A 72,089-nucleotide genomic window follows, 5' to 3' on the forward strand; every position below is an offset into this window, starting at 1 on the left:
TGTCTGATGTGAGTTGTCTTTACTTCTTTAAAATAGAAATCAAATATACAAAACAAAGACTTTCTTTCATTATAATACTTTTGAAAGAACATGTGTACTTATTTAAAGTCCTTTATTTAACAGATCTGTTTGGCTCATAAGAGCTGCATGGGATTTGATCTAGACGTTAACTGGTTGAAGAGATGTGGCCATTGTAATGACAACACAACTTACAGCTTTGAGGAATTCTGTTGTATCCTCGCCGAGTACCACTCACAGAAAAAGTCCGTCTGGAAGCGAGTCATTGACATAGCAAGAAATATGTTACCATCAAGTAAGTAGCAAAACACGCAGTCTCTTTTTTTCCCGTCTTTTTTTTTAACTGAAAACTTTATTTATGATCCAGTTTTGTAACAATCTTATTCTCTACTTTCTATTTTATTGTCGTAGGTGTGTCCCAGCATGCCCTGGGTATGGATTGTAACAAAGAGTATGACTCGACCTTTGACATCTACCTAGGGGGAAGCTGTGGGGACTCAGAATGGAGGGACAATATTGCCATTCCCACCATCAGGTGAGCACAAGCACCTGTCCAGAAAAAAAAATATAGAATTAAAAAGAACAAAGTATGTCAAACCTCAGTAAATAGTTTGTTTTTCTTATCAAGACTTTGTTACATTTTAGGAAGTATGGTTTGTCCTATGCCAATCCTCATGTCAGAGCTGAGTGGAAGCATAAGTTCATCCCAATGCAGGTGGCCAACCGTGAAAAATGTCGAGTTCTGTTGTACGTGATCACCGGAAAAACCAGGTCTCTCTCCTCCATGATAGAGGTCAGTCTGCCTTTGTATAATAATATAAAAACACCAATATTTTAATGATTCATTTACAAAATGTGTTATGTAGTACTTAATTATTGATTTTTTTCTTCTTTGTTTTACATTAGGCTGGTTATTACATTGGAAAAGGTTGCAAAGTAGTTCTTTGTGTTCAGAAAATGGTACCAGACACCTATATTGGAGGCGAGAAGGTAACAGTTATTTTTTAAATGTCAATTCACTGTTACAAGCTTTCAGTATGATAAACTATAAATCCATGTAAATATGATAATCATTCATTGTCAGATAGTCTTTGTTATCATCCTTTGGTCAAGGTTGTTGACACACACTGATATCATGTTTGTATCTGTGTACAGATAACAAAAGCTGCTGCTGACGACTACAATAGAGGGCGCTCCTACTTGATTGACCTTGCCAGTCGTGAAGGAGTTCAATTGTTTGAGGACATAAGTGAAGCTGTGGACTGTGCTATAGACAGCCTTCCAGAGCGCTGCTCGATGACGTCAGTGTCCAGGGCTGGCACACCACAAAAGATTTCTCGACCGAACACTCCTGTGAAGATACGTAGTCCTGTGTTATAGAGATTGTATATGATGAATTTTCCCCATCCCAGGGAATTGTCTCATCATTAGACTGGGTAACACACTGTGCTTGTTGCTGTTGTTGCTACCCCGTAGTTAGCCATGGCTTGAGGCGTAGTAGCAACTTTTAAGGAAGGAACCACTAATTTGCTGACTAATTGCCTGCCATGTGATGTATCCCTCATCAATTCAACTTTGACCAAAGGCATATGATATTGATGAATCTGCCTTGACTAAGACGTAATCCTCATCTATTGAGGTCAAAAACACAATCTTCTTTCTACCTCTCTGTCTCTTTCAACGTCTTAGTTGGAAAATGAAAGTAGAAAAGATTTGCGAAAGGGAAGCAATTCTTGTTGCAGAATAGCAAGATCACCTCATTAATTGCTACAATAATGTAGACTGTCCATTATGTAAATCCAATTTATGAAACGGGTTTTTGTTTTGTTTTTTTTAATTTTAGTTTTATATGTCAGATATTGTTTTATCTGTTTTCAGAAAAAAAAAACAAATTTGAAGAATAGATCCATTTTGAATTTTCTTCTTTCTCTCTCAGGAAGTCTCATATTTTTTTGTAAGTTTGTCATGTTGTGTTTATGTATTGTAAAATAATAAATAAAACAAATAAAAGCTACTTTGATTGTTGCTTAATCATGACATGTCAAGAAATCGGAAGCAGGGAGGCCGATTTTGGTGGAAGTAATCTAGTCAACATTGATCGTAGACCCCATCCCCAAAACATAATTCTGACAAGTTTTGTGTAAATTCCACAAGACTAGTGTTAATAGAAAGATTACACAGAAAGACCTGTGTCTATATAACAATTAATCAGATAATGTATTCAGTATCTCAATTTTTCTTTAGTGTTTAACCGAATTATATGAATTATCAGTCTTTCTGACGTATATATGTAGTTTTTCTTTATTGTGAACAATTTCCTAAACATCTGATATATTGCCTGTGCATGTCATTAATTTTTAATGACGAAATTGTTAATCAACCCATGTAATTGATTTATTAATTTAATTAGGACATAGAATCAATTGATTACTATCTTTTCGTAAGATGAAGGCTCTGTATGTGAATTGTGGTGAAGAATTATATCGGTGATAATGTCATTTTCCGGTCGCACCACTGACATTTATTTCAGACGTGTTTATAAAAAATTAAACATCTCTAATATAATATAAATGATCAAAGCTTTGTGTAAACAATATGGCAAGCGTCAAATCTCCACACACAATGCTGTGGTAAGTTTTTTTATCAAGTAAAATTCAAATTATTATGCATATTAAAGTGAATGTTTTCTTCTCTTCCCAAGTTGTACTCAATGTCTTATAGGCGAAGCTTACTGCTCCTGAAAAGTTTTTTTCATGTAAATGATAAGAATTTTGACGACCGATGTATTTTATATGTATCCCGGACCGGTATGCAATTTATATCATCGAAAGGAGCATCTTTCACATCTTTCCACTCTCAGTGGCGTTGTTGGAGCGTTGTCAGCCAGCTCACAAAACAAGAGCGATCATATTTCTAACTTATTTGTTGCACACCTGACAAAAAGATGGGAGTCTTTAAAGTATAATTGTAGAATAAGACTTACACCAGGGACTTGTTCTTTTGTTTCAGTGGCGTTGATGAGGTGGAATTACTTATATTCTATAAGAACTTTTCAGCACGTGTTAATTTTTTACATTCATGATATAAAATCAAGGAAAAGATGACACAGAACATTTGAATTGACAAAATTGAAAAAAAGAAGGGTTTAGGTGCTATAACAAATAAGAATTAATTAATTATTCAAATAGATCACAGATTGCTAAAGGGCCGTGAGTGCAAGGCACAGGTCTTAATTCATAGCCCTCCACCGGCAAGTGGTATTGTCTTTTTTCACGAGTTGGACTGGATTTTTTGAAATTGTCACAAGTGCGAAGCGCAAAAGGAGTGAAACAGTTTTTTTGTAAATTCAAGTTATATGATGAGAAGATTTATGTTAAGAAAAAAATCTTTCTCAAAAATGATTTATTTTTATAATTTAGAAAAGTTGACGATGGAAATTTAAAGCTATTTTTTAGTCATCTTGTTTGTCATACATTTTATTGTTTATTTGTCCTTATCGTCTCATCGTCGCAAACCACGGCAAAAATGTACGATCCTCTCCCAGCTATATGCGGTCTCCGGACTGTGGCTTGAGATGATGTTATTGTCTATAGTCAGCAAAACAACAAATTATAAAGCAGATAGAACAGACTCTTTGGTGTCTTTTATTTCAAGAACACTGAAAGTCGCTATAAAAATGAAAAAAAAAAACTATACTTCCAATTTATGAAACATCGTCCATAGATGTATGTTTTTTAAAATAAATTTCACTTCACAGGAATATGAAACATGTGGAGATAACGAACAGTATATATTCTAGATCAAAAGTCCATTAAACAGTACGAAATAGGAGCAGAGCAAACGTGGACCTCTAAAGCATCAGAAGTGGGATCAGGTGCCATGGAGGAGTGAGCATCCACTTTCGAACGGTCACACCCGCTCCTTGTCATGTTCAGGAAAAATCTGTAGAAAATTCAGTGTGCAAATAATGGCCTAACAATCAGAACGAAAAAAGTCAGTCTGCATTTGACTTAATGATAGATTGTATTTTCTGATAAGGTCATTGTATCGACCATAAAACTTACGAAATGATGACTTTAAACAAGACTGTTGATTTTTCTTGTTTCATCAACATATTTGCCTAAAAACCTATCTCGTTTTAGAAATTGTTTGTACGAACATGCTACATTGTGTATCGGATCAACTGAGAGATATAAACTCCGTGCGCATGTGGCAAGGGTAATGCTGCACAAGTAAGGGACGTTGACGGTTGAAAAGTTAATCATTACATTTATCATAACAATTTGTTGTTAGATACCACTGATGCATTTTTCTAGTAAAATATCCAAATATGAAGCATGTGTCAGACTCTGTGGTTTCTTTTATTTGAAGCTCACCGGGATATATTGTGTCGACATAATAACGGATTTACCCATTATTAATTTACAATACGTCGTCGATATATCTATATGTCGACTGGATGGCTACAGCAAGTGTTTGTCTTCTTTTCATGTCAAAGATTTTGAACAAATTTTTATGAATAAAATTTTGTGATTTCAATTTAATTTTTTACATGTATACATACTGCCAATCAGAAACTCGAGCATTTTTAGATATCAGCTTCAGAGTAATTGTCTGTGTACAATCAGGTTGTTTTTTAACAAAGCAAATTTTGCAAATGAACAATGACAAGGTAAGTAAATTGACAAGTTCCATTTTTATTGAAAAAAAACAGCTGTCAATGATTTCAGAAAGGCTGGATTTAACTTCATCGTAGGGAATAGCTATGTATAAAAATGAAAAGTCGTAAGTTTTAATGCTGTAGATTTTTTGTAAAATTTTGTGATTTCAAATTTTTTAAATATCCGCATTTGATTTATACCACTTCTAGAACATATTGTTGTACAGTACTCCTGAATTTTCTCATTCACTACTGTTAATATTCTACTGAGTAGTAAACAAAGAGCTTGGTGGAACATTTACTGGAATCCGCTATGTATCTTTGTAAGGATTTTTATGAAGTTGTGGAAACCAATGTAGATATGGTAATTTAAATTCTTTTTGGCTGTTGGGAGTATTAAAAATATTCAAAGGTGACATATGATTTCAAAGAATATCCTCCGTAGAAAGGAAGCTATGAGTATAAGCTTGATTAGCACTAGTAGAATTAAAATTCAAGTTCCTATAAAATACATTTTATTCAATAAGCCTTACAAACGAAGACAATTTTGTTACCTGCTTTTTCAGAAGGGACCAGTATATACTGATCACGTAATCTACTTAATCTTTTCTCACTTCTGAATTATTGAATATTACAGAAGGATAGAGGGCTCTATTGCTCCTCACTTGGTTAATGTATAAACAAGTCAGCAAAAACAGAAGCACAATTACGAGGGCTGTTCAATAAATAATGTCCTGGTCTCTATGACATACAACATAGAATTCATATGAAATTAAGCTTGACTTTCATCATGATTAAATTTTTAATGAATTAATTACAGTTTATGTGACTACTTTTCATCACATAGTTTCATTGTGAGAAGCTGGAAAACAAGGGCTATTCTGGACACTGCATTAAAAATGAATGGTAGGGAATCAGTAAATTAGAGTGAAATTAAACGGCTCATGAAAGCTACTGTAAAACTCGTTAGGAATCCCAAAGAATTGTTGAATTTACAGCAACCAATTCTCTTTAATAGACACATGAGAAGGTGGGTTTTAATGAATAAAATCATATAATGGGCATCAAAAAAGGGCACCCTCCTTAGCGACAAGGACTTACATGTACAACAGCCATTGTACTGTTTGCAAAAATTCAACAAATTATCACTGATGATGTTTGATTGACTTTCCGCCACAAAGCAAGATTGATAGGCATAATTTTACATGTTTTAAAGAAACATTTGGCAGTTAAAAATCTTAGTACTCAATGGTAACCCTATGTTATGAAAAATGAGTGAAAATGACAGCATGTAAGAATACCTAATTAATTATTTTAAAAAATCAAAAAAATGTAGTCTTCAACGTTTGTCTGAAATTCAGATAAATAATAATGAAACTTGAATCCATTGCCTTAAACCCTCAAAAAAAAATTTACAATAAGATGCACTTGACAAAAACAGCCAAAGTCTAAGAAGAGCCAAGAATTGCAAAAGCACAAAAATAGTTCTATTTGCCATTTTCTAAATATGAGTGGTTTTGTTGTTCAAATTCTTATTCTGGGAGGCGGTTCAATTTCTGGAGAAATCTAGAAAGCAATTTTTTGCAAAATAAATCGAAAGGTTTATGAGAGGATGGAACCAGAATCAGGAATCCACTACTTTATATTTCTTCATGACAGCGTCCAAACCTACATGCCATGAAGAGTAAAGGCGTTTTGGGGATAATGTTTTGTCAAACCAACAATATTCGCCTGATCTTTCACCCTTTGACTTGTTTCATTTTCCAAAGTTGAAAAAACACCTTTCAGAAAGAAGAAACAAGTCCAGGAAATCATAGGATCTGCCATATTCCAGTATACGTATGGCCGTACTCAAAAATGTGTTCTAAAAACAGTCAGAAATTGGATAAAAATGTTATGGACATGTGTTTTGATTAAAAGCATTGAAAAGTGTTTTTTTGTTTCTTTCCGAGCACCGAAGGCATTATTTATTAAACAGCCCTCGTATGGCCCGTCGGAATTTTTTTTTGGAAAACTTGGCCTCCGTCCGAAAACTACATAAAGGTTTTCAATGAAGAACTTAAGCATTCTATTAAAATCACATTCAGTACTTGTGTGTACAATCAGAGTGGTTATTAACGAAGTCATTTTTGATATGTGATGAAAAAAGTTCCACTTACATTTTAGAATTTTTTTCTGAAAAATTGATTTGAATAAATCTAAAAAAATTGTGGTTTTCTAAAAGTTCTTTTGAGTTTTTTGAGAATCCACATCTAATTAACTCCGCAGGGTATCGAATAAGGTGAAAAGTTGATTCAGATTATTGCTGTGTTCATATGTAAAAATGGAAAGTTGACAATGAAAAGAAGTCGTTTTGTTTTAGCAGACCTCTTTTGTCCTTCATATGAAGTAAACAATTTTTGATTAAAAATCAGTTAACGTGAAAATTTACCAAAAAAAAAAAACACTTGCTGTGAATTATTTATTAAGTGGTTTTGTCTCTCTCTTCCGACAACTACAGCCCCGCCGATGTTGTTAATATACTAGTAGTTGAAAATGAAGTCCCCAGTAAGTAATCATCATAAAATATCCTTAAAATAGAGAGCCCGGTTATTTAAATAAGCGGTAAAAATCTTTCAATATTTATTAATATTCGCCTTTTCAATAAAAATGGAACTCATCAATTTACTTACATTGTCATTTGCAAATTTATTTTGTTAAAATAATTCCGTTTGTACACACAAGTACCATGAAGCTGATATTAGAAAGATGCTTTAGTTTCTGATTGACAATATCTTTGTGGTTTTTGGAGGCCATGTTTTCCAACAGTCTCTTGGAATTTCCACGGATACCAATTCCACCTCGTTATTAGCAGACTTATTTTTGTATTCATATGAAGGAGAATTTTTGTTCAAAATCTTGAAAAATAAAAAAAACCCCACTTGCTGTGGCCTTCAACTCGAAATTTAGATATATCGACGACGTATTATCAACTAACATTATTTATTTCTATTCTTATGCAGCGATATATACCTTGAAATTCATCACACATGCATATTTAGGGTTTTACTTGAAATAGACGTTAATGATAATGCAAAAGCATGCTCAACTCTCAGAAGCAATTTTTAAAATTGAGGAAAATTCTTGACAAACAAATTGATGAAACAAGAATATATTAATATATTTTCGTTTCAAAGTTATCAAGAATTTTTCGTTTTAAAAGTTCTATGCATGCTTTTGCTTATCAATGAAAACCGTATGCAGCAAATACAATTTATCAGAGTCAAATGACAATTGAAAAATACTGACTGAAGTTTTTCATACTAATTTTTAGTCCATTATTTACACACTAAATGGACGACGGTATAAATCCTCCGTTATTTCCCAATTATGACAAGGAGCACACAGCGGTTGTGACGGGTGGCAGGGAATGGGGATGCTCACTCCTCCATGGCACCTGATAGCACCTCTGATGTTTTGGAGGTCTCTGTTTGGTGTTCTCCTATTTTGTATTGTTTAATGGACTATTGAGCTTGAATACTGTTCATTATCTCCATATATTTCATAATTAATATGATAGGTAGTTAAAGGCCTAAGTTACACTTAACACACTTTATCAGAATGACTTAAGTGTTTTAGAAACGTATTAAAAAAGTCTTTTAGAAAGTTAAAGGCAATAAGCGAACAGGCTATGGCACCGTTTTCTTTAACAGAAGATGATAACAGAATTTGAAAGACTTCTTTTGTACATAATACTAGTATGTTCGTGTTTCAGCTGACAAGGTTTGTAACAATTTTTTTTTTCTAATGCTTATTATTATAATTAATAAATTATAATTTGAAGAACTTTATATTGGGTCTGGATATACTTATAGAACTTATAGTCGCATTACACTGTCAAAGAATGAAGTTCTCAAAATCATCTTTCAGTATCTAATACTTTTAACATCCCAGTCAACCAAGGTGAATTCTAACTAACCTATCGGTACTGGATTCACAAACGTCCTAAAATCTTTACACACAAAGAGACTGTGTACGCACCTAGAAGAACGGGCTTCATTTTTAGCGGTTCTTGTGGGGACAATTATGAATTTATCATGAATACTCCATACCCAGTAATTTTGTTAAACTTCAAGTACGTTAGTTGTTACATACACTAACGGTTCAGCAAATGCTCTACCAAGCCCCTTTACTCCTTACAAATCTATCAAATACTGTAAAGGAGAAACACCAGACTTACTGTGCCCCAGGATATTCTAGAATCCGTTAGTGACTATTTAGTCAGCTGCAGATTCTTAAAATCTCCGGAAAAAAATAAAGTAAATTAAAAAAAAAATTTGGAAGCCAAAAACATTAAAATGTACAGCTTTTCTACACGTCTTACTATCTCTCCTAATAAAATTGCTTATCAGTAAAAATGGAACTCTGAAATTTTAGTCTCTTGACATCAAATACTTCGAAAGGAAATTTAATCTACATAACAATACACATGTACTCTGAAGCTGATATCAAAAGGATGTCGAAGACCCTTATTGACAATATTTATGTTGTATTTTCGGAGACCAAGTCTTCTAACAAACTGCTGGAATTACTGTTGACAAGTACTTTTACCGATTTTTTTTTATATTCCTATATATGAAGCAGAATTAAAAAAAAAAACTTACATGAGAAGAATTCAACATTTGCAGTGGACTTGTTTATCAATTAAAAATCGTTTTTTCCATTCATTTAACAACAAATGTGAGTAGGTGTAAGAAGAGAGATAACTTGGAAAGCTATTTATTTTTCCATATTAATAGTCTTACCAATTGTAGAAACATAGGTATATGTAATTTTTTTTTACAGATTAATACTCTTAAATCACATATTTGTGGGTTAGAAAAAAAAATTCCTGGATATTAAATGCCCTACTTAGTATTCACATGGAGGGTTTAATTTGAATTAAATGTAAGCTACTGTGAATGAAATTTGAACAGCATTCACACGGAGAATTTAATTCGAATTAGTTTAATGTGAACTAATTTACTGCGCATTAAATTACTTCGCATTAGCACCGTGTGAATTCGCATTATTTTAATTAGCATTATGCCCTTTCATACGGAGAATTAAACTCGAATTAAACGTAAGTTACTACGAATTAGTATACAGTTAAAGTATATCATTGAGGGAGTTAGCAAGATTTCAGTTCCCCAAGACCAGGACTATTTTCCAAAGCGCAGCGCGCCGAGATAAATAGCCGTGATCGAGAGGAACTGGAATCTTGCTAACTCCCTCAATGAAATACTTTTTAAAGGTTTTATTATAATGTAGTAGTGTGTATAATATGCATATATAATAAATAAGTGTTTTAAATTTAATGTAAATAAATTAAACTACCATAATAGATAAAAGTATAAAAAGCTTGATCCGCTCCTTTATATCCTTAGCCCTTTACCTGTACACCTGTATATAGATAATTAGTTACCTTAGGGCAGTTCAAAGGTTTTGGAGTGTTATTTTCGAATGGTAGTTTGGTTGTCAAGTTGATTTTCATTGGTTTTATTCTTATGGTCATGTTTTACCGCCAAAATATTCATTCTTTGTCTTGTTGATTAATGACCAAGACTGTATTTTATGGACTCCATGACTTTGACTTTTGGAGACTGACAAATTCCATTTTCTGGTAAGGGAACTTTCCTTATTACTAATTGTAGTAATATGTCACTGATTTGATTTTTAAAGATCTCAATTTCACTTCATATTTTATGTATGACCATGAGAGAAAGATGTTATTTTTATGATTGGAATTAAAAAATCAGTAATGTATTATATTATAAGTGTAAATTGTTATATTCAAGTTACACCTTATATTTTTAATGATCGAGATATTACTTTGTTCAAAGTAAATTTAAAGGAATATATATTTTAATGTATACTGTATTAAATTAAATATACATGTTGTGTAAAAAGCTGTAAACATCACACATTCATGTGGTAGCCTTTTCCCACAGAATGGTGAGGAATTATTTGTTTTAATTAGTACTATTTTTTATGCCTTTATATGGGAGAAAATATGTAATGATCCAGATATTGACTTTAAGAGTTATCTCCCTTAATTGAGAGTAAATGTACATATATGTATATCATCTATAATATATATCATTATGGATATGTTAACTATGAGAACTACGTGTATAGATGATTGATGATTGATTTGATGTGCTATATATTGTTGTTTTATTATATTTCAGGGCTATAAATTTGTATTGTAAAGTGCTCACTGTGTCAAATAAATAAGACCTGAACCCTGACAGAGGCGTGTTTGTTTTCTTCATCACCACCCCTGTTACGAATGGCGGGGGGTTAACTTCAAGATACAAATAGAGGATTACGAATGGCGGGGAATTAGTTTCAAGACTAATGCACGGGGAATTAGTCCATTAGCATATTATAATTAGACTGATTCAAAAGTAAAATCTAGAAGATTACGGATAACCTGGTAATTAGCTTCCAAAGAAGGATTAGCTCATTTAACTAACGCACGGGAAATTAGTCCATTCACTGAGATTTGTAGGGAATTATTCACATTTTACTGCCTTACTTTTATATAGGAAAAAATCAGTAGAGGAAAAAAAAGTTTCATACATGTACTTGATGCATCGGAGAATTTAATGCGAATTAGTTAAATTTGAATTAAATTACTTCACATTAAATTACTTTTCATTAACTCCGTGTGAACACTAAGCGAAGCTAAATCGAATTAAATTATTTTGACGCATGTGTAAGGCCAGAATTAAGTCACAGGACACATACTAGTGGTTAGATATAGGTATCTGTGCTATATTTGGTTCAAAAATCAAGGAAAAGTATGTTAATCACTAAATAAAACTATCAGAATGATCCAGTGTGTATATAATGGCCTAATAATTAGTATGAAAAAACGTCAATCATGATGTGACTTTATACGAAACTGCTGATATTCTTGTTTCATCAACTTCCTCGTCAATAACTAAAATACCCTATTTTTTAAAAGAAAATTTCAAACATAGAGCATGCTCTTGCGCATCGAATCAACTGAGAGATATTAATCCTGTATGCAGGTGATGAATGTTCATTGATGCATTAGTAAGGAAAAATGATGATTGAAAAATTCATGTCATCAAGTTTAATTATCAATATGTACAATAATTAATCTTTTTTTAGATGAAAAATTATTTATTTAAACAGATATATAAACATAAAATCTTTCATGTTATTACTGGAATGAACGGTCGCAGCTATTGCAGAAAAAATTTAAATAACCCGCTTACGCGGGTTATGTATTTTTTCTGCAACAGCTGCTTCCGTTCATTCCAGTAACAACAAACAAAGAAAGCATTTTATTGTTTAAGTTAGGCTTTTAGATTACCATTAACGTCTTTTTCTTGTTAAATATCAAATTAGTCCTTTTCGAGTAAAATATCAGAAAAAGAAACAGATGTGCCAGACACTGGTATCTTTTATTTCAAACTCACAGAGATACTTTACTATTGATTTGATTATCATATACGCACTGAATTGTCGAAGGGTTTCACAGATCATGACAAGGATCGAGCACACAGTGGGATGACCGATCGGCATGGGATGCTCTCTTCCATGGTACACGGTTTCACCTCTACTGTTTCAGAGGTCTTGTTTGCTCTGCTCCTGATTTGTATTTCTTGAATGGGATACCGTTTGCTATCTCCAGCTCCGCCGTGTTTTATAACGCCTTCACAGACTTGCATCATTTATAGATTTTTAGATATCGATCACTGTTCGTTATCTTAACATTTTCATCCTAGAATTATTTATAAATCTTAAATGTGTAGTAGTTAAATTACAAAGTTAATATTATTTGTTCAATTTTCTATCTCTTCCACAGCTTGAAATTCCAAAATCAAGGAGAACATGTTGAAGTTCTTGTGCTTAATATTGACACTGGTAGTACAGGCGATTGTTTATCAGGTATCATAGGATAACATTTGAACTGAATTACCTATTCTTGTTTCAAAATCGTAATAGTGGCATACGTTGCACATGATACTACAGAGATATTTCACTCATGCCATTTGCACTGCAGGCATAATACAATGAGTCAATCAACCTATCGAAACTTGGGAGATGTACGTGCGCTCTTGTGTTAAAATTCGGCACACTCAGCATATGACCCATTAAGAGATTGATAAGAAATGGGACATTTCTTGGTCGCTAAGTCTTCTACCCACACTGTTGACAGAATTCTTGGTTTCAAATTTATTTCCAAATAAAAATAAAACATTTCACTCGTTCAAATAAAAAGAAAACAATTAGAATAAAGAAAAGAAAGTTAAATCCTTATCGAAATTCAAATTGTTGTCTGTCAGTGCATATGTAGCATAAAAAACAAGATTATCAGTCATATGATGATTACACTACGGTATTTCTCAATAACCATTGTATATATAAGAGTTACAGAATAAGACACCCCACATAATAAGAATGGCCGAGAAAGCTTCCCTCCTTGTTGCATGCCTGTTAGCATTGAACACAATCTACTGTCTTCCGGCACACTCACCGGGGACAAAATTTTCTCCTACACCGACTGAAAAATTTTCAAAACATGCAGTGCTAGACCCAGATGGAAATTTTCATTTATTTTGGAATTTCAATTCCACTCATATAACGTTTGAAGCTCATGTAAAAACACACGGATATGTTGGCTTTGGACTCTCTCCAAATGGAAAGATGTACCCAGCAGACATCGTCGTTGGATGGGTAAAGCATGGACATGCATTCTTGAAGGTAAGACAAAAAATATTATGTTGCAATAGATATACTAGTATACGATTTAGAATTGTTCGTGTTTTCTTCCCAAACTGTTCATTACATGACAAAAACCATTAAAAAAACTGCAAATTCTGCTTATATAGTACAAAATTATGACAAAATAAAAAAAATTTAAAAAGAGACATATATTCAGAAGGAATGTAAAACATAAACAACACATAAGGAAATATTCTTTTTAATTAAAAATGTTCTATTTAAATTGTGATTAAATGCAATTTTATCGGTTCAGATGTGTTTTTAGATTTTCTTTGATTTTATTATGAATGTAAAAAAAAACACACTGAAAAATTTTCTACAAAATTTAAGTGAAACAATAGAACAAGTTCTGGTGTTACTTTGCTTCCATTTTTTTTTTTAAAATGCAACAAATTTATTTAAAATCTGTTGTGATCAATGGATGAAGAAACGCCATGGGAGCGCAATGATCGCAGTGACAACTCCGTGCTGTCCCGTGTAATCTCATCGAAAAAATAGCAGTAAAAACGCGATAGAAAATTACTATTTGTTATATATTCGTCTTCACGTTCGCACGGAGCTCCCAATATGTTGTTGGAGATCTCACTGCGCTGCTACGGTGATCATTAGCACGTTCTTATAATTAAAATTTGTTATGTATTCCGTTGTGCGCTGTAGGATAGATCACCTCGGCGTTTTGCATTTTTTAGCAGTAATTACTATTTGTTACATATTTGTCATTAGCAGTAATTACTATTTGTTATATATTCGTCTAGAATAGAGCGTCATTAGCAGTAATTACAATTTGTTATATAATTTATATGTTATGTATTTTGTCTAGGATTTAGAGTGTCATTAGGAATAATTTCTATTTGTTATGTATTTGTCTAGGATAGGCACTCCAGTGGCCATTTTGAACCAGTCATTGATGCTTCACAGGACTGGGTTCTTCTTCATGGAGCAGAAAACCACCATGGAACCGTGATCAAAACTGTCCGAAAACTGGACACGTGTGACGATGATGACGTCAAGATAACGGTAACCAGTATGTTTGGTCCATTAGCTTAAGATTTAAAGGTCTAAAAATTCTGTATACAATGATTAAAATGATCATAAACCAGTTTTACACATATACTTTTAACTTTGTGAAATTTCGTATAGATGTTTAATTTTAAATGTAATGAATAATTTTTTTTTATGCCCAATTTGATAATAGTTTTCTTTTATGTTTGGTGATTAATAAAGCATATACTACTCGCTTCTGTACACTTGTATGTCAATGAACTTAATCTCTAATGTTTTCGTTTTTGATATACCTTTTGAATATTAAGTTTGTAAAAGATCTTTATGGTTCGGGTGTGCAATGATACTAGTAGTTTACAGTACATCGTTAACATTTACTAAAATTATATCATCTGTTAGACATCAATTTCGTATAGATGTTTAATTTTAAATGTAATGAATAATTTTTTTTTAGCCCAATTTTTTTTTCTTTTATGTTTGGTGATTAATGCATATATACTCGCTTCTGTACCTTTTGAATATTAAGTTTGTAAAAGATCTTTATGGTTCGGGTGTGCAATGATACTAGTAGTTTACAGTACATCGTTAACATTTACTTAAATTATATCATCTGTTAGACAATTGTGTTATAGTTTATATATCTTCTGTTCAACAGGCCAACGGCTGTGCCAGTGTTTTTGTTTTGCATTGTTTTACTCATGTGTTACAGAACGACACCATTCGAGTAATCTACGCCTACAGTGAGCATGAACCACAGCACGAGGATGGAGGTCTTGTTTATCATGGAACCCACAGAGGAGCCAAAAGTCTCATGCTATTAACTGAGACCAAAAAAGCTACCATCCCAAGTGACGTCATAACGAGAGATCTGCTGAATAACAGGGTATCACTAACACTTAAAACAGACATTATCCCAATTTAAATTAAAGATATATTTTATCTTTTCCCAATGCAACATCAAGAAATATCATTTATCTTACGTCTTGCCTTTTTTTTTTAAAAAAGTCTCATCTTCATTTTTAAAACGTTTCAGTTTCTTATACCAGATGTTGACACCTTTTATATGTGTAGAGTATTTGACCTCTCTGACTTTGGAAAGAAACATCACCTGATCAAGGTAAACTAGTTTTATTTTTCTCTATTAGTCTGGATCTTCCAGAGACTTTTCATATGATATTAAATATCCAATCATCGATTTACAAAAAAATGGTGTTAATCAGATTTGGATGCTTAAAAATTCCTAGGAATTTTTCGTAAATTTAAAATAGCTTGATTTTTCCAAAATCAAAAATCCACAAAGTACGACTTTTTAACATTTTATATAATCATTTTCCATGATAGATAAATACTCCAAAGTTAATCAAATTCAAAAAAGTTCAACTATACACAAGCTACTATATGTCCAAGTTAACGTAAAGTTAAGTATTGTAAAATATGACATTTCTCACACCAGCTTGAGTCAATCAGGCTTATTGATTTATGCTATCTTAAATGCGAAAGTTTGTTGGTTTTTGATTGTCATGGATATAGCAATTCATATACCTTTTTTATCATTTGTGTGCAAAAAATATCAACTCTAACACTTTGCTATCCCTTACTCTAAGACTAACCCTAACCTTACCCTAACCCTAAGCTAATCCTAACCCGTACCTCTGAATCCAAATTTCGTTGCATTTCAGTACGAACCAATAGTACAAAAAGGCAATGAGGAAGTCGTTCACCATATTCTTCTACACAAATGTTCTGGGATAGACAGAAAATACATTGGCGTTAGGTTTGATTGTAACCACAGCCACAACCCACAGCTTAGGACCTGCAGCAACATCATTCTGGCTTGGGCAGTTGGAGGCGAGGTCTGTTTGTACGCGTCTTACAAAGAAAACACATTCCTATAAAACTGCATGAAAAACGTTTATGTTGATTAAGAGTCAGTAGTTCCAAGAGGGAAAATACAATGATATTGTGTACAAGTCTAATGTTTATTTAAGTGTATTGACCTGTGAATTACAGGCGTTTTATTACCCTGAGGAAGCTGGTCTACCACTCGGAGAACCAGGGGACAATGACCTTTTCATTATGGAGACTCATTATAACAACCCTAACAGGAGAAATGGTACGTCCATGTCTACACTTTTTATTTACCATTCTTTACCATTTTGTCAAGGTGTTTATAGTTGTGTGGTAATATTTAATGTAAAACAGCCTCTATGAAGGCAATTAGTGATCTTTCCTTGCTACTTTCTTTGGTCAAAACTTTATATCGTTATGTCAAACAAATAAAGAGTTTATTAACTTTAAAATCAACGGTGAAGAATTCCAAAGTCCTTTTGAATGTAAAATTTGATCACTTCTTTTTCACAGATTTTGTGGATAACTCTGGATTTCGTTTGACCTTGACCCCGACACTTAGAAGACATGATGCCGGTATTCTGATGGCAGGGATTGCAGTCAATGATTTGCAAATTGTTCCTCCATTTGAAAAAGAGTTCCTGTCGAGTGGATTTTGTACAAAAGAATGTTTGAAAAAGGTTATAAAGCTTCCAACAATCTATTGGAATTCACATGGGTACAAAGTGTGTCCCTCTATAAACATACCTATTTTTGTATTCATATGAAGCAGAACAAGTGCCAAATTTTATGCCTGAAAAGAATAAAACAATTGCTTTGGCCTTCACCTCGACATTTAAATATATCGACGACGTATTGTCAATCAACAGTGGCACCTTCCATTCTTATGGTGAGCTTGAGATAAAAGATACCGCAGTCTGACACATCTATTTCATATTTGGATATTTTACTTGAAAAAGACGTCAATGGTTATCTAAAAATCAAGCCCTTTGAGAAACGTGATGACTTTAACTTTACAATCGTCAACTTCCGGTATTTATGCAGCAATATACCTTCATCACCTGCATGGAGTTTATATATCTCAATTGATACGATACGCAAGAGCATTCTCTACGTATGAACAAATTCTAAAACGAGGTAAATTATTGACAAACAAGTTGATGAGACAAGAATATCAACAGTCTCGTTTAAAGTCATCATTTCGTTAGTTCTATGGTCGATACAATGACCTTGTCAGCAAGTACAATTTATGATTGAGTCAAATGCTGACCGACGTTATTAAAACTACTTGTTAGTCCATTATTTATACACTGAATTGACGACGACTTTTTTCGCTATTCCCCGATCATGACAAAGAACACACGACGGGTGTGACCGGTCAGCAGGGGATCCTCACTCCATAGTACCTGAACCCACCTCTGATGTCTGTGTTTGCTCTGCTTCTATTTTGAATTGTTTTATGGACTTTTGATTTTGAATACTGTTTGTTATTTCCATATTTTTCATTAATTCGATTACTTAAATCAATTGTAATTGAAAATTCACAAAAACATATTGCTTATTTTTTTCATATTTTATATGAAAATTTGTGTCAGGAAAAGGAATAAAAACACCTACTATAAAAATTCACACTTGATCAACAAGCAAGAGAGCAAAAACATCCCATATTTTTTAGATATATCTTGGTTGCTTCAATCATTTTACAATGTATAGCGTTTAAAGGCGTCAGTAAAAGTAAACTGTTAATAAAAGAGAGATTAAAAAAAATACTCAATTTTTTCAATATATAATTTTAAAACACTTTTATTGCATAACACTACAAATGTGGCACAATAAAGTGATATATAGTGTTTTCAATTTTTTTATATATAATGCAAATTAAGGAGTTGATCCTTGAAGCACATTGAGAGGGAAAATTGTTCGAATTTTACTACGGAATTTAACTAAATTTGGCATCAGTCCTTCGAATGAGACCTATAAGAAGGATATGGAGAAAACGAACAGTATTCAATCTCAAATTCCATAAAACAAAACAAAATAGGAGCAGAGCAAACACGGACCTTCCAAACATCCGAAGTGGGATCAGGTGCCATGTCACAGTAGATGCTAACAGTAAAAAGATCCATCACTACTCAAAAGCAGTGAGTGCCAAATAGGATGGATGTCCAAAACTTGCAGCCCTCCATGGGCAGATAGTGGCGTATCAATAAGAGTAAATATTATTAGAAGATTGTAAGGCAAATAAACAATTAAACAGTTAATAGAACATGCCAGTTGGTCAGGCAGAATGTATAATGTTATCTGTATTCGATTACTCTCCCTTGAATGTTTTAGGCATGTACTACATTCCAGTTAAAATATATAATTGTTTATATATTTTATGCTTTATCATATCAAAAGCACGTAGTGATTAGTATATCTTGTTATTTTACAGGGTCTTGATGCTTTCTCTGACGGAGTAAATGTATTTGCAATTTTGGAGCACGGTCATTTGCTGGCAAGAAAAATGAAGACCAGAATTTTCCGGAATGGGACAGAACTAGAACCGTTAGCCGTGGATAATAATTATGATTTCAATTACCAAGATTATCGATACTATCCCAAGCCAAGGAAACTAATATCGGTAAGTTCGTCACCGGAACTACACAATTTCAATTTCTTTTGCTATCACTGTCATCTGCTAAGAATATTTCAACACTCATAGCCCGTCCATCAAAACAATGAAAAAAATAACAAGGGACCGTCTGTGGACAAAGGACTAGAAAATATGTAAATTAATTATACAGCCTATGCGAATTAAAAATTAGTTACTTTGAAAACTGTTCTTCTTTTCTCTTTAGCATGTAGAAAATAAGTTATATTGAGTCTAACTGTCTCAACAAATTTCTTGAAGTTCTTAATCTCACCATAAAGGAGATATGCGAATTATAGAAGATTGGTATATTTGTATATTTACTTTGATGATTTCTGCCATAGTACTCAGGGTACTGCCTTAAAAATTAGCTGAATATTTGTTACATAACGATTGTCTCTAACATGAGGAACATACTAGTACTTATATCGTTTAATTGTTAGAATTAAGAAACTTCATCTTAAATCTTATATGTTTCATTTAAAATGTTAAACATTTTCAAAATTCCTTTTAGGGCGATGCATTGGTTGTGGAATGTACTTATGATTCTTCTCACAAGTCTGCTGTTACTTATGTAAGTTAAAAAATTCAATTTTTAAATCTCTCAGAGGCTTTTTAAATTTAGATATTGGGCATTTACAGGAAAACTCAATGTGACCTAATGTTAAAGGATAGCTTTTTTGACTGGAAATTTTTCTTGTGTATATTAAACTATTATAATACATTAATAATGCAAATATATATTAATAAACTTACGCAAATGCTTCAAGGTATTTGAGGGATATCCACCACTGATGAGATGTGTCTAATATTCCTGTATTTTGTAGGGAGATGTGTGGATTACCGACCACTCATGAGATGTGTCTATCTTTCCTATATTTTGTGTGAAGGATTAGCCACCACTGATGAGATGTGTCTATCTTTCCTATATTTTGTGTGAAGGATTAGCCACCACTGATGAGATGTGTCTATCTTTCCTATATTTTGTATGAAGGATTAGCCACCACTGATGAGATGTGTCTATCTTTCCTATATTTTGTGTGAAGGATTAGCCACCACTGATGAGATGTGTCTATCTTTCCTGTATTTTGTAGGGAGGATTAGCCACCACTGATGAGATGTGTCTATCTTTCCTGTATTTTGTAGGGAGGATTAGCCACCTCTGATGAGATATGTCTATCTTTCCTGTATTTTGTAGGGAGGATTAGCCACCACTGATGAGATATGTCTCTCTTTCCTGTATTTTGTAGGGAGGATTAGCCACCACTGATGAGATGTGTCTATCTTTCCTGTATTTTGTAGGGAGGATTAGCTACAACTGATGAGATGTGTCTATCTTTCCTGTATTTTGTAGGGAGGGTTAGCTACCACTGATGAGATGTGTCTATCTTTTCTGGTTTATTACCCACGGATGGCTGTAGAAAGCTGTCAAAGTACCCCGATGTATAACAATGTCCCAAGGAAAGACTACTCTAGTGGACGTGCAGTGACATCTTTGTATGACTTAACTTCGGCAACCTCCAGAACGTATTTCAAAATTGCACTCCACACAACAAATCACTGGGCAGCCTGTCTCGGCGCCTCACTGACTCCTCAGGTGATACTCTGTTGCTTTATGCAGACATAACATAAAGACTATCCTCAAAATCGTAATTAATTAAGTAAATTTTCCTTCGATCTGCGTAAATGCTACTTTAGTTTTTCTTTACAGCCATTATGTGAAAAAAATCCTGATTTTCTGCCCGTCTCTCCTATTGTTCTCTCAATAAATATGACATTTTTGATTGAATACAAATACGTTCAACTATCCTTAGATCGGATGATCAATTCCAAGCAAGAAGCCTTTAGAAGTGTCAAAAGTCTTGTAAACATATCAGTTTACAGCAGATTGGTTTTTGACAGATTACCATGAGTTGATCCGAACTAAATGTAACTAAATACAATTGTATTTATGCATGAAATCTTATTAAATTGTAAGACAAACACGCTGAATTGAATTTTAGTACAGTCATCAAGAACTTCAGATGCTCACCCCAGATTCTCCGTACTATGAACCCCCATCTACATGTCCTTCGTCGATGAACCAAAAGATGACGACACTGCCCACAACACACAATCCATGTGGATCTCCTACACCAACGGAACAATATGACTTTCAGGAAAACCTCGATCCTGACGGAAAGTACGTGCTGTTCTGGAATGTAAACAAAACTCGCATAGTATTTGAGGCACACGTAGAAACAAAAGGGTACATCGGATTTGGTTTATCACCAAACGGGAACATGTATCCTGCTGACATCATTGTTGGATGGGTGAAAGATGGCGTTCCTCATTTCAAGGTACATCTCTTATTCTCTATTTTTAGCAGAAAAGAGGTAACGGATGAATCATTATTTACAAATATTTGAACGAAGATGTCTCTTTCTGTAGGACATGCACAGTGTTGGTCACTCTAGACCTATCGTGGATTCGTCTCAAGATTGGCATCTACTTTATGCAAATGAGGATAGTTGTCGGACTTCTTTGAAAATGGTCAGGAAACTAGACACCTGTGATGATAAAGACTTCAAAATCACGGTATGTTCATCTTCATACATAATTAACACTAATTCAGTAAATAATGGACATTTATTTTCTTTATTTCTTGTATAAGAATTTGTTTTGATTTAAAGAAACTTTCAATGTTCTGTATTGTCATATTGTCTGAATTCAGTAAAGACTCGTATAGGTTTTTTTTTTACGTTTTGCTGTCATTAGGAAAAATCTTAAATGTAGCATGAACTCAGATATAAAGTCAATATTTTTGTCTAAAAATATCTTGTATAATATCATGAATAATACGGATTTCTTACTGGTTGTTGGGTTGTTATTTAGACGCCAAAATTTCTAGAGTTTTAGAACAATAATTATAAAAACTCGTCAAAGGAAATTCTTTTGTGTCATGTTATCAAAAATTATGATATATTTTGGGTTTTTTGGTCGTTTTTTGAACCCTCAATATTTTCGAACAAAAAAGACCATACTTAGAACTTATGAAAAGTGGAAAATATGAAGTTAATTCATGTAAGAAAGCAAAGCACACCAGTGTTTTTTAGTTCGTGCTCTATCTGACCAGTGCAGAGTTAGCAAATTGAACACATCCCATAAAACGAAATCATTAACTTACAATTACATAGCTATTGCCTCGTTAACAAACATAGGTTGTTTATTAAAATTAATGGTAATACTTTTATCATTTGATTGAAAGAATCTTGATGTATATTCAGTTCAATAAATTGCACATAAAACGTCAATGCAGATGCGCCCATGCAATTTAATGTAAGCCAAAGACTTTTAAAAAGAAAGAACATCTTTTAAAATTACTCCCAATGTTTTGTCCACTTACCACAGGATAACACAGTGAAGGTTATTTATTCGTACCACCATAGTGATCCAACCAGCCATAGCACCATTATGTATCATGGTATGAACCGCGGGGTCAAAAGTCTCTTGCTTCTGTCCAAAATATCGCCTCCAGTGCTAGAGAGCGACTCTAAAGTCATTGATATTTTCAACAATAACGTAAGTGTTTATTATTTTTGAACTAAATTCAAAATATTGTAAGAGTGGTAAAAATCAATTCATTACTTTAAAGCGGTTTCTAAATTTTGAAAAAAAAATTGTCGAAATTTAAATGGAACATGACGATGATATAAAAAGTACGATAAAATACGGGAAAAGCTAACATGTTTACAAGAAAGACTTTCTTTCAATATCATCTGTCCTTCCAGTACCATGTACCTGCTGTCGATACAACGTACAGCTGCCGAATCTTTGACTTGTCTACACTACACAAAAAGCACCATCTAACCAAGGTATTGATAAATTTATTACTATACCGATATTTCGTATTTATTTAAAAATATTCTACGGTTCGATCTGAATCAAAGTTATAACTAAAGAGGCTTGGGAGTCAACAAGTTAACTGTCAGATATATGTTATCTATTTTTTAGATATATCTTAAGCTGTCAACTGTCATTTGGCAAAGAAAAATTTCATACATTTTTGTTTTAAAATTTGATCAGTGTGTATATCTTATATTGAATTCTTCTAAAGGAGATCAATATAATCTAAAAATGGCCACAACCACTAGTACTCAGCCCTCTTAAAAAGCATTGCAGCTCAAGTCAGATTTGATATATATAAACACAACATAACAACAAAATGTTCTTTTTTTTAAATTATGTTTGATATCGGTTTCAATTTTTTCCAATTTCTAACTCAGTTCGAGGTTATTGTGCAAAAAGGCCATGAAGTGTTGGTCCATCATATGGTTCTTTACAAGTGTCCAGGAATCAACAGAAATCTAATAAACTCCCCTAATTACGTGTGTCACGATGACCCCGACAAATCCAAACAACCGTGTGGTAAAATCATTGCCATCTGGGCCGTGGGTGGAGAGGTAATTATTAAAAAAGATCACGGTGTAAAACTAGCATAAAATTATGTCAGAAAGATTATTTAACTATAATAAATGTTTACAAGCTTATCCAAAATAGTATTTAAAAGTTTTTTATTGCTTTATTTATATATTTTTTATCTATATTTACATCCTGGAAAAAAATTCAATTTAAATCACATTGATTTACATAATTATACTTTGCATAATTGTAAATATTAATTATTTTAAAGGCGTTCTACTTCCCTGACGAGGCTGGACTTCCGGTGGCTGAACCTGGAGACACAGATCTGTACATCATGGAAACCCATTACAACAACCCAGGATTGAGAAACGGTCAATATTGCAAATCAAGCATTAAGAGGGCTTGGTGCTTGTGACCATTTTTAGACTATATTGATCTCCTTTAGAGGGAGAGCTCCAAATAAAGATATACAAAATGATCAATTTTAAAACAAAATTTTCCTTTGAAAAATGATAGTTGACAATTGAAAATATCATATCTAAAAATTTAAGTTATATCGGTAATATTAAAAATTTAAGTTATATCGTCACGTTTTATTTACACCCGGCGGTTAATTTGGTTATCCAAAGGAAATAAATTTGTTTATCCTTTGCCTCCTTAAAGACTTTCATAACATAAACTCTACGGATTGTCCTAAAAAGAAAAATCTAAATTCAAATTATTCTATTCATATTTTAGGTTAGGAACGAATCTGAATTTTTCTCTGCATAAAGTGATTATGAAAGGAATAAGTTAATGTTTTTGTTGCATTAAGTTAGGGGAAAAAAACAAACACAATGTTTTAAAGAAGAAACAAGGGTAAATTTTAACGGGAAATAATCGATAAGAAAACAATTTCAGCAAAAGTGTTAGGTATTTGTAATGTTAACTCGGAATTGTAAAAACTCTTAAAGTGATGTTTATCTATTTGCAGACTTTGTTGATAGTTCTGGTTACCGTTTGACCGTGACCCCCACCCTGAGGCTTCAAGATGCCGGTATTCTTGAGGTGTCAGCAATGGTTGACCAGAGTATGGTTATTCCTCCGCATCAGCCCAACTTTATCTCAACCGTCTTCTGCAACGAATCTATTTTACATCAGGTATTCAGTTATTTAAATGCAGATAAATTTTGACGTAGACATGTAATATGACGATGACCAACGCTTATTTTATTATTATTATCCTATTGTAATTATCCTATATATTAGCAATTATCCTACCTGTATTAAAAATCTTTTTGGAACAAACCCTATTGTGATCAGAGCAAGTTTGCTCTGCTCTTATTTTGTATTGTTTTATGGACTTTGAGATTGTATACTGTTCGTTATCTCCATATGATATCCTTCCCACATATTAACAATTATCCTACAGGTTTTAAAAATCTTAAAAATGTATTAAAATTTGGAACAAACCCTATTGTGATCAGAGCAAATAAAACAAACGGAGATAATGACCAGTATTCGAACTCAAAAGTCCTTTAAACATTACAAAATACAGCAAAGCAAACACGGCCTCCGAAACATCAGAAGTGGGATTAGGTGCCATAGAGGAGTGAGCATCCCCTGCCGACCGGTCACACCCGCAAACAAAGACTTCTGAAACATCAGAGGTGATATCAGTTCTCTTTCCCTATCGTCTGGTCACAATCCACGCTTATGCTCTCCGTCATGATCAGGTTATAGAATTCCTTATCCCCGTTTTCTTTTTTTGTATTAACCAAAGTGTTTGCGAAATATTGACTTCAAATTTGTTGATATATTTGTAAACCCATTTATCATTAACTTGTTTAGAAGTAACCCATTTTATGCATTCTTCAAACAAAAACATGCTCATGCATTTGAATACATGGGAAATATAAACTATTGCAGATGATAAAGGTAAATTGCTATATAGATAAGACATAAAGAACAAGGTATGGTTTCAATACAAATTTTGCCCTGTGATTTTCTTAAAAATGAAACTGAGTAAAAAATGAAAATTCATGCTTTCTGAATCATTGAAATTTCATGCAGAAAAATCATACAAATGATTTTTCTACATGCATTCTTAAAAGCTAATTGTGACCTCATAAACGTATGCATTTTCCCGTATTTTCTTAAAAAGTTGCAGAAGACACCAATTTTTATTTTGAGGCTTTTTCTGTTAAAAATTGAGAAATACATTAAGTTAATGACGTAATAATTCCAGAATTGTACTCCTCCATGCCATATTCTTTTCTGATCTATCACAGCCATAAACTCAACAAATATTTAATCCAGTTTCAAACCTTTTTGAAAACATTAAATTTTTAGGGCACAATAAAGCTAAAACCATACCTTCTTCTTATAACATTTGAACATAATTCACTACCTTTTCTTTGCGTTTGATTCTATATTTTCATATACCAAATGATCTATTGCTTCCGCTTTTTTCCGTCCTTAAGAAGTCTTTTTTGAAATCTTCCACACTTTTTCTAATTTGTTGAACAATAAGATTGGAATGAATCATTTCTTCGAAGACCAGAAATAAATATCCCTTGGTTCTGTTGAATAAAATGTTTATTAGGTTTATACTGTTGAATGGTTACAGTAAGGCTTCTATCTGAGCACAACTGATGTTTTCTACAATTCAGGGTCTTAAAGACTTTCCAGGCGGCGTCCACGTCTTTGGGGTCCAGCATCACGCCCATCTTCTCGGCAAGGCGATAAAAACAAGACTCATCCGAGGTGGGGTGGAGCAGAAACCATTAGCAGACGACAGACATTACGACTTTAATTATCAGGACTTCCGTCGAACAAACAGAACCCTAAGAGACGTATGTATGATGATGCTCTGAAAAGATTGAATAAATTACAGAGAGTTTAACAGACATCATATATTTGAATCACAGACAAAATTTTCAAATGATGAAAACTATTGCAATATTTTACAATGTTTATGGAAATATTTAACTTTCATGGTCTTCATGATATATACATAAACACAGGATGCAAGTTCACAAAAATTCTATGACAATTATATGATAGTAATTTGTCAATCAATTTTTTTTTATCTAATTACATCCCAGTAAATGCGTCTTTTAACGTTTTTGAATGACCTTATGCCAAAAAATGAAGTTAACAAGCAAATCAGAATCAGGAATTCTATAAAACTTATAAATTGTGCGATCATTATATAGATTGATCATAGAATTCGCGAAATGATATTTTTTAACAAAATTTTAGTTTTTCTTGGATTATACACTGAGAAATTGATTATACATATATAGAACAGAGCCTTGCAATCAATTGAAAGAACTATGAGACATACTTAATTATGCAAGAAATAATGGTACATGGTTGGATAATGAAAATGATGAAACGGCTAAAATAGGAAAGTTAATGTTAGAAAAGCTGAAGTTATCAATTTTATCATTATGTTCAGCTGAAGGATTTGCTATCAATGTTTTTATCTTGTAAAACAGGTAAAAAAAAATACTTTCAATTTTTAGGTCACCTGAGTAACTCAGGTGACCTATTGCTATCCGTTTTCGTCCGTCGTCGTGCGTCGTGTGTCGTGTGTCGTGGGTCGTGTGTTAACATTTCAAAATTTTCAGCTTCTTCTCTGAAACCACTGAACCAATTTCAACCAAATTTGGTATACAGCATCTATGGGTGAAGGGGAACAAAATTTGTGAATTTTATGGTCCCCGCCTCCCTGGGGCTTGAGGGGTTGAGCCAAAACCACTAAAATTATTGCAATCTTTAAAAATCTTCTTCTTTACTCCTGGACATCAAGCAGGCAAACTGTTGGCATGAATGTAATGAGCATTGAGTCCTCTATCAAAATTGTGAATTTTATGGCCCCAGGGTTAGGGGTTCTAGTGTTACGGCGGGGCTCTATTGATTATTAAGTTAAAATGCATTAATTCTTTGAAAATCTTCTTCTCTGCTTCTGGGTATTAAATGAACTAACTAAGTAAATAGTTATGTTGAGCAAGAGTGTCTCTTCCAAAATTGTGAATTTTATGGCCCCAGGGTCAGGGGTTCTGGTGTTCAGGCAGGGCTCTTAATTTGATTATATAGTGAAAATGCATTAATTCTTTGAAAATGTTCTTATCTGCTCCTGGGTATTAAATAAACTAACTAAGTACATAGTTATGTTGAGCAAGAGTGTCTCTTCCAAAATTGTGAATTTTATGGCCCCAGGGTTAGGGGCTCTGGTGGTAGGGCGGGGCTCTGTTGATCATATAGTGAATATGCATTAATTCTTTGAAAATCTTATTCTCTGCTTCTGAATATTAAATAAACTAACTAAGCACATAGTTATGAAAAGAGAGAATGCCTCTCCCAAAATTGTGAATTTTATAATATAATAATTATAATATATGAATTTATAAAGCGCTAAATATTAATAATTTAACTCTAAAGCGCTGTACAATAAAACGCAAGTAAACATAATTTAAAAGCTATGAAAACTTATATAAAATATTTTATAACCCATACTCATATATGTGTTCGAAATTATAACATTAAAATACTAAAAATTACACACAAAATACAATTACGCCATCAATAAAACTCAATAAAAGAACATCATTTGTGATTTATGATTTGCTGCTAAAAATTGAGCACCTGAAATTTAAAAAGCTATTCTATAAAAATGCGTCTTTAATTGTCTTTTGAAAATATCCAGGGACTGGGCCTGCTTTATGTCATTAGGAAGGTCGTTCCACAAAAATGCTGCTGCCCAACCAAGTCGACGTTCGCCATATGTCTTCGTCCTGATCTTAGGAACAACTAACCGTGATGTTGACTCAGATCGCAGTGACCTGGTAGGCTTGTATTCCATTATAAGATCTTTGATATAAGATGGAGCTAACCCGTGTAAAGATTGGTAGACATATGTCAAGATTTTATATTGTGGACGAAAAGAAACAGGTAGCCAATGAAGATCAGCTAGGATAGGTGTAATATGCTCCCGTTTCGATGATCTTGTAACTAAACGAGCTGCCGTGTTCTGGACTTTTTGAATCCGGTCTAGTAAGGCCTTTGACACTCCATATAGAAGGCAGTTCCCATAGTCCAGCCTGGCAGTGATAACGGCATTCACCATGGTCTTGCAGGCCTCTTTTGTAAGAAAGCGCCGTATTCGTCCAATATTGCTTATTTGAAAATAGCATGACTTGACGACCGAGGATACCTGTTTTTCCATAGTTAGGTGTTGATCGAAAAATGCACCTAGATTTTTTACACATGGCACGCTTTCAATGATATTATCACCAACTTTTAGTTGTAATGTTGGCAGATACTTCTGGTGTTGCTTTGTGGTGAAGATTATTAGCTTGGTCTTTTCTTGGTTTAGTTTGACTAGGTTTGATGTCATCCATGAACCAATTTCACTAAGACACGCTTCAAGTCGAGAGAAATATTTGTTCCAATTTTCCAGTGGTCTTATGATCATGTAGATTTGTGTATCATCTGCATAGCAGTGATATATCATTCCATGTCGGTGGCATATGATTCCAATGGGTTTGGAGAAGAGGCAATACAATTTCGGTCCGAGTACAGATCCTTGGGGGACACCAAAAGGCAGCTGTCTAGACTCTGATCGGACGGATCCAATTGTGACACATTGTTTTCTGTTCTTGAGGTAAGACTCGATCCACTCAAGAGCTCCATCACGGAAACCATAAGACACAGTTAGGCGTTGGAACAATATATTATGGTCAATAACATCAAAAGCAGCGGATAAATCCGGAAGGACAAGGATTGCTGAAGATTGTTGGTCTAGGGCTGTCACAATATCGTTGTGGACCTTGATGAGGGCCGTTTTGGAGTGCCTCGGACGATATGCCGACTGAAGTGGATCGCGAAGAGAATTCGCATCCAAATGGGCATCAATCCTACGAGCCACAACTTTCTCCAATATTTTTGAGATAAAACTCAAGTTTGATACGGGCCGATAGTTTTTCAACACTTCCTTATCTAGTCCAGGTTTCTTAAGAAGTGGACGAACTATGGCCTCCTTCCATGCAGACGGAAAAATTCACTGATCGAGAGATGCATTAACCATTTTTGTGGCAAGCGGTATTACCGGATCCAGGCACTTTTTCAGTAGTTTTGTTGGAATTGGATCCAGTTCGCATGATTTACTGGGTGCCTTCATTAGAGTGATCGTACTTCATCTTCAGTGGTACGTTCAAAAGCAGCTAATAGAGGCCCATGATAGTATACGTCTGTGCCTAAATAGCTGTCTTCTTTTTCTGTTTTTTGTTTCAGTGTCTCTCTGATGGATGTTACTTTGTCTATAAAAAACGTTGAAAATTTATTTGCAAGATCTTCATCCGATAATGATGTTGGTAGGGGATTCTCCTGATTCTTACCCATCAATAAATTCGTCACCCTAAAGAAGTTTTTCAGATCATATCTGCATTCCTGAATTTTAGCAGAATAGAATTCTTTTTTGCCTTGTGTAGTAATTGCCTGTTTGCTTACATTCCGTTTTAAAAAGCTGGTGATGTATTTCCAGTTTAGTTCTACGCCAAAGTCTCTCCGTTCTCCGCTTCTGTTGTTTCGCTGTCCTGAGCTCGTCTGTGTACCACTCTGTGTTAGCTCTTATAAGAATTCACTTGCTAACAAGAGGCGCATGAGTGTTTAGAATATGCGAGAGGCATTTGTTGTACCCTTGTACTAAATGGTCAACAGACGTGTTCTCATTTCGTGCGGATTCATCTTGTAGTTGATTTTTTGATATCTCTACTCATATCATGTATGTCGATATTCTTGAGCCTTCTAAATGTAATCTCTTTACGTTGATGTTGTGGCTTTCTGCAGTTGAACGTTGCATGTATAGCATAGTGGTCACAGCACAAGTTTCCTTTCACATCACTCAATGAAGGATTTTTGACTTGAGGACGTGAATGTAGTATTTCACTAGATGATCGTGTGATAAGCAAGTCTAGGATATGTCCGTGAACATGGATCGGCTCGTCCACGTGTTGTATAAGGTTGCGATCATCAAGGGATTGTAACAACCTGCTTGCCTCAGGATCACTACGATTGTCGACGTGAAAATTGAAATCACCTGTGATTACTAGGTCTTGGGGAAATATGGTATTCTGATCAAGATAGGTGTCCCATTCTGAGAAGAACTGAATGGTAGTTAAACCATTCACAGTAGAAGGTGGCGGTCTGTAAATGATGCATAGATTCATTCTCATGTCTTCTATTCGGACTGTAACTTCTAGATGTTCGAATTGAGTGAAAATATCCGAGCTTGTGTTCAGAACGGTCACATCAATCCCCTTCTTAAAGACAAGAGCTATTCCACCACCACGGCGTCCACTGTTGCGATCTTGACGAATGATTTCGTAGCATGATGGTTTCAGTTCATTCACAAAAGCTTTATCAACAGAGGAATCTAACCAAGTTTCAGTCAATGCGACTAAGTCAAGGTCCTCTGTAAGTATATAGTCACATATTGATAGTGATTTGTTTTAACTGATCTGCAGTTAAGAGAAGACAATGAAAACAGCTTTGAACTTGGTCTTATGTTTTTCAATTTTACTTTCGTGAGTGTTTGAATTCTGTTTTCCATACCAACTTTTCTTGGTTTTTTAAATTGTGTTTATCTTACACACCGCATCCGTACCGTAGGAAGTGTTTAGGTCAATGAGCATTGAGTCCTCTACCAATGGGTAAAGGGGAACAAAATTTGTGAATTTTATGGTCCCCGCCTCCCTGGGGCCTGAGGGGTGGGGCCAAAACCACTAAAATTATTGCAATCTTTAAAAATCTTCTTCTTTATGGCCCCAGGGTCAGGGGTTCTGGTGTTACGACTCTATTGATTATATAGTTAAAATGCATTAATTCTTTGAAAATCTTTTTCTTTGCTCCTGAGTTTTATGCCAATGATCCAAGTATATATATTTATGATGAAGAAAGGTGCATCTAGCAAAATGGTTATTTTTTATGCCCGGGGGGGGGGTACATAGTCTGAAAATAAATTAATGCTTTGAAATCTGCTCTTTGGTATTAAACAACCATTTTATGATAAAATTTGCAAAATTTTGAAATATGTGGCACCAGGGTCAGCGGTTCCTTTGGGGTGAGGTGCACAACTTGTTATAAAGTTGAAGTGCATTTTCTCTTTGTTACTCTGATCTGCCTCTGGGTATTAACTAGAGTAAGCATGCTAAGTCTATAATTATGATAAGAAATTGTGCCTCTTTCAAAATTGTGAATTGCGAATTCCATGGCCTCTGGTTTAAAACATGAACCAAATTTAATTGTTTGAAAGTTGTTACACAATACTCAGGTGACCTATAAGGCCCATTGGCCTCTTCTTAAAATTTTTCTTCTTAAGTTTTGTCGTTTATTCTCAATGCATATTTCCACTGAAACTTGAGTGAAATTAGCTTGGTGATTCATTTGTTTTTGATATTATATGACTGAGGGAATATGATAAATATTATAATAATATATAATATAAAATAAATATATTAAATAATTTCAGGGTGATAGTATTATTTTAGAATGTACATATGACTCAACAGGAAGGACCAATGTAACATACGTAAGTATTAAACTGTAATTTAAAAATGTAACATACGAATGTATTTTTTAAAACCAAATAATACTACTTAGAAGAATAGTAACTGCAGTTAGTGTTGGATGCAACTGTAAGTTGTAATTATAGGGAATTGAACACAACAAATTAAAACACTTTTATATTGAAAGAACATTAACATATGTAAGTGTCAATCAAAATTACTGTTTTAAGTTATAAGCAAAAGTAATACAGATGAAAATTAAACACAAAAGCTGAATAGCATTTCTCAAAACATAGGTATTAATAATTGTAAATATACTTACATAACAAAAGGAATATATTTATTAAGCCTTATACACTTTAAGGTCTCGTAGAAGTTTGTATCACATGTACTCAAGTGACGCTGGCCATCATTTTTTAATGAAAATGAATCATATTTTTCAATTACATGTACCGATTTATACATTTTAGGGTGGCTTTTCTACAAGTGAAGAAATGTGTGTGTCCTCCTTATTCTATTATCCACGTACACGACTGTTCACGTGCCTCAGTAAGCCACTGTATGATCGACTTCACGACAACGTTAACGCCCAGTGGGGTTACCTTGGGCCACTGACATCCAAGATCAATACCTTTGACTGGAAAAACTCCACTGTTTTCCAAACGTTTAAGGAAAGTCTGTACAAAGATTCTTACTTCTACATATACGGACACGACAGAAACGTGGTAATTAATTTTAGTTTGTGTTAATTTGTTACATTTTTTATTATTTTATGGTAAAATATCAGAAAAAAGGATATCATTTTAATCATTTTACTTTGAAATTAAATTAACAAATCCGAGGAGATTATTTAACACTCCATGAGACGTGTATACATTTGTCATGTTTGAATTATCCCCTGCGGTGAATAAAACTCAAAGCCATTAAAGCCTTTTAGTAACTTTAAAGTATGAATACCAATGTAAAATTTTAATTTAAACATAACTTTAAGCATTATATACTCGTAATTTTGAAGTGAACAAAATCAAGCATTGTGATTTATTGTAATCTTTTTTATAATATTTTGTCGACCAAAATTATAAAAAAAAAAATATTAAATTTCCTGAAAATATAACTTTAAAAAAATATGTAAAGTTTAACTAACGTCAAGATATTATAAGTGTAGGTTAATTTATAAAATGCTAATGAACCATTACATTGTATTTGTGCATAATCGTAAAATAATTCAGATATGGTATAATCCACCCTTTTGTTATTTTGTCTTTCTTTGCAGTATAACTACAGTGTTTTCCATCCCCAATCCATGTATCCAACAACGCCTTACACAGAACCAATAGACACAGCATGTTCTGTTTAAACCACTGACTCCCTTATTTTAAATTTCAATATGAAATAGTGATGATCAAATGTTGTTTATTTTTGATATAATGTTTAAAATATTTACCTGAATAAATTATGTAAAATGTTTTATTAATTTAGCTTATGCATGTAATGTATGGATATAACAATCAGTATTCGAGCTCAAAAGCCCATTAAACAATACAAAATAGGAGCGGAGCAAACACGACCTCCAAAACATCAGAGGTGGGATCCGGTGCCATGGAGGAGTGAGCATCCCCTGCCGGCCGTGTGCACCTGTCATGTTCGGGGGGAAAACGGGAAAACTCAGTGTGTAAAGGACGGCCTAAAAATTAGTATCAAATCAATCGGGAGAAAAAATCCATATGCAGGTGATAAGGGTATATTGCTTAATTAGGGTATGGTTGTATAGTTGAGATATTAGAAGTTAAAGTCATTACGACTATCATAGAGTTATGTGTTAGGTTACCATTAACGTCATTTTCTGGTAAAATAACCGAATATGGAACAGATTGGTCAGACTCTATCATTTCAAATTCACTGGGATATATTGAATCCACATTATGTACTTTATCTCATGTGTAAGTTTTCAAAAAAATTATGTATCATATTAGTCAGAATTATCTGACGTTTTCCTGGCTTTTTCGCGATTTTGATATTTTATGTGCCAGGAAAACGTCCGACCGGCGCCATTACGAAAGCTGGGAATTCGCCGCCTCCAACCGGAGGCGGCATTCTCAGGTTGATTTTCGATACTTGCGAACGGAATTAAATGACAAACTCACTTTTTATCAATAGCACAATACTTTTGGTACTCGTCAACATCGTTTTATATAGTTCGTTTAAAAAATATACAATCCGATGAAAATATTTCTTCTGATTGTCGAGAATTGTTTTCATTTCGTGCATTTTGAAATCCTGTAAGTCCTGTATCGAAATGTGGAGTGATGTTTTCTTTTCATCAATATTGGTGACTACTAGATGCATTATGCTATTGATAAATTGTAAGTTCAACATTTATTTCGAAAATCAACTCAAATTGAAAAGGACGACGTTTCCAATTTTCGTGATGGCCCGGGTGCTGACGTTTTCCTGGCACGTAAAAATATCAAAATCGTTAAAAAAAAGGCAGGAAAACGTCAGATATTTCGGACTAGTTTCATATATCAAAAATAGGTCTGCTAATAAAGAGGCGGGAGGAAAATTCCGACAGATTGTTGGAAGACATGATATCCAAAAACTACGTGGTTATTGTCATTAGGCTTTAAGGCCAACAACGTAGACTTCTCACTGAAGTGAGTACTAGTAATCACATTAAAAGCATCAAAAGACATTTTTAACAATTATAAAATTGGTGGGTAATTTTGTGCTTTGCATTTAGAAATATAATAATACTAGAGCCAAGCGCGTTGCAAAGCAACGGATAGGTCTTCCGTTGTAGCTGCGAAAAGGAAGTAGTGACCTTGAGTCAAGGTCATGCCACATTCAAAAGTTTTACATGTGAGCAATATTGTAAGAGTAACAACTTACAGTGTTTTGCTAAGAAGAAGACTGTTAAGGAACGTACGTGACCTTGAACGTTCCAAATGACGTTGCATTAAGTCATGACACACTCGGGTTATGAAACCCAATCTGTGTGATACCGACTTGAAAAATTCACACACATTCTTTAAGTCCATACATACAGTCAAAAACATCTTATCCTTAGTGGCACTGAACTTGAGTCAATGCCGTATTACTCTTTGCATGATACCAGCAATGTGACACTAGTAAAAATACAAACAGCAAATAGCGAACTTACAGTTTCTCTGTCAGAGACCTTGTCTCTTCCAAAATGATCTTTCATCAAGGTCATAACACACACTGGTTAAGAGCAATTCCATTCTGTGAGTGTCTGACTGGATAAGTTCAGCCATGTTCTTTTAGACCATACATCGAGTCGAAATAATGTTTTATGTCCAGTATGGATAACTATTAAAGCGAGACGTGGAGACTGGTCTTTTAGATGAGGCTTGTAAACTAAAGTCTCGTGGCGGGGTAGGTGTTGGCATGAAAAGGATCCTTGGCACCGTATTCCACTCATTAATAAAGATCCGTTTTTGCACTGCCCCTGATTTGTTTTGTTGGATGGTCTTTTGAGCTTGAATACTGTTCATTTTCTCCGTATTTACTATTTCATCCCTTACTGCTCAAAGTCCTTAAGTGCCTTGTGTACAGTACATGTATAAACTTTTCATCCATTCCTAATTTCAGTGAAATGAAATAATATAAAATATTCGAAATAAACGAATATCAAACTCAATTTTCCATAAATCGCTATTAGTACACTGTGGATGACGGACCGCGGTTCGCTGATCTTCGCAGCCACATGTGGACAAGGACTGGGTTACAAAATTTTTAACACATGAATGTAAACTGTGTACTGTAAGAATGCGTGAATTGTTTGTTTAAAAGTATTGTTTTATGTTGTTGTTTTTTTTTCAAATATTAAATGTAAAATCAAAAGAAGAAACATTTTATAGAGAGCGATATTAAAAATTATATTACTTTACACAAGTATTAAGACTTCCATCACTAATTGCAATTATTTTTTGTTGCATCTTTTCAATAACGAGGGATAGAGAAATAATTTTTTTATTGTATTGTGGCGTCAACAGTGAACAGGCCAATGAAATGATGTTATATAATAGTGTTTGGAATTGTACGGTGGTATATTTACGACAAGCAAATATTTTTTTTTAAATACCAGAAAAGAATCATCTTGTGAAAACGACATAATCATCTTGTGAAAACGAGATATTATCTTGTGAAAACGACATATTATCTTGTGAAAACGAGGTATTATCTTGTGAAAACGAGATATTATCTTGTGAAAACGAGATAAATTACCTTGTGAAAACGAGAAACTATCTTGTGAAAACGAGATATCATCTTGTGAAAACGACTTATTATCTTGTGGAAACGACATATTATCTTGTGAAAACGAGATAATATCCTGTGAAAACGAGATATTATCTTGTGAAAACGAGATATTATCTTGTTAAAACGAGATAATATCTTGTGAAAACGAGATATTATCTTGTGAAAACGACATAATATAATAAGTCGTTTTCACAAGATAATTTCTCGTTTTCACAAGATAATATCTCGTTTTCACAAGATATTATGTCGTTTTCACAAGATAATATCTCGTTTTCACAAGATAATATGTCGTTTTCACAAGATAATATCTCGTTTTCACAAGATAATAAGTCGTTTTCACAAGATAATTATGTCGTTTTCACAAGATAATATCTCGTTTTCACAAGATATTATCTCGTTTTCACAAGATATTATCTCGTTTTCACAAGATATTATCTCGTTTTCACAAGATAATATCTCGTTTTCACAAGATAATATCTCGTTTTCACAAGATAATATCTCGTTTTCACAAGATAATATGTCGTTTTCACAAGATAATATGTCGTTTTCACAAGATAATATGTCGTTTTCACAAGATAATATCTCGTTTTCACAAGATATTATCTCGTTTTCACAAGATATTATCTCGTTTTCACAAGATAATAAGTCGTTTTCACTAGATATTATGTCGTTTTCACAAGATAATATGTCGTTTTCACAAGATAATATGTCGTTTTCACAAGATAATATGTCGTTTTCACAAGATAATAAGTCGTTTTCACAAGATAATTATGTCGTTTTCACAAGATAATATCTCGTTTTCACAAGATAATATGTCGTTTTCACAAGATAATATCTCGTTTTCACAAGATATTATGTCGTTTTCACAAGATAATATCTCGTTTTCACAAGATAATATGTCGTTTTCACAAGATAATATCTCGTTTTCACAAGATAATAAGTCGTTTTCACAAGATAATATGTCGTTTTCACAAGATAATATCTCGTTTTCACAAGATATTATCTCGTTTTCACAAGATATTATCTCGTTTTCACAAGATATTATGTCGTTTTCACAAGATAATATCTCGTTTTCACAAAATAATAAGTCGTTTTCACAAGATAATATCTCGTTTTCACAAGATAATAAGTCGTTTTCACAAGATAATATCTCGTTTTCACAAGGTAATATCTCGTTTTCACAAGTTAATATCTCGTTTTCACAAGATAATTTGTCGTTTTCACAAGATAATATCTCGTTTTCACAAGATAATATCTCGTTTTCACAAGATAATAAGTCGTTTTCACAAGATAATATCTCGTTTTCACAAGGTAATATCTCGTTTTCACAAGTTAATATCTCGTTTTCACAAGATAATTTGTCGTTTTCACAAGATAATATCTCGTTTTCACAAGATAATTTTTTTCTGGTATTAAAAAAAATATAATTGCGTGTCCTAAATATACCACCGTACTATTGAATCAAAGATAAAATGAAGAAATCTTGCAGATTCGATATAAATGAAACAAATAATTTGCCATTAATCAATACAAAACGCGATCAGGTACACTGATGACCTCGGCAACCTGTGGTCACGGGATGGTTTACATATCTGTAAACATCGAGTTGAACATGGAGAACGTAAATTGTGTACAAGTCACATGTAATGATCTTTTATTATTCAATGCTTAAAGTTTAATATTACTTATATAGTTTGTTGAAATAACAAACGAAGGAAGATACATTTAATCTTCCCCTTTCTCGAGGACCTGTTCACTTTAAAACTAACATAATAAAAAAGAAAGACTATTTGTATTGAACAATTTAATAATGAACCACAAAGCGCGTTTGAAACCTTATATGGAAGGAATATTAGGGTATATTATTTAAAGCTAGTTTGTTGATGTCATACATATGAAGATTTCTGATTCACTTTCTGAATGACAGCAGCTACCTGTTTACAGGTTATCCTTTCTGCTACATTTACGCAATACTCGAACAAAACACTATTTTCATGAGATCAGTAAGACGTAAATGAACAATTTTTTTTAACTGTAGCCATATATATTGACCGTTTTTTTGAGTTATAAAGTAAAAACCTTCAAGGGCCCTAAAGCCCTAATTTTTTTTTTCAGTATTATAAAACATATGTACTCTACTACAAAATATGCTGTAAGACAGGGAAATTATTATAGTGAGTTTTTTGATACTACATTAGGAGTTAAACAAGGGGATAATTTAAGTCCTACTTTATTTAATATTTTTGTTGACGACTTTGAAAATTATTTTGAGAAAGTTTTGACCTACCCTGTATGTTTAGGTGATTTAACTTTTAATCACTTATTTTCTGCTGATGATCTTGTTTTATTATCAGAGTCAGCTGAAGGCCTCCAAAACTGTATAGACAGTCTTTCAAGATATTGTATAGAATGGAAGTTGCAAGTAAACTTAGAAAAAACAAAGGTTATGATTTGCTCTACCAGAAAAATAAAGAAATATTATGCATTTTATTATAACAATAATAATATAAATATTACTGATAAGTACAAATATCTTGGTATATTTTCACAATCAAATGGCAATTTAAAAATGCTTGTGATGACCTTGCTGCCAGAGCCCGAAAAGCTTATTTTGCCTTAAAGCATAAACTACCCTTTGGCTCAAATCTCTCTCCCAGCTTGTGGTTAAAGCTATATGAATCAATTATTATTTAACATACTCCTCAGAAAATTGGATCTCTGATTTTAATACAAATCCCAATAATTTTGATATAACTCCTTTTGAAAAAATCCAAAATTTTATCTTAAAAAACATCTTAGGTGTCCATAATAAAGCATCAAACTTAGCAACTAAAATTGAATTAGGTGTTTTCCCTGTACATACCAAAATTTACCATCTTGTTTTTAAATATTATTCCAGATTGGAAAAATTAACAAAAACAAAATTAATTGCAATGTCTTACTCAAGAATGCTTACTTGGAAGATACGCGATTGGCCAGTGAAAATAAAAAATGTTGGCAAAGTTGTGTAAAATCAATACAGATGATGTTAGATTTTAACTTTGACACAGATTTTAAAACTTTTAGTCCTAAACTTAAAAATTTCTTTGAAAATAAATTTTTTTTCTGAACTTCAACACATTAACAATACTCAATGCGGTAAGCTGTCATTTTACAGTACATTATTCAACTATGATGCTAAGAAACTGGAAATCCAACCATACTTGTGTTTTCCACTTCATAAGAATTTATTTTCTTATCTTTCCAAGTTAAGAATAAGTGCACATAAGTTGTACGTAGAAACAGGTAGATATTGTAACCCTGTCATTCCTAGAGAAAATAGATTTTGTTTCCAATGTAAAACTCTTGTTGAAGATGAAAAACACTTTTTACTTGATTGTCCTGTGTATAAAAATGTCAGGAATAAGTATTCAAGGTTACTAGATGTTAATAACTTATCTTGTTTGCTTAATCCACATAACTTTGTATCTACGAAACAAATCTGTCTATATATCAGAGACTGTTTTGATATTAGAAACAAGCTTACAATAGTATAATATCTTGCAATACATGTATATGGTTAACAACACATTCCTGTACATAATTATGTGCTTTAGTGCCAATAAAGAATTGAATTGAATTGAATTGAAATTTTCGGGGCCATCCCCTTTTTAATTTTATCAAATCAAAGGCCTTGACCTTGTGCACAATTTTTATTCTACATGTTATATCAAAATATTATTGGTTGGGAAGATAGAAAGGAAAATATGTGTAAATTTTCACTTTTAGACGTTCTAAATTTTATACAGCTCCATTTTGAATACAGAAATCGAAAAACAAGAATTACTATACGCAACTTCAGTGCTTTTACGTATAATTTGCTCCAGCTTTTGCAATATAATCTTAACCATTAGAAAGATTAGAAGGTCTTCAGCTGGAGCAAAAGACCTTATTTATGTAAAAAGCACGTCATATTACTGGCAATCCTTCTCCTGCAGATTAAACAATTCAAGGCAGATTTCCCCTTTGTTGAACCTCGGCCAGTAGAGTCGGTTGAAATGCAGAATCTTAAAAAGAGCATTTGAAAGCATTTTGTATTTTGAGGGTTGGGTATTGGTTATAATAACAGCTATCTAACTGTAAATATGTAATTTAAACTTGTGTTTCAACAAGGTGTTATACCCACAACAATGAAAATTCGAACGTCAAAATTCAAACATCTTTCTGTCATTCTTCATAAATTGCTAACAATTTTAGGCCTTTTTTCACAGAACAGCTTTACCCGTCCTTACAGGTGACCTTGTATTACAAATGTCACACTTTTAGAATAGGGACAGTAATGACTGCATGGACCTAGGATTTTATGCAGGAGCAAATTTAACAAATATATGAAGTACAGCATCCTTTAAAAAGTACATTTGGGTACATATGCTTCATGTTTAAAATAAGCTTAGACATAAGGGCTGCGGCAATATAAAGCCCTTGGAAATGCTTAGTACAGAAGGTCATATCGACCATAGAGTTTGCGGAAAATTAATAATTAACCCTCTTTTAACGAAACAGGGCCAAGAGGTTTGATTTCACGTGTGTATTCGTGTTACAAATCGGTTCATTCCGCATAATGACCCATCAGCTGATCAATAGATAGATAAGAACTCTGACATTCTTTGGTTGACGACACCAGAATTCTACCCATCTTGGTGATAGAAATTTTTATTTTATTTTCTCGTAAATGAAAGAATAAGTTCCTTGCTCTGAAAGAAAACGACAGAAAATTAAAAAAAGAGGGTTATAACTAATCAACTAATCAAGAATCAAAATGCTTTATGCATGCATAAACGTGCATAATGCATGTATGAGAAAAACACATGATTATTAGTCACATGTTGATAAAACCATGGTATTTCCCAACAGCCACTATATATGAACGTCGGACAATTCTAATAATCCATACATAACGATGGCTGATGTAGCTGCTCTCCTTGTCGTATGCCTTCTAATAGTAAAAACAATTGATGGTCTTCCTGCACAGTCACCGGGGACAAAATATTCTCCAACACCGACAGAGAATTTTTTAAGACACACGGTGCTAGACCCAGCTGGAAACTTTCATTTATTTTGGAATTTCAATACCACTCATATAACGTTTGAAGCTCATGTAAAAACACACGGATATGTTGGCTTTGGACTTTCTCCAAACGGAAAGATGTACCCAGCAGACATAGTCGTTGGATGGGTAAAACACGGACATGCATTCCTGAAAGTAAGAGAAACTTTTTTTCAGTTAAAAAAATGTTTTTAAAGTGTCCATCCTTTTTCCTCCTTAACGGTTATTTGCATGAATGTTAGTACTTTTATGACACAATGAGTTTTCAATGCGTTTTCAATGCGTACTTCATGCTTTTTTTCCACTGAAGATTAATGGCATTGGAAAGCGTGTACAAAACATTTCTTTATAATTTTGCTTTTTTTCTCCCACTATCATAGAATATTGAAATAGTATTAATACAGTTCACAAGTATTATCTGCAACTTTTCTTATATCACTGAATGAAATTAAACCCAATTTCACAGAATCATTGGTACATGATGCCATTGTGCATCTATTATTTTATTTTTTGATCGGACACATATTTCGGATTCCCTCAAGAAACATGCACTTTGTCATTCTTTCTATAATACTGAGGTGTACCCATCTCTTATCCGCAACTCCTCCGTACTACTAACGAAAATTATTATCATTACAAAGTACCATTGTGCACCTCCTATTTTGCTTTTTGATCTGATACTTATTTTTGGACTTCGACTTCGAGTTGAACATCAACTTTGCCATTATAGTTATACAGGAGGCGGGAGTTTCAGTTCAGTGCTCACAGTACCTATAGTTTGTAGTTTTTGTGATATTTATCACTTTTCGTTTTCTCTAAGCTAGCTAATCATTTGTTTTTAGATGAGCAGAAAAAATAAACATAAATAAAGTAACAAGGCTTTCTTCATTTTTAGGATAGGCACTCCAGTGGACATTTTGAACCAGTCATTGATGCTTCACAGGACTGGGTTCTCCTTCATGGAGCAGAAAACCAACATGGAACCGTGATCAAAACTGTCCGAAAACTGGACACGTGTGACGATGATGACGTCAAAATAACGGTAACTAGCATAAGATTAATAGAAATAATTATAAACCAAATTTTTAGTATTAACTTGCAAAAAAAATTGGTTTAGATTTTTATGTTTAACGTAATTAATAATGCCTGATTTGAGAATAGTTTTATTTTACGTTTCGTGATTAACAAAGCATTTTACTCTCTTCTTCTGGTAAATCAATGAATTCACAATCTATGACAATTTACCATTTTGATAACACATTTTGAAATTTAGGCTTGTAACTTAATCTTTTTGGTTCGGGTTTCCAATGATACAATTGTAGTTTACAGTGCATCATTATTATTTGCTTAAATTAAATTATCTGTTAGATAATTTTAATACAGTGTTATATCCTATGTTCAATATGCCAGCGGCTGTCCCAGTGTTGTTGTTTTGCATTGTTTTACTCGTGTGTTATAGAACGACACCATTCGAGTAATCTACGCCTACAGTGAGCATGAACCACAGCACGAGGGTGGAGGTCTTGTTTATCATGGAACCCACAGAGGAGCCAAAAGTCTCATGCTATTAACCGAGACCAAAAAAGCTACCATCCCAAGTGACGTCATAACGAGAGATCTGCTGAATAACAGGGTATCAGTCGGTCTAAAACTTAAAAAAATAGCAAATTATGATCGGAAATTAAAAAAAAATGTATCATTTACATATCGATAGTTTTCGCAAACAATCATTGCTTTCTCAAGTCTGTTTGGATAAGTCTGAGAATGACGTGATTGAAGACTATACATTTTATTATAAATTTTATCCACGAATCTTCTTTTATCTTCCTTAATATTTTTTCCTTTTAATTTTTTTTCAGTTTCTCGTACCAGATGTTGACACTTTTTATATGTGTAGAGTATTTGACCTTTCTGACTTTGGAAAGAAACATCACATGATAAAGGTAATGCATTATCATATTCATTTATTATCACAATATTCCTATTTTCATCTAAAACATTGATGGTCTCGATTAAGTTTTTTTTAAAAGAAGTCCAAACTATGTCCATTGGCCATGAGAAAAGAATACAAAATGTAGAACGTGGAAATTTAAAAAAAAACTTGAAGATGCTTTCATAATAAACTTTTTCCTTTATTCGATACAATTCATCAACTGAATGTTTCGCTTCTTTGCAGTATGAACCAATAATAGATAAAGGCAACGAGGGGATAGTCCACCACATTCTTCTTCACAAGTGTTCTGGAGTAGACAGAAAATATGCTGGTGTTAGATTTGATTGTTATTCTAATCACAACCACCAACTCAAACCCTGCGGCAATATTATTCTGGCTTGGGCAGTTGGAGGAGAGGTTTGTCTTACAAATGACAAAAAATTACCGTACCTGAGATAATAAGACAAAAAAGTCGATCACAAATAAGCTAATTTTTTCTCTTTGCCAAAACAACCAAATTCAATCCCAACAAAAAAAAAATATGAAACCAAAAATTTATAAAACTAATTTCCAGGAAAAAAATATCCTCTGTAGTGTGTGACATAAAGTATCTTGTTTAGTTGAGTGTATTAACTTGTGTATTACAGGCGTTTTATTACCCTGAGGAAGCTGGTCTACCACTCGGAGAACCAGGGGACCATGATCTTTACATCATGGAGACTCATTATAACAATCCTGACAGGAGAAATGGTGGGACTTCTGGACTCTTTTTAACGTGTATTTGTAGTACCAGTACAATGTATCAGCAGGTTTTAAGGAATTTTTAACGTGATCATTATTATGCAAAAACGTCTCTTAAGACATACCGGGGTATGCATAAAAACATTTTCACTGTAAATTCCTAATATTAAACATGGTAGTAAATTATTTCAATTATTTGTTAATCGATCTTGTGACATGTATAGATTTTTATTGACTTTGGGTTCGATCATAATCTTCAGAAGATAAAGAATTCTAGAAGATGTATGAACAAGAGAGTCTATAAAACCAAACATTTTTTCGTCAGATTTCGTTGATAATTCTGGATTTCGTCTGACCTTGACCCCGACACTAAGGAGACACGATGCTGGGATTCTGACAGCGGGAATGAGAGTCAATGACATGCAGATAGTGCCTCCTTTCGAAAAGGAGTTTCTATCTAGTGGCTTTTGTACACAAGAGTGTTTAAAACAGGTAAGAAATATATCTAAACTTTTCAGGCCTGGGGACCATAAAACTTAAACGAGCTCACTTTAAATATGAGTCTTACTTTTGCAATATTAATCCCTCTTGAAAAAGTGAGACTGAGATCAAAAGTGAGCTCGTCTAAATTTTATGGCCCCCAGGCCAGGACACTTTGTCATAAAGATGATCTAATGCTCCCCCTTTTCACCTTCCTGTCCTAAACGTTCCACACTTTTCATGACTTTAAAACTCATAAGCCATTTCTAACCAAACCTGCAAACAATGCATCTTTAGGAAGTGAGGGAAGAAGATTAATACTATGATATAACTCAAATTTGAATGAGAATTGATGTGTAGTGTAAATTATTGCAGTTGGTCTATGGAAAAAAGAGTACATATTAGTGTTTTCAAATGTAACAAAAGATAAATGTGCAGATTATGACTGAGAAAAACTTGCATGATGACAATTAGGTGATCCTTAAGCATCGTACCGGCATCTTGCTTATTAACCCCTTCCATGGCAAAGATTTTAAGCATTTCTAGACAAATTGATATTAAGATTTCAATGCATTTTTTTGAGTATTTCTTGTAATTTTTGTATATACCAATGTATATAGTTTCTGAAAATGATTATAAAATATCATTTCATTTGCCATGGCAACGAAATACACCATAATCATGCTGGAATTTCAATTTATTCAAGAATGAGTTTCATTCTAGTTCTTTTGCTTAGTTAAATATATTCAAAAATTTTGTATTGTTGTGTTGAAAATTATGAGCATGTTGTACATTTTTTTTTTACATACCAATTTTAAGTATTTTAGGGGGATGGGGTGGGATTGGGAGGTAATCACCAGAATTTAGCATTTTTAAATAGAACATGTTACCCCAGCAATAATTTAGATAATGGCAAAATCGCTAAAAAAATGCGCAAAGTTTAACTCAAGCTAGCAAAAAAACCGGTACAACCAATGAAAAAATTTTCTGTATATTATTTATTTGTAATTATTTTCTCTTTCCAACGGTGTAAGATTTATTCTGATAAGCATTTTACTCTCGTTTTTCAAGTCAGATGCGTAGAAATGCATATATGCCATGTAAGGGGTTAAATTGCTTTAAATTCATGAACCCCTTTTCAAGATAAGTATACCACAACACACACATACCCTACCCATCCTCCCTAGCCACGTATAGAAGAAATGAATTCTATATGCAGGTGCAGAGGGAATATTGCTACATTAATATTGCAAGTTGGTGATAGAAAAATTGAAGTCATCAAATTTATTATTAAACAAAATTGGATTGCTTGGGTAGGCCTTAACGTTTTTTTTCTGTAAAATATTCAAATATAAAACAGATTTCCCACACTGTCACCCTGTGGTATCTTAGTACAAAAAGGTATATCAAATCAACATAGGAATGAAAATGAATATTGTTAATAGATAACTCGTCGTCGATATATCTTATAAAAAATGAAGATAACAGAAATCTATCTCAAAAAAATCCATACACAATAAAATTCTGTGAAGAGGGCAGAAAATGACAGAGGTGGGATCAGGTGATTAAAGGGAGTAAGCATCCCGTGTTGAATATTGAATTGAAAGCACAGCAAGAGACTTCTTCTTTTCATGTAGTAATTTTCTTTAATAAATTCTACTTCATATGAATACAAAAAAGGTCTGCTTATTCACTCTTATCTTCTTCTTAAGGTTTAAGTCTTAATCAGTAATTGCCAATGCAGTTCAATATGTCAAAGAATATTTGGAATTTACCAAGCTCCGCTAAAATAGCGAACATTCCCTTTTTAATGTTTACTCTGAAATGAACTTAACAAAGCATTGTGTGAAGCTTTTTACATAGGGTACTAGAGTATATCTGTTCCGAGGAGACATTATGTCTTAATATTCCCTAGATTTGCCAAGGAATAATCCCAAATTTTCGAAAACAGATACATGTAGCAAAATATGTTTAATTATGCAATCAAATATATCTAAGCATGTTTTAATTAGGATTCAACGATAGCATTTTTTGTGTAATTTGAAATAAGCTTTAAGGGCCTTTTTGTAAAAACCCAATTGAGCAAAAGAGGAAATGGCTACAACATTTTTAAAGTATATACTAAGATTAACGTTGTACAAATGCAAGGTTTTTATCTTGATGTTTGAAAATATGAATGATGTGCCCGCCTGTCTTAATAAAAACACATTTTTTGTTATTTTTTTTGTATATGTTTGATAAAAATACCATTTTGAGGGTGTTTTTCTTGTAAATATATTGTTTTATTCTAGGGTCTCGATTCTTTCTCCGAGGGAGTAAATGTATTTGCAATTCTGGAGCACGCTCATTTGCTAGCAAGAAAAATCAAGACTAGGATTATTCGTAATGGTACTGAATTAGAACCGTTAGCAGTGGACAATAATTATGATTTCAATTACCAAGATTATCGATATTATCCCAAGACAAGAAAATTAATGTCGGTGAGTATCCTTAATTACAGAACCAACATTTTACAATCTTTGCGACATCAATAATCAAGTCATAAACTTGTTTATTAAACTTGTTTATCAGTTAAAATAGTTTATTATTCAAATTACAATTCAATAATTTGTAAACATTTTTTTTTTTTGGAAAATAAAGGATTTTTTCGAATTAAATTAATAAAGAGAAACTAATTGATATAAACATTAAGCAATTTTAAACATTTATTGAAATTCGTTTTAGGGCGATGCGCTGGTTGTGGAATGTACTTATGATTCTTCTCACAAGTCTGCTGTTACTTATGTAAGTTAAAAAAATATATAGTGTATATGTAAGTCTTGAAATGGATTTGATACGTTTCAAATGCTTAGATATTGGAAGTAAATCAAATGGATTTTTTATTACTATGGATGAGTTTAGTTCTGTGATAATGTCCCTTTTTGAGAATTTTTCACCAGCTTTAGAAATTGTTACTTACGTAGCACTGAAGGTTCTATATCCTGCGAAGATGTACTGTTATATGGTACATTGTACCTAACATTTTACGGTCTCAAATGATCTGTGTCTTTTTACTTTTAAAAGGAGATATAATGTTAAATCATCTCTATTGGCCTAAATCTAAGAGCTCTTGCTTGTGTTTGTTCAAACTATATTCAAGTATATTTTTCAAATAATTCGAATTTTGCTCTATTAATATCTCTTATTCTTTAGGGAGGGTTAGCCACCACTGATGAAATGTGTCTATCTTTCTTGGTGTACTACCCACGGATGGCTGTTGAAAGTTGTCAGAGTACCCCGATGTATAACGGTATCCGTAGAAATGGCCATGGCGGACGTCCAGTGGCAGCCATGTTTGATTGGACTTCCTCATCTTCCAGAAATTATTTCAATATTGTACTGGCATCAACAAATCACCGGGCGTCCTGTTATGGGTCATCGCTGACCCAAATGGTATAGTCGCTATTTCTCGCTGCTTATTTAAAATGAATAGACCATCATTTAAGGGAGCCGACTGGGGTTTTATTTTGTGAAAATTACAATACAGAAACTCTTTAATTTTATTTCAATCTACCTATCGGTGAAAATACTTTTAAATATCGGTTCTAAATTTTATAGCCTGTACTTTCATAATTTTGTAAAAATTTATTGTAAAAATAGTTCCTTTAAAGGAATAAATACGCTTCATTTTACTAAGATGCGCAATGGAAACCCCAGTTGCCCCTTTAAGCCAATTCTGTACTTTTGTTTAATAAATTTGGAGAGGATACAAGAATTGTTAATTAAAAGCTTATATCCTTGCTGCCATTTTGTGGCAAAGTCAATTTTACGACTTTAGCCTTTAAAACTTTTCGGTCTGTATCTCTAGCAGTTCTTTTCTTGAAGTATCTACTTCTAACTTTAAAGTGACTACAGATGAGACAAACTGTGTATAAAAATATATTCCAAGTTATCAGTTCAAGCTTTTGGTAGCTTTTAAAAGCGAGAAGTATGCAAAATCATTTACGTTTACGTGATCTGTACTTCAGTGAAACTGATTTTGTGCCTAGACATCTGCTGAAACTAATACGCGAAATGAATAAAATTTCAGCACAGCCATCAAGATCTCCAGATGCCCATCCCAGATTCTCCGTACTTTGAGCCACTCTCTACATGTCCTACGTCGTTGAATCCAAAGATTACGTCACTTCCAACAACACAAAATCCGTGTGGGTCTCCTACACCAACGGAACAATTTGACTTTCAGGAAAGCATCGACCCTGACGGAAAATACATGCTCTTCTGGAATGTGAACAAAACTCACATAGTATTTGAGGCACACGTAGAAACTAACGGCTACATCGGATTTGGATTATCACCAAACGGGAAAATGTATCCTGCCGACATTGTAGTTGGATGGGTTAAAGATGGAGTTCCTCATTTCAAGGTACAATTGTTATCCTAACACGAAAAAAGGAAATGCTTTATTCTTAAAAATAATTTAAACAAAAATATCTCTTTCTGTAGGACATGCACAGTGTTGGTCATTCTAGACCTATCGTGGATTCGTCTCAAGACTGGCATCTACTTTATGCAAATGAGGATAGTTGTCGGACTTCTTTGAAAATGATCAGGAAGCTAGACACTTGTGATGATAAAGACTTCAAAATCACGGTATGCTTACCTGCACAATTGTTGGAAATAACAAAAAGTATATGTTTCTTCAACTGTTTAAAGGTTTTTGATTTTCATTAGATGTCTAACATATAGTACGTTTCTCTGGCTTCTGTAGCAATTGAAAAATGTTCTCCAAATGACAACTGAAAGCTCAGGTTTTCCTGTTTTTAAAGTTTCTTTCTTATATGGACAAAAGTTATCTATTTTAATGTTTTCCTAAGATTCTACCTATTTTTTTTTAAAGAATATATATCTAGAGATTAATTTTCAAAATATCTACCATGTTATGTAATTATAGATTCTAACATGTTATGTAGCTACATTATATATACTTTTTAAAACCATTTCAAACAGGATGACACAGTGAAGATAATTTATTCCTACCACCACAAAGATCCCAGTAGTCATGACGCCATTATGTATCATGGGGTCAACCGTGGGGTCAAAAGTCTATTGCTCCTGTCCAAAATATCTCCTCCAGTGCTAGAGAGCGACTCCAAAACTATAGATTTTTTCAACAATAACGTAAGAAATGCATGTTTATGTAAAACGAAAAACTTTTAACAAGAGTAGAGATTAGAATTATTTAAAGAAAATGTTCATTTTTAAAGTATAGTTTCCGAATATTCTGTGGAAGTCTTCAGCTTATATAATATAATTACTTCTGATTACAAGAATGGATCAACTTCAATTTTTCCTTCTTTTCAGTACCACGTGCCTGCTGTCGATACAACATACAGCTGCCGAATCTTTGACTTTTCTACTCTTCATAAAAAGCACCACCTGACAAAGGTATTGATAATGTCATGACTTCTATAAAATCACGTTTTTGTGCGTTCAAACTTTTGTGGTGTAAGGCCAAAAAATTGGTTCAGGGGGATCTGATTTCGTGATAGAAGGAAGGTTGAGTAGTTATTTATGACATTTTACAGTTCTTGAAGGACATATATTAGTGGGTCTCTTTATATCTCGAAAGCAACGAAAATTAAAATCAAATCCTCAACAAAAATTAGTATCATATTTTTTAATGAAAGCATATTTTTTTCACATTTTATACTTGAATGAATTTTTCTATGATACAAGGAAGTATGACAACTACTTGTATTTGAAATGAAATCTTTTGTTTCACAATTAATTTTATATTCAGATTATGATTTCTATCACAGTTCGAGGTTATTGTACAGAAAGGCCATGAAGTGTTGGTCCATCACATTGTTCTTTACAAGTGTCCAGGAATCAACAGAAACCTTATAAACTCTCCAAATTACGTGTGTTATGAGGAACCGGACAAATCCAAAAAACCGTGTGGTAAAATCATTGCCATCTGGGCCGTGGGTGGAGAGGTAAATTTTAATCATATTTAACGATACGATGCAGTTAATACAGCGTTTCTTCTAAATTCACAGAGTGAAGGGTAGATACCGGACTTAAATCCCACTGTGGGACGTGTATATCGTGTATACCGAAATATCGTGTCTCAGAAGATCAGGATAGAAAAATAATTCTGGCAGCTCCATGGCCATAAGTGCTAGGTTCAAGTTCAATTCAAAATTTAAAATTTGAATACTCGAAGAATTATTAAACATACAATTTTCAAAATTTGTATACCATTCAAAAATACGATTACATTATGAAAAATTTGATCTCAGTGTTTTGGTTAACAATATCTATGTTGTTTTTGAAGACCGGGTCTTCAAACAATCAAACTATTAGAATTCCAGTGATATAAATTGTGCCGAGTTATAAGCAGACATATTTTCATATTCACGTGTATCATAATTTGTTCAAAATTTGGTGAAAAGAAGAAATCGCTTGCTGTGGCCCTCAACTTGACATTTAGACACATGTATGGGGACGACGTATTGTCAATTAACAATGGTTATTTTCATTCTTATGTCAATACGATATCTCGGTGAGCTTGTTATAAAAGATAATACAAAATCAGACACATCTGTTTCATATTTTGATATTTTATTAGAAAAAGACGTAAATAAAAATCTTACAAGCAAGCTTTATGATAAACGTGATGACTTAACTTTTCAATCGTCAACGTACCTTACTTATGCAACAATATGTCTTCTTCACCTGCAAAGGGGTGAATTCGATGTGCAAGAACACCACAAAGTCAGACACATCTTTTTCATATTTGGATATTTTACTCGAAAAAGACGTTAATGAAAATCTAACAACCAAGCTCTATTATAAAAGTGATGACTTTAACTTTCCTATCGTCAACTTCCCTTACGTGTGCATCAATATACCTTCATCACCTGCATACGGGGTTTATATCTCTCAGTTGATTCAATACTCAAGAGGATGCTCTACGTAGGATAATTTTTAAAACGAGGTAAATTATTGACAAACAAGTCATGAAACATGAATTTAAGCAGTCTCGTGTAAAGTCACAATTTCGTAAGTTCTATGGTCGATACAATGACGTCAGCAGATACAATTTATCGTTGAGTCAAATGATGACTGACGTTTTTCATACTAACTGTAGTCCATTATTCATTCACTGAATTGACAACGGATTTTCCCGTCATTTCCTGATCATGACAATAAATAGGATGTGACCGGTTGGCAGGGGATGCTCACGCCTCCATGGCACTTGATCCCACCTCTGATTTTTGGAGGTCCGTGTTTGCTCTACTCCTATTTTGTATTGATTTATGGACTTTTATTATTGAATACTGTTCGTTATCGCCATATGTTTCATGAACACGTCAACATTTGATGTCATCCCAAAATGACTGTTAGATAGATGAATTCTAGAAGGGACGAAAATTAAACATATCTGCAATGATTTCCGTGGTAATTCGCATAAACGACAAAATAACCATGTGTTCCAATGTGTATATAATTAAAATGTATGAACGTATATTCACTGTAAATTCTTTTATATCAAGAAGGTCACTTTTTCATTCCAGTCATTCAGCCCTCCTTTTCATTTCTGTAAATATCAATTATTTTGAAGGCGTTCTACTTCCCTGACGAGGCGGGACTTCCGGTGGCTGAGCCTGGAGACACAGATCTTTACATCATGGAAACCCATTACAACAACCCAGGATTGAGAAACGGTTGATATTTCAGATCATTCCTTAAATGAATTTTGTACAGTTGTACAATTGTGCTCGAAACAAAAACAGCAAAACCCAAGTCAGGCTCGTCGCGAGGTTTCTAGAGATAACAATGTGGGTGTGTTATGGAAGCGGTGTCATCTCAAAGAAGCAAAAAAAAATTAAAAAGTGGGTGCCTTTGTGGATGGCCCCTGAGCACTCTTAAAAATCATTTTCAGAGCATTAAACTGATTTATTGTCATGGTCTTTGCTTTTCACTTTGGAAAGTCTAAGTAGTAAAAGTAGTAAAATTTAAGGGGTTATTCTTGGCCCTGAAAGGGTATCCAAAGCACTCCACTATAGCGACGGCTTTGTAGGTTCTAGCCCAACTGGATATTAAGTTTCTAATCTAATTGTAAAAGATTACGACTTACAAACAGATAAACATGTTCATTAAACCAATTTTTTTCTGAATATTGTCTTTCATTTCTTTCCAAACACATGTATTAAGGCATCATTTACGAACATTTTATTACTAGTGGAAATAATGGTCATAATGAACATCCAAAGGATCCGTTACTTGATTGTTTTAGTAGCAATAATGTATGACAGTCTCAAGAAAAGTTTTCCGTACATTGAAGTGTATATTTATATTGTAGACTTGGTGGATAACTCCGGTTTCCGATTGACCGTGACACCCACCCTGAGACTACATGACGCCGGTATTCTTGAGGTGTCAGCAATGGTTGACCAGAGTCAAGTTATTCCTCCTCATCAGCCCAATTTTATCTCAACTGTCTTCTGCAACGAATCTATTTTACATGAGGTTTTCAGTTTTCTTTGAAAAGCATTATATGCGACAATGATAAATTCCTAAAACTGGAATTCATTCTCATTGGGTTCAGGCCCCAGGATCGTTTGAAACTCTTTTACATTGGAAACACATTACATCTTTGAAATTTTCCATAGTAGTGAACATTTAACAAGTAGTTTGCGTTATTATAAAGGTCTCTATGACAATCTTGACATTTAATTCCAAGGGTTTCCCGCATGGTGCAGTGTTAAGAGCATTGCTCTAGAGTTGTGTAATTAAGAGTTGATACTTATGTCGCGGGTTCAAGTCCACTGCTGAGACCTCTTCTTCGGATAAGACCGTAAAAACAGAGACCCTGTGTCACAGAAAGTGCTGCAACGAGAATAATCCCTCATTGTTCAAAGGCCGTTCGTGCCGAGTACTGGTCTCGATTTGCAGCCCTCCACCACCTAGTGGTGGCGCGTCTCAGTATGAGTGAAACTTTCTTGAAGGGACATTAAATAAACAAACATTTTCAGTGTTTTCAATGATAAGGCTGCTTGATTGGCTAAGTTGCTAATAAATTGAATTTTATGTTCACTGGACATTTGAAAACTGAGGTATTTCTTCACATTTACGGAGCAATCTGTCTTCAAAAATTACTTAGTTGATTATAACAATGTATTTTAACAAGGTACGTTAAGGCTTACAAGTAAATTTCACACAACTGATATTCTCTACAATATAGGGTCTTACAGACTTTCCAGACGGGGTCCATGTCTTTGGAGTCCAACAACATGCCCATCTTTTGGGCAAGGCAATAAAAACTCGACTCATCCGAGGTGGAGTGGAACAGAAACCCTTAGCAGACGACAAACATTATGACTTTAATTATCAGGACTTTCGTCGAACAAACAGAACCCTGAGAGACGTATGTATGATGTTATGATTCAAGTTTGACAAGGGTGTTTAGGTTTAGATATTTTCAAAAGAGAGTTTATTAGACACGATATATCGGAATCATAAAGAATTTCCATGTAAGGAGACTCGGGGGTCAACAAATTAAGCACCAGATATAACTTATTTTTTTAGATATGATATCTTAAACTGTCAATTATCATTTGGCAAAGAAAAATTTCATACATTTTAGTTTTAAAATTTGATCATTTTTTTATATCTATATATGGAGCTCTTCTTCTAGAGGAGATCAAAATAGTCTAAAAATGACCACGACCATCCAGCCCCTTTCAGATGTTAAGTTTATAAAGATGAAATATCTCTTTTATGATTAATATTGCTAGTAATGATGAAATATGTAATTATTCTCAGCCTGGGAGTTTCTATACCTAAAATATATGAATGTTTTATTCTGTACTTTCATGTCATTATAGACAATATAAACTTTCACATATATGTTATTAATCATGATGATTGTATTTTATTATGCTTAATCTCTCAGTTTAAGCCAACCATTTTATATTCTATCATATCATTTTTAAGTTTTGAGTTGTTTAAGCATATTTTCATAAGAAAGATTCATCTATTTTAGGGCGACAGCATCATTGTTGAGTGCACTTATGACTCCACTGGACGAACCAATGTAACATATGTAAGTAAATAATATCAGCAATATATTTTTATTGAGGAAAAACTTCAAGGCCATAGTTCATTTGGAAAGGTTTTGTCACAAGTAATTCACATGTCAAATGTGAATACTCTAATCATTGATCCTTCAAAAATTAACAGCAAGGATCAAATGTTTGAAAATCAGGTCAAACATGAAGGTCAAAGGCATGAATCAAATATCATAGCACATTTGGAAACTTTTTCACACAGATAAAACATTTGTTACAGGTGAACGCCCTATTTTCTGTCATTCAAAAGTTTACCAATGTGATACTTCTTTGAAAAATTAGGTATAATTTCAAGGTTAATGTCACGGGGTCAAAACACATAGCATTTCAAAATGATTTGTCACAGGTAATGCACATTTTTCCCCTTTATCTTACCTTTGAAGTTTGACCTTAAATTTACTATATTGGTTCAATAATATTTGATGAATGTTACCTCGAAGTTTGCCTAAATTGATGGACAGATTAGACATTAAGGATACCCAAACAAAGCAGCTAAAATATGCCAACAATAATAGCATTCCAACCACTATTACACCGAAACGTGGAAACTACAAAATATTTGAATTTCTTTGTCTAATTTAAATTTTCCAAAAGAAAATTAATATGAAAAGTAATAATAAAGAGAACCAAAGAAAACATGTCTCAGATATCATAGACATGGAATTTTTTCAAACAAGATATTAAACAAGTTTATTCTTCATCCTTAGCATAACCAAAAACTGCTTTTGGTGTTTATGTACTGTATAAGTAGTTAACCTATTCAATTTTATTCATTGTCTTGCAGGGAGGATTTTCTACAAGTGAAGAAATGTGTATTTCATTTATATTCCACTATCCACGTACAAGACTTTATGACTGTTTGAGCAAACCACTGTATGACAGGTTCCATCATAGCAACAAGAATCAGTGGAGTCTCATGGGTACATTGGCATCTCAGTTTGATGGCTTTGACTGGAAGAACTCAACTGTGTTCCAGGAGTTTAATGATAGTCTGGCAAATGACTCGTACTTCTACGTATACGGACACGACAAAAATATGGTAATTTTTCAAATACAATAAAAGAAAGGATATTATTCAAAACTAATTCCTTTTTTAAAAAGTTAAAATACAGAAAAGGTGTTGTAACTTAAGACATCAAGACAAGTTCATTGCTTTTTCTCATATTTGTATTATTTGGCTTTCCTCCCCCTCCCAACCCCACATCTTAGCATATGTGAATGTTTAAGATAACAAGGTTTGGCACATCACAGTCCTTTTTTGAAGAAATTCTACTTTGCCAAAATGAAAAGTTGTGTCATTTTCGAAGGGGGAGAAAAACAGCAAAATAGGGTTAGTTAAATAAAAATCCCTCAGAACCTGAACCATAAAAAAAACTGTTCCCCATGGTTATGAATAAATCTTTTAAAATCCTCTGAAGAAGAACAGCAGAGGAAAGCCAAAGATACAAATATGAAAGTTTGCAATGCAGTATGATTTACTCTGTTAGTTTGTCATGTACTATAGTATATCTTTATTTGCAGTATAACTACAGCATCTTTCATCCCCAGACCATGTATCCAACAACGCCTTACACAGAACCAATAGACACAACATGTACTGTTTAAACTCTGACTATGTTTTAAATCTTAACACATAATATTGAGGATGCATATTTTTAATTTTTTTATTTGAAATAAATATGACTTGCACTACACTGTGTTTGCTAATGCATTTAAACTAGAGCGTTCCAAGAAATGCGTTGCATGCTTTACAACGTCATAAAGATGTAAATAAATCTAAGAGAAGTAAGCTATTTATTTGCTACTGATATAATATATTTCATGCATTTGCCTGCAAAGGAAATCATTCACAGAAAGAAAGACTACTATAGATTATGACAATCAAAAAGAATATGTGATTCCTCAACCATCAAAGCTGAAAATGAAAATGGAATGGCATTATAATTTACGTATTTGCCTACAAGACGTTCATGGAGAGAAGACGCCAAACTTCTAAAAGACGCAATCGGTTCCCATGGAAAATCCAACAGATTTTCAGAAGACCTGACCTTCCCTTTAAAACTACAGAGATATTGTCAATCAAAAATTCAAGTATCTTTTTATTATCAACTTCAGAGTTTTTTTGTGTTCAAGCAGAATGTTTTAAACAAAATAATTTTGTAAATGAATGACTAATGACAAGGTAAGTAAATTTACGAATTCCGTTACTATTGTAAAGTAGCTATGATATCAAGAAGCCTTGATTTTAATTTATCGTGGGGAATGGTTGGGAAAAAAATGTTGAAAATTTGTGTTTTATATTGATTTTCGTAAAATGTAATTTTTAAATTTTTTTCTAAATATTCCTTGCAGTCTTTAAGTATCCACATCTGAATTACATAACTTCTAGAATATATTGTACATGTATACAGTTTCTCCTTCACTGCTGTTCCTATTTTAGTAAAGAAAGAGGCTTGGTAGAACATCCCGCCATGTATCTTTGTTTTTAAGGATTTTATGAAGTCTCTACAGGTGACACAACAATGAGCCTAAAAACTATAAGAAAAGTGCACAATTCTTCATACCATCGACTAGAAGCAGTACTTTAATTCCAAACTGTGTTTCTATGTTCTTCAGAGAAGCATGTAAGGTTGTAAAGAGTTGTATCTTTTTGACCGAGCGTTAAATCAAAAAATGAACTGGGTCCATTTAAAGTATTACTTGGCTTTTAGGTACTTAATATGTACTAATTTAAAAATATATATATCAAAATTAACATCTGATTTCTTTTTTTAAATCAATTTCAATTACAGATTCTAAACATCAAATGATATTATAATTAAAACCATTATAGAACAATAAGAACGGTTAAGAAGAACAACATTTGGTTCCACTGACCGAAACAATTTTGAGAAAATAGCAATTGTCAGGTGAAAGTAATTTTGAATAATGATTACTATTTTAAACTATCAAACACGGTGTAATAAAAGAACCCTTCTTTGGTCTTTTTATCAATTTAATCGTCTGTTTTAATGCAAACACACACAAAGAACTGGGTTTGAACGGTTTTATCAAATAAAGAAAAGCTTGACCTCGCCAATATTCTATGTATTAAAGTAATTTATTTGTATTTTACAGAAGATAAGGCGGATCACCAAAGCTTTATTGACGATGATTCTGTCCTATTGCTTGTGTAAGGAGCTTAAGTTGCAGACATGTTAAATTAGTATTCGCTGAATTATTAAGACGACCTATCAAGGTTTATCATTTCTCTGCAAGTTCAGTCCAAAATACTTAGATCATAAATAACAGGATGTTTCCGTGTTAGGTGGGTAATTTGTATTCATTTTCTTCAATTAGAACTTTGAACGCATTATCTATGAAAAAAGAGATGGGTTTAATATAATGACACCCTTACAAAGAGAACAGAAAATGTCCATAGTGTGAAATCGACGATTTTAGACAAATGAGTTTAAAGATAAAACGTGTACTTAATACCTAGAATTGGAATTTAGTTGAAGTCTAACATATAAAATGAGACGAATAGTAAAGATTCTCTCGATGTTTCAGTGAGTGAGGAAATTTTGGTAGTTAATGCTCTTAACAAAATATCTGAAAGTTTATGTAAGGCCACATTAGATTATTTCTTTGTTTAACGTTCTTAAGAGTGCTCAAAATTTTTTCTAAAACATGGGTTTATAATGGTTTTCTTTTTTCAAAAAATGCCTGTGTAATTTATAGGCATATTGTAATTCATTAAATCTTAATGCCAAAGTATTTTTAATCTTTGAGGAAAAGAAAACAAATTTTGTGCTAAAATAAAGTGGAAAAATAAGAAATTTAAAGATTTGTAAATATTCTCTGTAATATTATTAGCAACTTAAAGTTGTTGCCTTTAACTCAACATTCAGATATACACATCGTATAGTGAACTTGAAATGAAAGATACTACAGAGTCTGCCACATCTGTTTTATATTTTTTAATATAATCGTTTTACTGACAATAGATGTAAGAAATGTCTGTGCTTGTCTAGTATTTCCCAAAAAACTGATAACAAACAGTAAACAAGCTACCGATTATTCCGTATGTATCCATGGCATCTGACTCAACCTCTGTTAATTGTATTTATAGGTTCGTGTTAATTGCATTCTTTCAATGGACTTTTGATCATGATTAGTGTTAGTTTCCATTGATGGCGTATCTGAGCTAATAAAAAATTAAAATACGAGATTAAGCGTAGATTTACATGATATTTGTTATTTACGTTAAAATTCAAATTTTCACCGGTATTGAATTTAATAAATTGTGTAATTTACAATAAGTCCTATCTTTATATAAAGTAACAAAAAATAAATCGAAAGTTCTTTTTAATTTTAGTTAGTCTGGATTTTTCAAAAAACTGCGCCATATATCGCTAAATGTAACAAATAACGTTACTGATTAGGAATATAATTTTGATGCCCGGTGGTACCTCATTCTCAGTATATTTCAAACAAAGATAAAAGGACAATAATTTCGAATCTATTATTTATTTTAAAAATTTACGTTCAAATCCGAGTAATATACAGCTTGTGACTACCTGAGAGGTACTAGGAAATTAAGACTAAGTCCAAATGCAATTTTATATATTAATTTGAACAATTTTAAATAATATATAAGGATATAACGAACAGTATTCAAGCTCAAAAGTCCATTAAACAATATAAAATTGGAGCAGAGCAAACACAGACCTCCAAAACATTAAAGGTGAGATCAGATGCCATTGAGAAGTGAACAACACCTGCCGACTGGTCACACTCTCCGTGTGCTCTTTGTCATGACGGAAAAATCCGTTGACAATTCAGTGTGTATATAATGGTCTTACAATCAATACGAAAAACGTCCGTCGACATTTGACCTAAAGATCAATTGTATGTACTGACAATTAATGTCATTGTATCGACTATAGAACTTACGAAATGATGACTTTAGATGACACTGCCGATTTTCTTGTTTCATCAACTTGTTCATCCATAATATACCCCTCGTTTCAGAAAATGTACATACGTAGAGCATGTTCTTGCATATCGAATCAACTGAGAGATATAAAACCCGTATGCATGTGATGAAGATGTATTACTGCATAAGCAAGGGAAGTTGACGATTGAAAAGTTAGTCATCGTGTTCATTATAAAGCTTGGTCGTTAGGTTCGCATCAAAGTCTTTTTTTTTCATTAGAATGTCTAGATATGAAAAATATGTGTCAGACTCTTGTGGTATCTTTTTTTCAAACAAAATATAATTATGAATTTAATTTTAAAAAGAATTGTTTATTTTGTAAGAACTTAATGCTATCAACTTAGTTTTTTAGTTATTGTTGGTCTGAAATTCCTTTGTTAAACGGGCCACTGGACATATAAATTATTGAAATCAACCAGATATGCGTATATATTGATCTTGTTCCTTAGAAATTCATGTACTTTAATTTAAAAAAAATGTATTGATCCGAAATGTATTGGGACAAATATAATATTTAATCTTTAAAACATTGTGTTTTTACTCTCGCATGAAATCACATCGAAAACAAATAAAACATTATTAAAGTCGACAATAAGAAAGGGACCTAAATACCCTTCGTTACAATTAATATACATAAAACCTTAAACGGTTAAAGTGGTCAGTTATTAAGCCGATTTATTTTGACAATACATAAGTATTTCTTGTTTTGTTCCACCACCAGGACTGTTATCAAATGTTTAAAAACGCCTTTTAGTGACAGACTACAAATATTGGCTTATCGTTATGGTCAATTGATGATTAAAACATATACTCTTGGGACTTAATTGCATTTAAAGGCAGCTGAACTCTGTAAAAAGAGATAAGTCTTTCAGTGGGTGCTCGGCTCAGAATATTATCGGGTAAGTTGTCTATACTTTGATTTGTTGAAGGTGACTGGTCGTTGGTTTTCTTCATTTTAAATTATGAAATAAAGCAAAAATCAAAATGATTTACTTCCTTTTTTTGGCTTCAACAGCAGTCTCAAAATTTTTGTTGCAACCTCATTTTAGTTCATTTTAATGATTTATAAGTAAAATTCATTTTCATATAAAAACCGGCAGCATTTTAGTGCTTGAACCAATAACGGGGTAAGTGTTTTATTGATACGGCGGGGGGTAATGATCTTCAAATTATGCAAGAACCTGCCAACTCTAACACGTCATCTGAGTATTTGATGCCAATCTCTAGGAGCCAGCTGATCGCTAGTTCTCGTTGAACGTTTCCAAAATCAGTCCACGGCCAAAAGTGTTTTGTACGATTAGAATTGGCTGAGTTTGCAGTGGTCTGTTTGACAAGTTCGACAAGAGTTTCTGCTAGGAGTCATTTAAATGTATCTGATAAATCTCCTCGATTAATATCCCTGCATTGTTTTATTTATTCTTCCTGTGTAATCAAACCTTTGTGATTCCCTGACGTCTGATAAGCAGAATTCCGATTCAACATGAAGTCTTATTGTTAAAATTTAAAGTTGATGGACGTTTTCATATTTCTTCTCGTCCTCTTCATGCAATCGCCCAATGAATAGAAGCCCGCATTTAAGATTACACGGATAATCTGGAAGATTTGAACGCTTTATTTACAATTCAAAAAACCTATTTGACCATACCTGTACGTAAGCCATTAGTTACTATAGTGTATTGGCCTTGGTAATGTGAGGAAAGAATTGGTTCACGATCTGACTTAGATCGACATTTGTCTCCAGTTTTCTTTTAACTTATTGACGACTCTGCATCTTTCCATTCTTTTTAGTTCCTGTTGTCGAAGAACACTACTACATTTGGAAAAGAAGACAAAATGGGCGAATTTAAAGTTACTCATAAATATGTTTTACAAAATAATGTGAGATACATGTACAGTGGACTTCCCCAGTCAATGAAGTACAGAGGAAGTGGGGATTATCCGAACTTTGACATGCTCCGAATCAACAGACAAAATTCTGAGCTAAAAAAATTAGTTCTACAGTCTGACGAGTATCAAAGACGCATGAATACATTCCTCATCCCTAAAGCACCTGCTTTCCGAAAGTATACTTCGCATGCAGTGGACCCAGTTGTCGATCGTCTGCTCAAGCCGACAATTGCCCGGGAAGGATTTTCTCCGGAGAAACACTCCGATAAATTTCGATGCAAAGAGTACACCCGCGACCCAGATAAGTCACGTTTTCCGAGTTATCAGAAATTACCTGAAGATCAGGTACGTGGGATTACGTCACGGCTGCTGAAGCCCACTCACATGAGCACCTTGAAACAGCGTCTTCCACCCCCACCTCTCCGACAGGACCCCGACAGAGCTAGAGTCGTCCAGATGCATAGCATGCCCATCGTTGATGGTTGACAACAACCAGTTCCGTAAGGTATGATTAACTTTCTTTCTAGACGGTTGGTTAGGGTGGGTTTTCCTATCAGAGACAAAAAGTATTTTCCATAGCATTTATCAGTTGCGGATTTGACAGGTGGGAGCATCCCCATGCAATGAGATATCCTATAAAAGTTATGCTAAAAATCATATTGACTACAAGTACTAGTATTGGGAACGTCTGTTATCATTTTACTGGTTAAAAAAAATTATGGGTTAAGTTTTAATATGAAATCTTGGATCCGCCCGAAGGATTACTGGGCATTTTTACAAAGGTCCAATTTGTCGGCTTGTTAAATTTAACTTTTTTATGCTTGTAATTACTGGTAAACAGCGGTTGTGCATTTTGCTAAGTGCATTATAATGTCAAGTTTTTAGGGCAACTAAATTATAATTAAAGAGGATCACTGTAATAGAAATGTGTCTTTTTACCGCTTCACTCGCTGCAAATAATCCCCTTGTTAATGCGGTTACACTTCAGTGCCATTAAATCTTGTTTAATTAATGACGTTCACATTAATATGAATCAAAGTAAAGCTGGTCTTTCAACAGTATTTAAGCATTGTACAGTATGCTGTACTTCTCAAAGGAAACCACGTTTGTGGAAAGTTCTCTTTTAAATGAATTAATCCCTTCCATTAAATCTGCCAAGAACTTCCATCCAACAAGACCTGTACATGTAGAATAGTTTCTTATTGTTTAAAAATGATTTTTAAAAAACAAAAAGAAAAAAAGATTGAATGAAAGCAAATGCAACACTGGGACGTTTTCATGCATGCGTACTCTAGTGCCCTTAGATAAGACATGGTGGTATTGATGATATCTGCAAAAGGTGATGAATCCACGAATGAATATGAAGAATTTACAGAGAAAGAAGACTCAAAACATCTTAAAAAAAACAACAACCCAATATCTGCAAGATATATGGGGGAAGGCTGGTAAACCCATGAATTTCTATGTGCAAGGGCACTTAAATATTTTTGACGAAAAGCATTTAAAGGGATTGAAAAGCACACCTCTTCACAATGGGCGACTCGTACACATGTGTGCAAGTGTCTTTAAAAGAAGTCTACCATTCTGTATTTTTAAAGAAAATTATAACTTTAATATTTGCAGTGTATAGGTAAAAGGTCTAGAAAATCTATACGAATTTTCTTCCTCAATATTCTGGGATCGTAAATCCGTACAAAGTTATTAAAATGGAACAAAATATAACTCAGTCTATAATTCATCAAATTAGACTTACAAATCTTAAATCGGCACATCTTTTAGAAAAGCAAATGTTCGGAAAGATAGGGGGACAGAATGCACAACAAAAGACCCCTGTGTCACCACTGGTTATGAACAAAAACCAACAATATTCGTTTGGAATTTTTTTTTAATTTAACAACCTGTTGTTTAAATGATCTTTGCATTGTAAGTTAAATATTGTATGTGCAAATAACACTAGTAATCAATGCAATTTCTGTACACAAGAGGTACAAAATATTATAAATGTGTGCTGCAAGGTAAGGATATTAAGTGTTATCGCATTTATTTACCCGGCATGTTTTTAATTTGAAATTCTTTTTTTCAGATTCATCTTTAATTACGCAAGATCATATCATTTCTTCACCAGAGGACTCAGTGTCAGGCAAAAAAAATGTTGATTTAACGGCATTTTGTCATCAGATTTAATGTTTATTTATTTGATGTTTATAAAGCAAGACTTAGTATCCACTTCTATCTTTCATTTTCACTTGAGAATAAATGTTTTACTTATCTTATTATTATATGAATATTTATTTATTATAATTTATATTGTTGCAATATTTTGTTTTGTTGCCTTTCAGGTACATATGTTTATTTCTTTGTTGTTTGAGACATTTAAAGATATCTTTTATGTGTAAGTTTATCCTGTTCTTCAATGAAAATAAAACAGCATAAACTACTTGATCAATGCTTGTTTTTTAATGTTTGAAATTAAACTAATACATGTATATTGTACTACAGATCTTTAAATTATTGAAAACAATAACCAATATACAATAACGATAGATTGAAAACAACTTGAATTTGAAAATTAAAGCAAAAATGAGTAATTTAGTATTAAATCCAACTGAATGGAACCATCTATCCATCCGATTTAAATCGGATATGATAAAAGAGTTAGAAATACTTTACGAACATTATGTTCATTTGCAACTGACAAAAATGGTAACAATATCGTCTTGGTTTGTAAGGCTCTTTATTAAAACTGTATAATGGAAGAACCTGCATATACGTAAAGTTTACTTTCCAACTGATATAATACACAAGTACTCTGAAGTTGATTTTAAAGGGATGCTGGAGATCCCCAATGATAACATCTGTGTAGTCAGGAGACCGTGCTTTCCAACAAACTACTAAAATTATGATGGCCACTTCTTATGCTCCTTCATTAACCGACCTGTTTTATACTCCCATCAGAGCAGAATTTATTCAAAATTTGTGTACATGAGAATGAGAAAACATTTGCAGAGGCCTTTTACTCGACATTCAAAATTTTCAATATATCGACGACACAACAGAGTCTGCCCCATCTGAGTCATATTCTGATTTTTTTACTGACTAAATATGACAAAAGCCTACTAGTACTAGTGTAAATTGTAAGACAAACGAGATAATTAGCTTTTTTAAAGTCAATTTTCCGTATACTGTTGTAATATTCCGCTATCACTTACAATATGGTGTTTGTGTCTCCCAATTTATTCGTTACCAAAGAATACGAGACTTGCGTCTCAAATAAGGGATTTCAGCTACCTCGTGTAAAGTCGGCTTTTCGTCAATTCCATGGTTTTAAAAAAATTAGTTGAGAACCAAAGATTACCAAACCCGGATCTTTTTTGGCTTACTTGAGATATAGAAATGTTAGGCCGTTGTTTTTGTAATAAATTTGACTTCGGGTTGTCCCAGTTACTTGATCAGTACATCTTTCTTGAAATAAAAAATGTTGAAGTTCACGAACAATAATCAAGCTCGAAAGTCAAATTGAATTTTAAAAAAATTAGGCAGAGCAAAGATGGATCTTTAAAATATAAGAAGTGCTATATATCTATGCGATCAGTTGTCAACTATTGAGGAGCGTCCCCTGTCGACCAGTCACACCCACCGTGTGCTCCTTAATGTGATCCAACTAACGGGAAAAAATCCCTAATCAATTCAACTTGAACATCGTCTAACTATTTGTATGATAAGCATCAGTCAACATTCGAATTAACAAGAATATAAACTTGCTAACATAGTTATTGTATCAACCATAGCCTTTTGACTTTTTAGAAGACTTTGTATCCTACTTGCCTCGGTTTAGAAATTGTTCTTTGGTGGAACATGCTATTGCGTATCAAATCATTTCGTAAAACATAACCCAACAAGCAGGTGATTAGGGTATACTGCTACATCAATAAGGGAAGTTGACGAAAGAAAAAAGTCATGTATCATAAAACATATTTCCTTTTGACTTTTTAGAAGAACTTTGTATTCAATATATCTCTTTGTTGCCTATGGAATGTGATACCTGTTTCATATTTGTATATTTTTGTTCTTTGAAGTTTTTCAAATCATATACAAAAACAATTCTAAAATAAACAGGGTGCAGTTAGCACCCTTTTGGAATTAAGACAAATTTTTAGAATACTTGATCTAAAAAATGCAAAGCTATCTATTCTCAAACAGACACTCAAGAATTTTTAATATAAACTTCGGAGTCCTTGTGTGTACAAACAACATGTCTTATCAATTAATTATGCAAATGACCAGTGACAAAGCAGAACAAAAAACTGTCTGTATGATGTTTTTAAAAAGCCTGGACTTCAATATATGGCGGGGAATGGGGGTATATATTCATTTTGGTAAAAAAAAATTTCAATATCAATAAGGGAATTTAACCGTACGGTTTTCTCAGGTAAGGGGAGGACTAAAAAAAGTCATGAAGGTCGTGATCATAACGTTCTGCTGTTAGGTTGACATAATTATTTAGCACCCTTTTGGAATTAAGACAAATTTTTAGAATACTTGATCTAAAAAATGCAAATGGCAAATTAAGGCTATTCTTTTTTGCAATAAGATGAACATTATAGACCTTTAATACAAGACATAGCTCAAATATGTATCTGATATCTCATGGTAAAGATGCATATTCTTTATATTCATTATCTTAAAGTTTTAAAGTCGATATTTTAAATGGAACCATTAATAAATGATATGTGTGTACAAACAACATGTCTTATCAATTAATTATGCAAATGACCAGTGACAAAGCAGAACAAAAAACTGTCTGTATGACGTTTTTAAAAAGCCTGGACTTCAATATATGGCGGGGAATGGTTGCATAGTGTTAAGGATGTTATTCATTTTGGTAAAAAAAATCGATTTCAATATCAAGAGTTCCAAGTTTTAAAACATATTTTGTTGTCTCGTTACACAATTTTGCATAAAAACAATGTCGTTAATTTGTGTACAATGTATATATTGTTATACAGTACTCCCAAAGTTACACCTTCACTGCTGTAAATACTAGTATTTTAGTGAAGAATAAAGATAGAAAATTTTACAACATTTACTTGAACTCGCTACGTATCTTTATTTGTAACGGTTTTATGAATTTTAAGAATCCTGTACATAGTATTCAATTTGCTTGTTGGCAATAGTAAAATACTTAAAAGTGACACAATTTTGAAGAATTTCCTCCTTGGAAAGGAAAAAACTTTGGAGAAGCACTTGCATAATCAATTACTAAAAACTGATCACCTTAAAATCTGTTAAAACTGGAAATCGTTTGTGAACATAATCATATTAAACGTACATTTTTGAAAAGACAAATAAATGAATAGCTACTTTTAAGTTGACACATACAAAACGATGAAGGCTTTCGCAAATTTATAAAAGAATTTATTCTTGATGAAGATTTACTCTTTAGAACCTTGCTAGAACACAAAAAAGCAAGAGACTAAGACATTAGAAATTATTTGAATATTTTTTTCAATTTCAGGAAACAACAGTTACGACTTGTTTCTAAGGAATTAAATAGACAAACATATATAAATTAAAACTATATAATCATTTGATTTAAATTTAAATGATGTAGAATTGTTTGAGAGTATTTCAAGAAAATTTATAGAGTGCTTGATTGAATGTTGTTTAACGTGCCTGTCGAGAATTTTTCACTCATATGGAGACGCCACCACTTGCCGGTGGAGAGCTACAAATTTTGTCCTATATTCGGCACTCAGGGCCATTGAGCAGTTAGGGATCTTTTTCGTGCCAGCACCTACTGCGACATGGGAACTCACTTTATACAGTCCCATCCGAAGGACCGGTCTCCACGTCCCACAGTGGGATGCAAACCCGTGACTTAAGGATCGACTCCTTACTTCGCATCTCTAGAGCAGAAGTTCTAACCACTCTGCCACAAGGGCGACTAAAATTCATAAATAAAGTGCTCAAAGAGTAATCTCTAGTAATGGAAAAAGCAACATTCCCTTTTCACAGAGGGGATAACTATGAAAATTCCCACTGTCAACTATACCTTTCTGTGGCGTAATATTCAATTATATGGTGGTTGTGTCTCCGAAAGTGCTACTATATAAAAATAACAGGCAGTATCCATGCTCAAAAGTCCATCAAACAATACAAATTTGGAGCAGAACAAACAGGACCTCCAAACATCAGAGGTGGGATCAGAAGCCATGGAGGAGTGGGCATCCCCTGACGAGAGGTCACACCAGTTGTGTGCTCCTTCTGACGTTTGGGATATAACGGAAAAATCCGTCGACAATTCATTATATATATAATGGCCTAACAATTTGTATGAAAATTTCAGCAGCATTTGACTTTACTTTAAACTAACGAAATGGTGACTTTAAACGAGACTACTGATATTCTTGTTTCAGCAACTTGTTTGTCATTAATTTTATCTCGTTTTAGAAATTGTTCATACGTTGAGCATGCCCTTATGTGTCGAATCAGCTGGGATATATAAACCCCATATGCAGGTGATGAAGGTATATTGCTGCATTAGTAAGGAAAGTTGACGATTGAAAAGTTAAAGTCATCTCGTTTATCATAAAGCTTGGATGTTAAATTACCCTTAACGACTTTATCAAGTAAAATGTCCAAATATGAAATAGGTAGTTAGACTCTGTGATATATTTTATTTCAAGCTCACCGGGATATATCGTATCGACATAAGAATGGAAATAACCATTGTTAATTGACAAAACGTCGCCGATATATCAAAATATCGAGTTGAAGGCCACAGCAAGTGTTATCTTCTATTTACGTATAAGATATATGACAAAATCAGCTTTATATGAATACAAAAATAGGCCTGCGTAATTGGTACCCATGGGATTTCCAACCGATACTTGGAAGACCCGGTCTCCAAAAACAACACAGATATTGTCAATTAGAAACTGAAGCATCTTTTTAATATCAATTTCAGAGTACCTGTGTGTACAGTCCGAATGTTTTAACAGAATAATTTTGCAAATAACTAACGACAAGATAATTCAGATTACGAGCTCCAATTTTTATTGAAAAAGCAACTGTCAATATAAAGCCCAAACTTTATTAGGAATAGTTATCTATAAAGTTTAAAAGTCATAAGTTTTTATGCTGTTGATTTTGGTAAAATTTTGTTCCAAAAGTTCCCTGGAATTTTTAAGCATCCAGATCTGATTTACACCACTTCTCGAATATATTGTTGCCAGTACCCTTGAAGTTTTTCCTTCACTAGTTTTAATTCATATTTTAGTGAGGAGTAAACAAAGAAGCTTGGTAGAGCGTCAGCTGGAATCCACTATATGTATCTTTGTTTGTAAAGATTTTTTGTTGTGGAAGTATTGGAATTCATAATAGATATGGTAATTCAGATTCTTTCTGGTTGTTGGGAATATATAAATATATTCAAAACTGACATTATTTTTGAAGAATTTTCTCCTTAGAAGAGGAAACTATGGGTATAATTTCGATAGCCACCAATAGAACTAAATCCCAGTTAACTCCTAAACAAAGACAATGTTGTAACCTGCTTTGTCATACTGAGTGATCTATCTAATTCTTTTTCACTGAACAAAGAAAGATAGTTGGTTTTCATTTTGTCCCTCAGTCGCTTAATGCGAGATTTTAACATTTAATTCATTCTGACAACATTTCAAGGTCTTCTTTTTCATGCTTTGTTCATCATCTGGTGTTATCTTTATCTGACTGATTCGATACGCAGGAGAATGTTGTTAATACAATCATTTTAAGCCTGACACTCTACTGCCAAATAATTTGAATTTACAGGGCTTTCACTAGTTTCAGGCAATCTTGTGTTAAGTCAAATTTTCGTAAATTCCATGGTCGGTAAAATGTAATCACTCTGTCACTGGGTCGTATTTTATTGACATGCTTGAACACTTTTATTGATTCACTCATACTGTAATTTAAGTTATTGAGCAGCATGCCTGTGTGCAAACAAACGAGATATCATTTTTGATCGGTATATGCCAGTTTTCTTAACTTTTCTGTACAATGCATTTTATAAATTGTAAAAAAAAAAAATAATTACAAGTCATTTTAATTATTCCAAAATAAATAATAGCATTTTCTATCAGTATACAATCCACTGTCTAATGTGTCCTTGTGGGGGAGATTTACAGAGGAAATGCAACACCAGATCGGAGGGATGCATCACCGGTCAAATGGCAGGATCAAACTCATCAATAAGATGTCACCGGAGATATAAAGTGATAAAGATCATCTGCTTTATTCTGTCTTGCTTTATCCAATTGTCTAAAAAGGATTTAATGGAACCTTTAAATACATTGTCAGTTCTTTAAATTACAGAGAGAATATGTGTGCAATAATTAGCAGTTTTGTTACATACACTGTATATATTAACACAGTTTTAATATTCATTCGTTTTAAACCTCGCACTAGCACTGTGAATGCTGAGTAGGTCTAACGTTCAGCAAGAGAACAATATATGTAACAATATATGAGCAAAGAATGGATTGAAGTTGAGGATTTCAGTTTTAAAAATGGGAGAATTCAAAGTGACGCAAAATTACGCTCTACAGAATGACGTTCACTACCTGTACACTGGTGATCCCATCAAGATGACTTATCGTACAAGCCCGGACTACCCAAACTTTGACCAGCTCAGGCTTCAAAAGGACAGAGTTGACATGAAGCATAAAGTGCTGAATCCTTTGCAGTATCAGAAGTCTTTAGAAGGCGCGCGTCATCTTCCAAACTCTGCAGCGTTCAAAACTTATTCCCGCCATGGAATCCGTGACGTCATCAGTCGCCTGTATCGCCAGAAACACGGGAACAAAGATCCAGAAATTGAGATTGAACAGCAATACCCTGCCTCTAGCCGCAGTAATGTTAGTCATATCAGCTTCAAATATGAAGGACCCACTAAAGCAACGAAAGCTTGCATCATCAAAAGGCGAAAAAAATTTCAAGGGTTTCGGCAACACCCGGATGTACTTCATAAAGGACTGTTAATGCATCAGATGCCATGGGTTTAGGAAACTATTTTAAAACAGAAGTTATATGTGAGGTTTCGGTGACATGGAATTTTTACAGAGAAATCATATTTACCAGTTGTACAATCAACATTTTTATGCTCTCGATTTTGGGATTTATTTACGCTTAATAACGTGGGATGTTAAAATAATTCTAAAATTGATGAAATTGTTTCTTTTATATGGGTATAATTCCTTTAAAAAATATGGTCGCAAAAAACATGAAATTATTTAAACTTTTGCTTGGATTTAATTTTTTATGTTTTGATGAAAATCGTCATCATTAAAGAAAAAATCCTTTTAGTAAGGGTCATTCTTACAGAGAATAACAGTCACTAGTATTTAGCACTTAATTACGAGCACTATCCAAAAAGTAATGTCACAACTGTTACAAAGTCTTTTAATATTCTGTTCTCCACAAACTTTTATACACTAACATTTTAAATTTTGGCATACACACAATTTCAGCTAAAAAGTATATATTCAAATTTATGTTTTCATTTTTACAAATAGATATAGGCAAAATCAAAAATTTGAAAAAAGTTTTAAAGTTTGTTATGTAAACATCAAGATTTTTTGTTTACATATTAATATACAATTTTTCCATTCATGTGAAGATTTTATTCTTTCTAAATACTATTAAACCAAGAAGATATATGAAAATTTCATATGATTTATGAATTTCATTTTGTTATAAATATGATATTTTATTCAAATAAAAAATAAATTTTTACAACATTTTGTGTTTCATACATATATAAATTTTCTGAACATTTATTTAATATGCATTTTAAAATAAGTTTGTTAACCAACAAACACATATATATAATTTTTTCTGATCATTAAATGATGCCTTAGTTAATGGAAGTAAACATTAAAACTGGTTTTAAAAATGCGAATTGAAATTGCGTGTCCCGACACCTATGCGAAGTCAAAATTCAATGCGATAATATTTTACAGTTCACAGTCAGAAAAGATATTGGCAAAAAGAAATGAATTAAGTAAAAGTTTTAAAGGTAATTAACTTATATACCATCAAGATTGCATTTGACATAATGTCACAGTGTGTAGACATTTTTTAGTGATTAACACATTTTTCTTTCTAAATACTATTATTAAAAATAGCACAAACATATCAAAATACGCATTTCTTTATATTGCCATTTATGAAAAAAGGTTAATTAACCATTTGATCTTATTTTATTCAAATAAAAAATAAATTTTTACAACATTTTGTGTTAAATAATACAAATATAAATTTTCTGAACATGATTATTTATGCATAAAGTTTAATATATGTATTATAGAACCAACAAACACATATATAAAAAGCCAACAATATTGAAGTGATTTTCACCAAAAAAAACCCTATCTGGTTCACTGCTGTCTGGTATATTTATATAATGTACATGAAAAAGTGGCTTAACACAATGTAACAATATTATAAAGAATTATTACAAAACTTCAGATCCCTGACTGTGCAAAAAACAGTAAATGTTTTTGTTTCACAACTCCAAGATTTATCACAAACTTAAAAAGTGTTCAAAGGAATGTGTACATGGAATCATCTGATATCAGATTGATCACAACCTAACAATGTAAACACAAAATAACTCAGGGGAATGTTATCACACAATGCCATCTGAT

General features: G+C 33.1%; 4 protein-coding genes across 7 annotated transcripts in view; 3 read left to right on the plus strand and 1 right to left on the minus strand.

Annotated features, from left to right (window-relative positions):
* The window catches only part of LOC134280725 (uncharacterized), a 23,712-nt gene extending 21,680 nt beyond the window's left edge, over positions 1 to 2,032 (plus strand). For all 3 annotated transcript variants that reach the window (XM_062763176.1, XM_062763174.1, XM_062763175.1), the window contains 6 exons: positions 1 to 8; positions 124 to 313; positions 430 to 553; positions 664 to 811; positions 925 to 1,008; positions 1,174 to 2,032. The exon at positions 1 to 8 is cut by the window's left edge and continues 56 nt beyond it. In XM_062763176.1, coding sequence (XP_062619160.1) covers positions 1 to 8; positions 124 to 313; positions 430 to 553; positions 664 to 811; positions 925 to 1,008; positions 1,174 to 1,398 — 779 coding nt within the window. In that variant the 3' untranslated portion in view covers positions 1,399 to 2,032. The remainder of the gene's footprint in view (positions 9 to 123; positions 314 to 429; positions 554 to 663; positions 812 to 924; positions 1,009 to 1,173) is intronic.
* Positions 2,033 to 13,104: 11,072 nt separating this feature from the next.
* LOC134280721 (uncharacterized) lies at positions 13,105 to 56,228 on the plus strand. Its single transcript, XM_062763169.1, has 41 exons — positions 13,105 to 13,438; positions 14,330 to 14,476; positions 15,171 to 15,344; positions 15,495 to 15,578; positions 16,141 to 16,314; positions 16,472 to 16,574; positions 16,823 to 16,989; positions 18,744 to 18,932; positions 19,456 to 19,515; positions 20,296 to 20,538; positions 20,945 to 21,280; positions 21,372 to 21,518; positions 22,332 to 22,502; positions 22,712 to 22,795; positions 23,207 to 23,383; positions 23,614 to 23,716; positions 24,319 to 24,485; positions 25,997 to 26,179; positions 31,861 to 31,920; positions 32,368 to 32,622; positions 41,088 to 41,420; positions 42,160 to 42,306; positions 42,724 to 42,897; positions 43,124 to 43,207; positions 43,441 to 43,614; positions 43,845 to 43,947; positions 44,264 to 44,430; positions 46,710 to 46,898; positions 47,143 to 47,202; positions 47,611 to 47,850; positions 48,488 to 48,823; positions 48,904 to 49,050; positions 49,408 to 49,578; positions 49,762 to 49,845; positions 50,220 to 50,396; positions 52,028 to 52,130; positions 52,769 to 52,935; positions 53,651 to 53,833; positions 54,452 to 54,511; positions 55,321 to 55,575; positions 56,058 to 56,228. The coding sequence occupies exons 1-41, from the start codon at positions 13,136 to 13,138 to the stop codon at positions 56,139 to 56,141; spliced, it is 6,765 nt and encodes a 2,254-aa protein (XP_062619153.1). The 5' UTR covers positions 13,105 to 13,135; the 3' UTR covers positions 56,142 to 56,228.
* A 4,675-nt stretch (positions 56,229 to 60,903) lies between these two features.
* Positions 60,904 to 63,749, plus strand: LOC134280718 (uncharacterized). Of its 2 annotated transcripts, XM_062763167.1 has the most exons (3): positions 60,904 to 61,161; positions 61,303 to 61,906; positions 63,485 to 63,749. In XM_062763167.1, exon 2 carries the CDS (start codon positions 61,348 to 61,350, stop codon positions 61,885 to 61,887), a length of 540 nt encoding a protein of 179 aa, XP_062619151.1. In that variant the 5' UTR covers positions 60,904 to 61,161; positions 61,303 to 61,347; the 3' UTR covers positions 61,888 to 61,906; positions 63,485 to 63,749. The 2 variants fall into 2 exon arrangements, with proteins under 2 accessions (XP_062619151.1, XP_062619150.1); XM_062763166.1 differs by having other exon boundaries at positions 60,904 to 61,906.
* Positions 63,750 to 71,627: 7,878 nt separating this feature from the next.
* Positions 71,628 to 72,089, minus strand: part of LOC134280722 (N(G),N(G)-dimethylarginine dimethylaminohydrolase 1-like) — a 4,896-nt gene continuing 4,434 nt past the window's right edge. The window contains exon 4 of the mRNA XM_062763170.1: positions 71,628 to 72,089. This exon is cut by the window's right edge and continues 634 nt beyond it. The gene's annotated coding sequence lies outside the window, so the exon portion shown is untranslated.

This window comes from Saccostrea cucullata, unplaced genomic scaffold, assembly GCF_032062105.1.
Source record: "Saccostrea cucullata isolate Sc308-1 unplaced genomic scaffold, CSIRO_AGI_Scuc_v1 ctg67, whole genome shotgun sequence".
NCBI lineage: Eukaryota > Metazoa > Mollusca > Bivalvia > Ostreida > Ostreidae > Saccostrea > Saccostrea cuccullata.

Bases quoted from the DNA above. Each gene is read 5' to 3' on its own strand.
- LOC134280721 (XM_062763169.1), top strand. From the start codon at position 13,136: ATGGCCGAGAAAGCTTCCCTCCTTGTTGCATGCCTGTTAGCATTGAAC. The intron at 16,315-16,471 runs GTCTGTTTGTAC...TGTGAATTACAG, and splicing joins CTTGGGCAGTTGGAGGCGAG to GCGTTTTATTACCCTGAGGA. The intron at 19,516-20,295 runs GTAAGTTAAAAA...TGTATTTTGTAG, and splicing joins ACAAGTCTGCTGTTACTTAT to GGAGGGTTAGCTACCACTGA.
- LOC134280718 (XM_062763166.1), top strand. From the start codon at position 61,348: ATGGGCGAATTTAAAGTTACTCATAAATATGTTTTACAAAATAATGTG.